The sequence below is a fragment of the Heptranchias perlo genome, chromosome X (assembly GCF_035084215.1).
Source record: "Heptranchias perlo isolate sHepPer1 chromosome X, sHepPer1.hap1, whole genome shotgun sequence".
NCBI lineage: Eukaryota > Metazoa > Chordata > Chondrichthyes > Hexanchiformes > Hexanchidae > Heptranchias > Heptranchias perlo.
The window spans coordinates 13940471-14012559 of record NC_090370.1 but is presented as its reverse complement, the minus strand read 5'-3'; the positions used below and the strand labels follow the sequence as shown (position 1 = coordinate 14012559).

General features: G+C 52.6%; 1 protein-coding gene across 1 annotated transcript; it reads left to right on the top strand.

The window, feature by feature from the left end:
* Positions 1-19733: 19733 nt before the first annotated feature.
* Positions 19734-55726, top strand: LOC137306897 (diacylglycerol kinase beta-like). The gene is made up of 5 exons (XM_067976284.1): positions 19734-19827; positions 22193-22308; positions 52071-52147; positions 54118-54235; positions 55692-55726. Exons 2-5 carry the CDS (start codon positions 22242-22244, stop codon positions 55724-55726), a joined length of 297 nt encoding a protein of 98 aa, XP_067832385.1. The 5' UTR covers positions 19734-19827; positions 22193-22241.
* Positions 55727-72089: the final 16363 nt, after the last annotated feature.

The following is a 72089-nucleotide window of genomic DNA, read 5'->3' as shown; positions in this document are numbered from 1 at the left end:
AGCGGGAATCAGCCGGGGAGAGAGGAGAGCGGGAATCAGCCGGAGAGAGAGGAGAGCAGGAATCAGCCGGGGAGAGAGGAGGGCAGGAATCAGCCGGGGAGAGAGGAGAGCAGGAATCAGCCGGGGAGAGAGGAGAGCGGGAATCAGCCGGAGAGAGAGGGGAGAGCAGGAATCAGCCGGGGAGAGAGGAGAGCGGGAATCAGCCGGGGAGAGAGAGGAGAGCAGGAATCAGCCGGGGAGAGAGGAGGGCAGGAATCAGCCGGGGAGAGAGGAGAGCAGGAATCAGCCGGGGAGAGAGAGGAGAGAGGGAATCAGCCGGGGAGAGAGAGGAGAGCGGGAATCAGCCGGGGAGAGAGAGGAGGGCAGGAATCAGCCGGGGAGAGAGGAGGGTGGGAATCAGCCGGGGAGAGAGAGGAGAGAGGGAATCAGCCGGGGAGAGAGAGGAGAGAGGGAATCAGCCGGAGAGAGAGGAGAGCAGGAATCAGCCGGGGAGAGAGGAGGGCAGGAATCAGCCGGGGAGAGAGGGGAACGGGAATCAGCCGGGGAGAGAGAGGAGAGCGGGAATCAGCCGGGGAGAGAGGGGAGAGCAGGAATCAGCCGGGGAGAGAGGAGAGAGAGCAGGAATCAGCCGGGGAGAGAGAGGAGAGCGGGAATCAGCCGGGGAGAGAGGGGAGAGAGGAATCAGCCGGGGAGAGAGGAGAGAGAGCAGGAATCAGCCGGGGAGAGAGAGGAGAGAGGGAATCAGCCGGGGAGAGAGGAGAGCGGGAATCAGCCGGAGAGAGAGGAGAGCAGGAATCAGCCGGGGAGAGAGGAGGGCAGGAATCAGCCGGGGAGAGAGGGGAACGGGAATCAGCCGGGGAGAGAGAGGAGAGCGGGAATCAGCCGGGGAGAGAGGGGAGAGCAGGAATCAGCCGGGGAGAGAGGAGAGAGAGCAGGAATCAGCCGGGGAGAGAGAGGAGAGCGGGAATCAGCCGGGGAGAGAGGGGAGAGAGGAATCAGCTGGGGAGAGAGCGGGAATCAGCCGGGGAGAGAGGGGAGAGTGGGAATCAGCCGGGGAGAGAGGGGAGAGCGGGAAGCAGCCGGGGACAGAGGGGAGAGCGGGAATCAGCCGGGGAGAGAGGGGAGAGCGGAACAGAATTGAAGGAGTCGAGAGAGACAAAAGTGGAAGTCGAGCAGGAATCACTGAATCAAATAGTTTTGTTCACATTTATTGTCAAGAATGATAATTGGCTTGAATGGGCCTTGAACAAAGGCATGTGTGAGGGGCAAGTGTGTGTCTGGGCTTTCTGCCTCCCTCGGGTCATGTTCTTGGCAGTTGTGCCCATGCGAAGCATTTATCCAGTTTGAAAGTGACTTTGAGCTCACAAATCTTCACATTGCTAGGGCAGAATGAAACGGGTTCCCCAAGATCATTCAGATAATGAATCGTCCCAAGATGTCCACTCCAAACATACCAGGACAACCCAAGCATGGAAATCCAATCTCTTCCCGTTGTTAGTTTCATGCCGTCATGGGATTGGAGGCACTCTTGTGTGAAGCAGATGCAGTTTAAAAGCTCGGCAGGCTCCCTCTCCCCACCTCCCCCTCTCCACCCACCCATCCAATGGCAGTGAGACCAGTGGCAATGTACTTAGGCAGACACCAGCTGTGCATGTGTTGAGAATTGCACTCCATTGTCATAAGTGAAGGCGACATCCCAATCATTACTGGACAGCATGCAACATTCATAGGAACCACAGTGAACAAGCTGTCAATGTGGTCCAGATACCACACAACTGAGGTCCTGTTACCCCCTCCGACAACCCCTGCTCGGAAGTACATGTGTGAGGACAGGATCAGCTGTGATGCCTTTTATGGTTAAATAGCTCGCTAGCATTCACCATCTCGGCTCCCAGGTGAAGAATGGCCTGTAGCGCACAGTAGAACGAAGCAGACTGTTCCCAGGCATTGAGGGTCTAGAATGAGGGGACATAGATATAAGACGAAATGGAAGAGATTTAGGACAGAGAACAGGAGAAACATTTTTTACACAGATGGTTGTGAGGATGTGGAATGTACTACCTGGGTTCGTGATTGTAGCAGAGACCAGGTCAACATTTAAGAGTAGGTTAGCGAGGTGGTTGAAGGAAAGGGGGGGATAAAGGGACATGGGATTAGGATACTGTGGAGGATAAAGACCAACACAGCTCGGTTTCTGTGTTGTGATTTCGATGTATTTCTATCTAATACTGAGGTGATACCAACACCGAGGGAACTGTATCCCAACAGGGGGGGGGGCGGAGGAGGGAGGAGGGTGAAAACTGGGAAAAGAAGTGCAGAAAAATAACCTGGAAACATCAAATTATCAAAAACATGGATCACTGAATCAACAATGAATATTCCGATGATTTAACGAGCTGGCTCTGATTTTTGACAGCATTCACAAAGCATGATGAATCATTTTTGCAGGAATAAAACAGTAACCAAGACAGACAGCCACTCGTCACAAATAGACAGCTTACGAATCCAAACGGGAACAGTCAAACCGTCAACAATTAGCAGGAAGGGTGCGATCATAGAATCACAGATAATTTACGGCACAGAAGGAGGCCATTCGGCCCATCGTGTCCGCGCCGGCCGAAAATGAGCCACCCTGCCTGATCCCACTTTCCAGCACTTGGTCCGTAGCCTTGTAGGTCACAGCTCTTCAGGTACAATGATCATTTAGGTGGCAATTATCAAGCCTTCCCAAGGATCGATGTGGAGCAGTCTGGGACTGTAATATTACAGAGCAGGGGGGTGGGGGTGTGGGGAGGGAAGTGAAAACAGAAGCTGTGGAATAAAATTTTGCCCCTTCAACATCAGGGGGGAGAGACAACCAGAAGCTGGAAAAAAAATGCTCCTCTTGGTAAGTGCTTCAGGCATAAAGCCTGTAAACAAACATAGCTTCAGTGAAAGGGCTAGATCCCCTCAAAATACACCTAAGTAGGTCAATGAAAGATATGTCACTTTAAAAACAAGGCCTTCCTGATAGCATCGATTTCTAACAAACCTCAAATTTTTCTATGGTAAGGAAACAATGATAATACCACAATGCTCTTGTTGTCAGGTGAGATTTTCTTGATACGAGTGATGTTTTCTTTCAAACTGAACCAGTGAATCTGCTTACACCTTTCCCACCCTGTTCATTCCTAGGCCAGTGTTACTGATGTTTTGTCAAGGGCCACAATCCCAAATCAGTGTCTCGCTCAAGGGCCACTCTTAGGATTGCTGCAATGCTGCACACTGCAATGATAGGAGGTGCGTCTCTGTTACAGGTACAACCATAGATCCATAGACCAGTAGACCCATAGATCCATAGACACATAGACCAGTAGACCCATAGATCCATAGACACATAGACCTGTAGACCCTTAGATCCATAGACACATAGACCAGTAGACCCATAGACCCATAGATCCATAGACACATAGACCAGTAGACCCATAGATCCATAGACACATAGACCAGTAGACCCATAGATCCATAGATCCATAGACACATAGACCAGTAGACCCATAGATCCATAGACACATAGACCAGTAGACCCATAGATCCATAGACACATAGACCAGTAGACCCATAGACCCTTAGATCCATAGACACATAGACCAGTAGACCCATAGATCCATAGACACATAGACCAGTAGACCCGTAGATCCATAGATCCATAGACACAAAGACCAGTAGACCCAAAGATCCATAGACACATAGACCAGTAGACCCATAGATCCATAGACACATAGACCAGTAGACCCATAGATCCATAGACACATAGACCAGTAGACCCGTAGATCCATAGATCCATAGACACATAGACCAGTAGACCCATAGATCCATAGACACATAGACCAGTAGACCCAAAGATCCATAGACACATAGACCAGTAGACCCATAGATCCATAGACACATAGACCAGTAGACCCATAGATCCATAGACACATAGACCAGTAGACCCAAAGATCCATAGACACATAGACCAGTAGACCCATAGATCCATAGACACATAGACCAGTAGACCCATAGATCCATAGACACATAGACCAGTAGACCCATAGATCCATAGACACATAGACCAGTAGACCCATAGATCCATAGGCCCATAGATCCATAGACCAGTAGACCCATAGATCCATAGACCAGTAGACCCATAGATCCATATACACATAGACCAGTAGACCCGTAGATCCATAGGCCCATAGATCCATAGACCAGTAGACCCATAGATCCATATACACATAGACCCATAGATCCATAGGCCCATAGATCCATAGACCAGTAGACCCATAGATCCATAGGCCCATAGATCCATAGACCATTAGTCCCATAGATCCATAGGCCCATAGATCCATAAACCAGTAGACCCATAGATCCATAGACACATAGACCAGTAGACCCATAGATCCATAGACACATAGACCGGTAGATCCATAGGCCCATAGATCCATAGGCCCATAGGCCCATAGATCCATAGACCAGTAGACCCATAGATCCATAGACACATAGACCAGTAGACCCGTAGATCCATAGGCCCATAGATCCATAGACCAGTAGACCCATAGATCCATATACACATAGACCCATAGAGCCATAGGCCCATAGATCCATAGGCCCATAGATCCATAGGGCCATAGATCCATAGACCAGTAGACCCATAGACCCGTAGACCCATAGACCCGTAGACCCATAGATCCATAGACCAGTAGACCCATAGATCCATAGTCCCATAGATCCATAGACCATTAGTCCCATAGATCCATAGACCAGTAGTCCCATAGATCCATAGGCCCATAGATCCATAGACCAGTAGACCCATAGATCCATAGACACATAGATCCATAGACCATTAGTCCCATAGATCCATAGACCAGTAGTCCCATAGATCCATAGGCCCATAGATCCATAGACCAGTAGTCCCATAGATCCATAGACCAGTAGTCCCATAGATCCATAGGCCCATAGATCCAGAGACCAGTAGACCCATAGATCCATAGACACATAGATCCATAGACCATTAGTCCCATAGATCCATAGACCAGTAGTCCCATAGATCCATAGGCCCATAGATCCATAGACCATTAGTCCCATAGATCCATAGACCAGTAGTCCCATAGATCCATAGTCCCATAGATCCATAGACCATTAGTCCCATAGATCCATAGACCAGTAGTCCCATAGATCCATAGGCCCATAGATCCATAGACCATTAGTCCCATAGATCCATAGACCAGTAGTCCCATAGATCCATAGGCCCATAGATCCATAGACCAGTAGTCCCATAGATCCATAGACCAGTAGACCCATAGATCCATAGACCAGTAGACCCATAGGCCCATAGATCCATAGGCCCATAGATCCATAGGCCCATAGATCCATAGGCCCATAGATCCATAGACCAGTAGACCCATAGATCCATAGACACATAGATCCATAGACCATTAGTCCCATAGATCCATAGACCAGTAGACCCATAGATCCATATACACATAGACCCATAGAGCCATAGGCCCATAGATCCATAGGCCCATAGATCCATAGACCCGTAGACCCATAGACCCGTAGACCCGTAGACCCATAGACCCATAGACCCGTAGACCCATAGATCCATAGACCAGTAGACCCATAGATCCATAGTCCCATAGATCCATAGACCATTAGTCCCATAGATCCATAGACCAGTAGTCCCATAGATCCATAGGCCCATAGATCCATAGACCAGTCGACCCATAGATCCATAGACACATAGATCCATAGACCATTAGTCCCATAGATCCATAGACAGTAGTCCCATAGATCCATAGGCCCATAGATCCATAGACCATTAGTCCCATAGATCCATAGACCAGTAGTCCCATAGATCCATAGGCCCATAGATCCATAGACCAGTAGACCCATAGATCCATAGACACATAGATCCATAGACCATTAGTCCCATAGATCCATAGACCAGTAGTCCCATAGATCCATAGGCCCATAGATCCATAGACCATTAGTCCCATAGATCCATAGACCAGTAGTCCCATAGATCCATAGTCCCATAGATCCATAGACCATTAGTCCCATAGATCCATAGACCAGTAGTCCCATAGATCCATAGGCCCATAGATCCATAGACCAGTAGTCCCATAGATCCATAGACCAGTAGACCCATAGATCCATAGACCAGTAGACCCATAGATCCATAGGCCCATAGATCCATAGACCCATAGACCCATAGATCCATAGACCAGTAGACCCATAGATCCATAGGCCCATAGATCCATATCATGCCCTGGATTTCTTAGTCATGGCGCATATGTATGCAGGGATAATTAGAAGGCAGGTAACATCGAATGTCCCTGTATACTTCACCATTGCCAATACGTTCAAATCAGTGGTGTAGGGAGAGATCTTGACAACAGCATGGCCCTATCATGGACTTGTCAGACACAAATGAGGGCTCAGAGAAAGGGTTGGACATCCCAGGTTTGGGGCCTGGTCTGCTGCTTGTGTAGCCCTGAAGCAAAGTCCGGTGACCCGGCTGGAAGTAGACGTTGAGTGAGAATGAGGGGTTGGGCCCAATCGCGATACCTCCCGTGGTTGAATAGAAAACATAGGAACATAGGAACAGGAGTAGGCCATTCAGCCCCTCGTGCCTGCTCCGCCATTTGATAAGATCATGGCTGATCTGTGATCTAGCTCCATATACCTGCCTTTGGCCCATATCCCTTAATACCTTTGGTTGCAAAAAAGCTATTTATCTCCCATTTAAATTTAGCAATTGAGCTAGTATCAATTGCCATTTGCAGAAGAGAGTTCCAAACTTCTACCACCCTTTGTGTGGAGAAATGTTTTCTAATCTCACTCCTGAAAGGTCTGGCTCTAATTTTTAGACTGTGCCCCCTACTCCTAGAATCCCCAACCAGCGGAAATAATTTCTCTCTATCCACCCTATCCGTTCCCCTAAATATCTTATAAACTTCGATCAGATCACCCCTTAACCTTCTAAACTCTGGAGAATACAAACCCAATTTGTGTAATCTCTCCTCGTAACTTAATCCTTGAAGTCCGGGTATCATTCTAGTAAACCTACGCTGCACTCCCTCCAAGGCCAATATGTCCTTCCGAAGGTGCGGTGCCCAGAACTGCTCACAGTACTCCAGGTGCGGTCTAACCAGGGTTTTGTATAGCTGCAGCATAACTTCTGCCCCCTTGTACTCCAGTCCTCGAGATATAAAGGCCAGCATTCCATTAGCCTTATTGATTATTTTCTGCACCTGTTCATGACACTTCAATGATCTATGTACCTGAACCCCTAAGTCCCTTTGGACATCCACTGTTTTTAACTTTTTACCATTTAGAAAGTACCCTGTTCTATCCTTTTTTGATCCAAAGTGGATGACCTCACATTTGTCGACATTGAATTCCATTTGCCACAGTTTTGCCCATTCACCTAATCTATCAATATCCCTTTGTAATTTTATGATTTCATCTACACTGCTTACAATGTCATCAATCTTTGTGTCATCGGCAAACTTAGATATGAGACTTTCTATGCCTTCATCTAAGTCGTTAATAAATATTGTGAATAATTGAGGCCCCAAGACAGATCCCTGCGGGACTCCACTAGTCACATCCTGCCAATGTGAGTACCTACCCATTATCCCTACTCTCTGTCGCCTTTCGCTCAGCCAACTTCCTAACCAAGTCCGTACTTTTCCCTCAATTCCATGGGCTTCTATCTTAGTTAACAGTCTCTTATGTGGGACCTTATCAAATGCCTTCTGGAAGTCCATATAAATAACATCCATTGACATTCCCCTGTCCACTACTTTAGTCACCTCTTCAAAAAATTCAATCAGGTTTGTCAGGCACGACCTACCTTTCACAAACCCATGCTGGCTCTCTGATTAACTGAAAATTCTCGAGGTGTTCAGTCACCCTATCCTTAATTATAGACTCCAGCAATTTCCCCACAACAGATGTTAGGCTAACTGGTCTATAATTCCCTGGTTTCCCTCTCTCTCCTTTCTTAAAAAGCGGAGTGACATGTGCAATTTTCCAATCTAGAGGGACAATTCCTGAATCTAGAGAACTTTGAAAGATTATAGTTAGGGCATCTGCAATCTGCTCACCTACTTCCTTTAAAACCCTGGGATGGAAACCATCTGGTCCTGGGGATTTGTCACTCTTTAGTGCTATTATTTTCTTCATTACTGTTGCTTTACTTATGTTAATTTTATCGAGTCCCTGTCCCCGATTCAATATTAGTTTTCTTGGGATTTCCGGCATGCTATCCTCTTTTTCTACTGTAAATATTGACGCAAAGCTCACTTGCCAGGCTCACATATGAAGAAATGGTTACTTGCCTCAAATGAAACCAGAAAGTGGCCAGAAATGGAGCAAAGCTCAGTCAGCTTCGTAACTCTTCTGGTTCTCCTTATCGCACCATCCACACTCGCAATCTAAACCCAACCAGTTTTTTAAAAAAAATAACAGAAGGACTAAAATAAACAACAGGGTGTTAAAGTGTGCGAGAAACCTCTGAACAGTTTGATTTCTATTAACCGGAGGCATTAATGATTACAGCAGCTCTTTGCAAACAGTTCTGAATTTATCTCATCCGTTGCTATGGGATCGAGATCCACTTCAGCTCGACTCCCTTGGGTGCACTCATGCCTATGAGTCAGATCTGTTTCTCCGTGCTGGATTGCCCCCTAGTGTGAATTGACCGTCCAGACTCTGCGGGCAAGTTTGGCTCAAGGAACCTCATGGAATCATACAGCACAGAAGGAGGCCATTCGGCCCATCGTGCCAATTAGTTGCACGCCCCTGCTCTTTCCCCCGTAGCCCTGCAAATGTTTCCCCTTCAAGTATTTATCCAATTCCCGTTTGAAAAGTTATTATTGAATCTGCTTGTCCAGATTTGAGGCCTATTTGAACAACTGTCAGGAAACAGTCTGCAGTATGTCTCCAGTTTCATTCAATATATCAGCTCCCTTTTCTGAGCACAGGGCACATCAATCCCCTCTCCGACCATGGCTCGATACAATTTTAACAGATCTCGACACCTCTCAGATTTTAATGGCTGACCTTTACAGCTAGTTTCTTCAGTCAATGAAAGTGCAGTTTGTTTAGAAACGTTCTCTTATCTCCAAAACAGATGGTTGGAGCAAGGAGGAAGAAATTATAAGATAAGAATTGAAACTTTAACAATTTAGGAGGAAAGGTTCGGAAATGTAGGTCAGGCAAGGTGGAAAAAATCAGTTACGGTTAAAAATTAAAAATAGACAAAGAATGAAGGAGAATGGGGGTGAGTAGAATTAGTGTCTAAAAGGTTTTATTTGAATTAAATATGTGTACTTTAGTTCTGTAAGATCAATGTTGCCATAATAAAGCTATTGCTGATCTTTGAGTGGCTTTATTATTGTAATATTTATAGGTTCAAGTCCCACTCCAGAGACTTGAGAACAAAATCTAGGCTGACACTCCAATGCAGTACTGAGGGAGTGCTGCACTGTCAGAGGCGCCGTCTTTCGGATGAGACGTTAAGCTAAGGCCTCACCTGCCTGTTCAGGTGGATATTAAAGATCCCATGACACTATTGGAGGAAGAGCAGAAAGTTCTGTCATTGCCTTGGCCAACATTCCTCCCTCAATCAACACCACTAACGACACATTGACTGCTCATTCATCTTATTGCTGTTTTCAGGACCTTGCTGTGTGCAAATCGGCTGTTGCATTTGCCTACATTACAAAGTGACTACACTTCAAAGAAAGCAATTCATTGGCAGTGAAATGCTCTGAGATGTTTCTGAGAGATGTGATAAGGCGCTAAATAAATACAAGTTCTTTATTTTATTAGTGTTCGTTCCAGTATCACAGCTCTTGAGCTGAATATTTGCAAAACTGTTCTGTTTGTGGGACCTTGCTGTGCGCAGATTGACGGCTGTGTTTCGTTACATTATAACAGTGACTGCACTAACAAAAAAAAGTAACTAATTGGCTGTGTTAGGGTTGGTGTGGGACTTCCTGAGGTTGTGAAAGGTTCTATATAAATGCAAGCTCTTTGTTTCTAACAGTGAGAGGGATGTACACTGTAACCATAATTCAAATCCACTGATTTACTCAACTATTGAACTCATCTTTCCACTTCAAACTAACAGGGTTAATACTGCATTCAGAGCCAACTTGAATGCAACAATTGTGGTCCTGTTGTTTGCCAAAAGGAAGGAACCACTTGTGTTTATAGAGTACCTTTCATATCGCATTTATAACCAATAGATCACTTTTGATGTGCTGTCACTCTTGTTTTGTAGGCGAACATGGCACCCAATTTGCACACAGCAAGATCCCACAGATAGTAATCATAGAATCTTGGATGATTACAGCACAGAAGGAGGTCATTCAGCCCATCAAGCCCATGCCAGCTCTCTGCAAGAACAATCCAGCTAGTCCCACTCCCCCGCCCTTTCCCCGTAGCCCTGCAAATTTTTTCCATTCAAGTACTTATCCAGTTCCCTTTTGAAGGCCATGATTGAATCTGCCTCCACCACCCCCTCGGGCAGTGCATTCCAGATCATAACCACTCACTGTGTAAACAAGTTTCCTCCTTTGGTTCTCTTGCCTTAAATCTATGTCCTCTGGGTTCTTGACTCTTCCACCAATAGGGAAGAGTTTCTCTCTATCTACTCTCTTCATGATTTTGAACACCTCTATCAAATCTCCTCGCAACCTTCTCTGCTCTAAGGAGAACAACCCCAGCTTCTCCAGTCTATCCACGTGACTGAAGTCCCTCATCCCTGGAATAATTCTAGTAAATCTCTTCTGCACCCTCTCTAAGGCCTTCACATCTTTCTTAAAGTGCGGTGCCGAGAACTGGACACAATACTCCAGTTGTGGCCAAACCAGTGTTTTATAAAGGTTCAACATAACTTCCTTCAGGTACATAATCAGATGATCTGTTTTAGTGGTGTTTGAGGGATAAATATTGGCCAGGAGAACTCCCCTGCTCTTCTTCCAATAGTGCTATGGGATCTTTTACATCCACCTGAGAGGGCAGATAGGGCCCCAGTTTAACATCTCATCTGAGAGACAGCACCTGCAACAATGCAGCACTCCCTCAGTACTGGTACTGGAGTGTCAGCATGGATTCCATACTCAAGTCTCATGGAGTGGGACTTGAACCCACAACTTTCTGACTCTTCAGTGAGTGTGCTACCAACTGAGCCACAGTTGACACCTTGTTATGTGTATTCACAGTGAAAATTCAACTGTCTCGGTGAGATCTTCTAGGTCTGGCGAATGCATAGCATCAGGCACCACATTGGGAGAAGATTTATTCTGTTGCTATGCGTAGCAAAATAGGAAAGCCAATCTTTATAAACGCATTTATGAATTCACTGCACATGAAGCAGAGAAGAAATCTCCCCTCCCTACAGCTGCTGGAAATTATGATTGACAGCAAAACTGGTCATTCACAGATTGTCCCAGGACTTGCTGTTTAAAAGTCCCACCCCCCCTCCCATGGAAAATGACTGAGAATGAAAAGCTGCAGGGAAGGTCATTTTTAGGAACAATAAAAGTGACCAGAATTTGCCTTTTGTAAAAATTGAAACAGGATAGAGCATGAACTTTTCATCTTCTGAGATAACTTTAATAGCAAAAACATGTAAACTGTATGCTGATCTCTTGCAACTACAGTAAAACAGCAGAACGCAGATACAGCTGAGAAATCCAATGAATGGAGAAAGATTCGTGCAGCAATGTCTCAGAGAGCATCCTTATATTTTGTAGTGTATTCTGAACGGCTACATCAGCTGCATTACTTTCACTTCTGTTAATATTCAGCACTCAAAAACAACCATTGTCCATATAAACAGTAGCAAGTTCTGGAAAGACTGTATCATGATTCACGTTTGGAGGGAGATTCTGAATAAAAGTCCTGAATTTAAATGTTTATTTAAGCACAAAATACTGTTGGAATCGTAGAATGATACAGCACAGGAGGCCATTTGGCCCATCGTGCCTGTGCCGACTCTTTGAAAGAGCTGTCCAATTAGTCCCACTCCCCTGCCCTTTCCCCTTTGCCCTGCAAATTTTTCCCCTTCAAGTATTTATCCAATTCCCTTTTGAAAATTACGATTGAATCTGCTTCCACCACCCTTTCAGACAGCGCATTCCAGATCGTAACAATCGCTGCGTAAAAAATGTTCTCCTCACCTTGCCTCTGGTTCTTTTGCCAATCACCTTAAATCTGTGTCCTCTGGTTACCGACCCTTCTGCCACTGGAAACAGTTCCTCCTTATTTACTCTATCAGAACCGTTCATGATTTTGAACACCTCTATCAAATCTCCTCTTAACCTTCTCTGCTCTCAGGAGAACAATCCCAGCTTCTCCAGTCTCTCCACATAACTGAAGTCCCTCATCCCTGGTACCATTCTAGTAAATCTCTTCTGCACCCTCTCTAAGGCCTTGACATCCTTCCTAAAGTGCGGTGCCCAGAATTGGACACAATACTCCAGCTGAGGCCTAACCAGTGTTTTATAAAGGTTTAGCATGACTTCCTTGCTTTTGTATTCAATGCCTCTATTAATAAACATGATGTGGAGATGCCGGTGATGGACTGGGGTGGACAAATGTAAGGAATCTTACAACACCAGGTTATAGTCCAACAGTTTTATTTGAAAATCAGAAGCTTTCAGAGCTTTACCTCCTTCGTCACTCATCTGACGAAGGAGGAAGCTTCCGAAAGCTTGTGATTTTCAAATAAAACTGTTGGACTATAACCTGGTGTTGTAAGATTCCTTACATCAATTAATAAAGCCCAGGATCCCATATGTGGAGATATTTGGTGAAGAATGAAATATGGAAATTGATTAAATTTTTTCTTAAGTCTTTTTTTTTTGCCTTTGCTATAAAAACTCGCACCTTAAACAGATGGACTGCAAAAGACCTGTTTCTGCGTATTACATGTGGACATTTACTTACTTATCGAACTGTGGTACTCGAGGGAACAAATGGATTAATTTATATCAATCGGCAGTGGGTAGGAAAAACACGATTTATTCATTTTGCAGGAACCAAACATAATAACAAATACTTGCATCACTGTCTCTGGGGAGATCTCTTAAAGACTTCTTTCCAAATCCTTTAATTGGAATTGTGCTCTGCCTTTACATTCCAGCAGCCTTCCCTTTTGCAACAGCATAACCACTGTGAGCAATGCCGCAGGAGATCTATCTTTATATAGAGATATATTTCGAGAACATCCCAAATTTACCTGAATAAAGCTTTTGAAATGTGTCCTCTATTGTTTGAGAATTATTTGAAGAAAAGCTAATCAAATCGCCGACTGGAAGCTGAAGAGAAGCATTTGAGCAGTTGGGCTGACTAAATGCTACTGATGTATTTTGAGGAAGTGTGCACACTGCACATGCTCAGACTACATGATCTGCCTTCAGCTAATTGGGTCACAGCTTTGGACAAATATATGAAGTTAAAACTCAGGCTTTTGGGAGAGGCTGAAGCCGTCAAGTAAAACCTCTAATGAATGAAACGATACAACAGACAATTAAATGGGCAAATTTAATTAAGTTGGTATGAAATGTGCAGTTTTTTAATGTTTTTATTTTGTTTAAAATCTTATTTTTGGTGAGACATCCTATTTTCTATTTCCTTTATTCACCATTTTGAACTTTAAAGGAGAAAGGAAGCTCTTTGTAAAAATATATTTCACATATCGTCTTATCTGTCTATCTACCTGTCCATCTGTCTATCTATCTGTCTGTCTGTCTATCTACCTGTCTGTCTGTCTGTCTATCTATCTGTCCGTCTGTCTATCTATCTGTCCGTCTGTCTATCTATCTGTCTGTCTGTCTATCTACCTGTCCGTCTGTCTATCTATCTGTCTGCCTGTCTATCTACCTGTCCGCCTGTCTATCTATCTGTCCGTCTGTCTATCTATCTGTCTGTCTGTCTATCTACCTGTCTGTCTGTCTATCTATCTGTCTGTCTGTTTATCTACCTGTCTGTCTGTCTATCTACCTGTCCATCTGTCTATCTAGCTGTCCACCTCTCCGTCTGTCTGTCTATCTACCTGTCCGTCCGCCTGTCTATCTGTCCACCTGTCTATCTGTCCGCCTGTCTATCTGTCCGCCTGTCTATCTGTCCGCCTGTCTATCTGTCCGCCTGTCTATCTGTCCGCCTGTCTATCTACCTGTCCGTCTGTCTATCTACCTGTCCGTCTGTCTATCTACCTGTCCGCCTGTCTATCTACCTGTCCGCCTGTCTATCTATCTGTCTGTCTGTCTATCTATCTGTCCGTCTGTCTATCTACCTGTCCACCTGTCTATCTACCTGTCTGTCTGTCTGTCTATCTATCTGTCCGTCTGTCTATCTACCTGTCCGCCTGTCTATCTACCTGTCCATCTGTCTATCTATCTGTCCGCCTGTCTATCTGTCCGCCTGTCTATCTGTCCGCCTGTCTATCTGTCCGCCTGTCTATCTGTCCGCCTGTCTATCTGTCCGCCTGTCTATCTATCCGCCTGTCTATCTGTCTGCCTGTCTATCTGTCTGTCTGTCTATCTACCTGTCCGTCTGTCTATCTATCTGTCCATCTGTCTATCTACCTGTCTGTCTGTCTATCTACCTGTCCGCCTGTCCGTCTGTCTGTCTATCTACCTGTCCGTCTGTCTATCTACCTGTCCATCTGTCTATCTATCCGTCTGTCTATCTGTCCGCCTGTCTATCTGTCCGCCTGTCTATCTGTCCGCCTGTCTATCTACCTGACTGTCTGTCTATCTACCTGTATGCCTGTCTATCTATCTGTCTGTCTGTCTATCTACCTGTATGCCTGTCTATCTACATGTCCGTCTGTCTGTCTACCTGTCCGCCTGTCTGTCTACCTGTCCGCCTGTCTGTCTACCTGTCCGCCTGTCTGTCTACCTGTCCGCCTGTCTGTCTACCTGTCCGCCTGTCTATCTACCTGTCCGTCTGTCTATCTATCTGTCCGCCTGTCTATCTACCTGTCCGTCTGTCTGTCTATCTATCTGTCCATCTTTCCATCTGTCTATCTACCTGTCCGCCTGTCTATCTACCTGTCCGTCTGTCTATCTACCTGTCCGTCTATCTATCTACCTGTCCGCCTGTCTATCTATCTGTCCGTCTGTCTACCTGTCCGCCTGTCTATCTACCTGTCCGCCTGTCTATCTACCTGTCCGCCTGTCTATCTACCTGTCCACCTGTCTGTCTATCTGTCCGCCTGTCTATCTACCTGTCCGCCTGTCTATCTACCTGTCCGCCTGTCTATCTATCTGTCCGTCTGTCTATCTACCTGTCCGCCTGTCTATCTACCTGTCTGTCTGTCTGTCCATCTATCTGTCCATCTGTCCGTCTGTCTATCTACCTGTCCGTCTGTCTATCTACCTGTCCGTCTGTCTGTCTACCTGTCCGTCTGTCTATCTATCTGTCTTCTAAAAATGATTGTGATTGTCTGTGTCTGTACATTCCCAAACATCCCATTGATCTGTTGTGACCCTGTGACTATTAATTATTATTGGTGGGACCAATCCCGTACTCCTGAACCAAGTTGGAAGCAGCTTTCCTGCTTTCGGCCTCTCCCTCTCCCAGCTGCCTGAATCGAGAGCCACCTGTACCACTTCTCCCCTTGTGGAGCCTGGCCTCTGGTCTCTCCTCTCCCGACTCCAGGCATCTATCTCCTCTCTTGGCCCCAGCCTCTTCCCATATAGTCCCAGCCTCTGGCTTTTCCCCACTCCACCAGCTGCCTCTGGAACCAATCTCCCTTCTCCTGGTCTTGTTTCAGGGTAGCTGGAGTGTGGAGGTGCCTGTACCATGGTGAGTATGAGGCAGTAGCTTCCCTCAACTCCTTTCCCCTCGGGCTTGGCTCCCCAGGCTCAGCCCTAGTTTATATTGGCTGATGACCTCTCCCTGCCAAGCCTCCTTGACGTTGCAGTGTGGGTCCTGCCTCTCCTTGCTTCATCCCAGCGCTGAGCCCTCTGCTCCCTCCCGACTTGAGCCCCTACTCCCTTCCAGATCCAGGCTCATGACTCTCAATTTCTCTCTTATCTGTGCAAATTGCAGCAGGTACCAGATGCCCCAGTTTCAGTTGGACAATGGCTCCAAATGCATTGCAACAACAACAACTACTTGCATTTATATAGCACCTTTAACATAGTAAAACGTCCCAAGGTGCTTCACAGGAGCGATTATCAAACAAAATTTGACACCGAGCCACATAGGGAGATATTAGGGCAGGTGACCAAAAGCTTTGTCAATGAGGTAGGTTTTAAGGAGCGTCTTAAAGGAGGAGAGAGAGGTAGAGAGGCAGAGAGGTTTAGGGAGGGAATTCCAGAGCTTAGGGCCTAGGCAGCTGAAGGCACGGCCGCCAATGGTGGAGCGAATAAAATCGGGAATGTGCAAGAGACCAGAATTGGAGGAGCGCAGAGATCTCGGAGGGTTGTAGGGCTGGAGGAGGTTACAGAGATAGGGAGGGGCGAGGCCATGGAGGGATTTGAAAACAAGGATGAGAAATTTTAAAATCGAGGCATTGCTGGACCAGGAGCCAATGTAGGTCAGTGAGCACAGGGGTGATGGGTGAACGGGACTTGGTGCGAGTTAGGATACGGGCAGCAGAGCTTTGGATGAGCTCAAGTTTACGGAGGGTGCAAGGTGGGAGGCCGGCCAGGAGAGCATTGGAATAGTCGAGTCTGGAGGTAATAAATGTAAGGAGTCGTGCAACACCAGGTTATAGTCCAACAGCTTTATTTGAAATCACAAGCTTTCGGAGCTTTGCTCCTTCATCAGGTGAGTGAAGGGTTCCATAAAGGCACAGCATATATAGTCAGAGAACAATGCCTGGTGATTACAGATAATCTTTCTAACTGCCCCCTATCACACCTCGGCAGAGAGATAATCACAGCAATCAAAGGAGTGAATGGTGTTCAGACAGGTTAGTCAGGGAAACATTACATCCAAGAATACTGAATACACAAGGGGTCAGATAACAAAGACAGAGAGAGAGAGAGATAGACCCGAAAGGCAGAGAGAGAGAGAGAGAATGACCAGTTGTATTAAAAACAGATAACTTTTTTTCGCTGGTGGGGTTACGTGTAGCGTGACATGAACCCAAGATCCCGGTTGAGGCCGTCCTCATGGGTGCGGAACTTGGCTATCAATTCCTGCTCGACGATTTTGCGTTGTCGTGTGTCTCGAAGGCCGCCTTGGAGAACGCTTACCCGAAGATCGGAGGCTGAATGTCCCTGACTGCTGAAGTGTTCCCCGACTGGGAGGGAACCCTCCTGTCTGGCGATTGTTGCGCGGTGTCCGTTCATCCGTTGTCGCAGCGTCTGCATGGTCTCGCCAATGTACCATGCTCCGGGGCATCCTTTCCTGCAACGTATGAGGTAGACAACGTTGGCCGAGTCGCAGGAGTATGAACCATGTACCTGGTGGGTGGTGTCCTCTCGTGTGATGGTGGTATCTGTGTCGATGATCTGGCATGTCTTGCAGAGGTTACCGTGGCAGGGTTGTGTGGTGTCGTGGACGCTGTTCTCCTGAAAGCTAGGTAATTTGCTGCGAACGATGGTCTGTTTGAGGTTGGGTGGCTGTTTAAAGGCGAGTAGTGGAGGTGTGGGGATGGCCATAGCGAGGTGTTTGTCCTCATTGATGACATGTTGAAGGCTGCGGAGAACATGGCGTAGTTTCTCCGCTCCGGGGAAGTACTGGACGACAAAGGGTACTCTGTTGGTTGCGTCCCGTGTTTGTCTTCTGAGGAGGTCTATGCGATTTTTCACTGTGGCCCGTCGGAACTGTCGATCGACGAGTCGAGCATCATATCCCGTTCTTACAAGGGCGTCTTTCAGCGTCTGTAGGTGTCCATCGCGTTCCTCCTCGTCTGAGCAAATCCTGTGTATTCGCAGGGCCTGTCCATAGGGGATGGCCTCTTTGACGTGGTTAGGGTGGAAGCTGGAAAAGTGGAGCATCATGAGGTTGTCCGTGGGCTTGCGGTAGAGTGAGGTGCTGAGGTGCCCGTCTTTGATGGAGATTCGTGTGTCCAAGAAAGAAACCGATTCTGAGGAGTAGTCCATGGTGAGTTTGATGGTGGGATGGAACTTGTTGTCGGAGGTAACAAAGGCATGGATGAGGGTTTCAGCAGCAGATGAGCTGAGGCAAGAACAGAGACAGACCTGTGACCTCTACAGGAAGTGGAGATGCATCCCTGGCCAGACTTTTTGCACCCTGTTCTCTCCCAGACCCCAGACCCCACTCCTTTCCAATTTGAGAACCCCTCCCCAACCCCACCCCCCACAAAGTCCGAGACCCTGTCCTCCTACTCCCCCCTGCTCCCTCCTTCATATTTAGGGACGGGTGAGATGGGTTCTTTGGCCATCAGAGGACTCTGGGAGAGGTGAGGGGAAAAGGAAAGAGTGAGAGATATACAGAAAGAGAGAGACATCCAACGAAACGTATGTGAGAGGCATGCAGAGAGAAAGGAGCCAGAGGGAAGGAGAGACTTACAGGAAGAGGGAGGGAGAATGACTTAGGAAACAATTGGAGATGAACAGAGACTGATGACAATGAGAGGCACAGAGAGAGAGAGAGAGAGACAGGAGAAAGAGGGAGACAGAAAATGACAAACAGAAGACAGAAGAGAAGGACAGAGAGATGGAGATAGAAAGAATTTTAAAGTGGGAGGCAGGTAGATAGACAGGTGCATGAAGGCAATGCCATGGCAGATCAACTTGTTATTGAAAAGAACACTAAGAGCATTCCTCAATATGATCTGAGCTACCTTCAGTTCAGTGATTAGTATTCACTCCCAGAGAACCCAGCAGTTTTGGATCTCCCTCCACACCCTGATAATGTGCTTTAAATGATTGGGCATTGTGGGTAGCTCCGAGCATGAAGCTGGAAGCCATTGCTTTAAGCTGCTTCTATTCAGAAATCAGGAGACCGATGTCCGTGAGCCGAGAAGGCCCAAAGACCCATTAAAAAACTGGTGGGAATAACTATCAGCGTCCGTGACGGGGCACACTTGGGGTGTGCTCTTAAAGGGGCAGCCACCACAGAAACAAATTCACCTCTCGAACTCTCAGACGGCGAGCGTCAAAGACTTGAAGTGACTTTCCTAAACAGGTTAGTGTCTCCAATCAAATCGCGGGCAGAGGAATGTCAACGCGATTTGACGTTGGAATGTTATTTATCACCAACGCTCGTTCCCGCCCTGAGCCCTTCACTGTGCAGAGTAGGCCAGCCAACGCATGTTGCCTGAACTAGTTGGAATTTCTGCTGCAGCGTCTGCGATGGTGCACACTGCAAGCCATTTCAATATCGCTAACAGGAAGTCTGTGGGACGAAGGTGTGATTCAGTGTCTCTCTTGTTTTCCCAGCGCCAGGTTATTACGCAGAGCAGCAAATAAAAAGAGCAACGCTTTGAATGTTATCTGAACCCATTTTTCTAATGGCAGTGCTGGTTATTTTTGCACGGAGCACTGCGAATGTATATGCCCTCCCCCCACCCCTCCCTGGGCTCTACTGACTCTTTAACCTGTCACCAGTCTTCTGTTTTGCGGTCTGCACTGAACGAATACAGTTGTTTTTTTTATCTGACCTGTTTCAAGCACTAAACTCTGTGCTTTCTGGTGCAAGAAAAAAAAAATCTTATCTATCTATATGCATAAGGTTGCTCTGCGCTGTCTGGATTTCTTTGAACTGTGCTATCTGCAGTTACTCCTCCTGCTCAGTCTGGATTATAGATACTGCACTGCAGTGACAGGCCAGACCCAAACCCAGACACCAAGCTTGCTAAAGGTAAGAGGATCTTTGTGGCTTTCTTTCGCATCTGCACTGCGATAGTTCGAGAGGGGGTTTTACCCGCGATGCAACCGAATGAATTATACATTCAGTCCCTGGATCCTGCACTTTTGAAAGAATGATCTTCAAACCAGCAAACTTTCATTTCATTTAATGGGCCCACGGAGAATTTTCTCCATCAAAGTAGAACTGCTGCAAGATCTCGTCCCCAAGATTGAATTGCAGTTAGTTTAATGATCGAGCCGGCTGGCTTATCATGTTTTAGTGGTTACAATTAACTGATCTGCCTGCGAGCTGCATTCGGTATTCCAGATGTTACTGGGTTGGTTCGTATTGTCACTTTGGAGGAGCTAGTGTTTATTGAGAGCTGCTTTTATTGTTGTTTTGTTCATTTTCTCCTCCTCCTCTCTTGACTGGGGTTAATTTTGGAGCTGGACAGTCAGAGTTGGGATTGCACGAATATTTAACATGTAAACCCCAACAGCCTAAAGCCTGGCTTTTAAAATAGAAATCCATTAGGTCGTTTTTGCGATGTGGAGGAATTAGTTCTAAAGAGAATTCCTGATAAAAGAGTTGTGTTGATATCTCACTTCTGGGAAATACCTCAAAGTGCTGCATATACAATAAATTACTTGAACGCAAATGTACGCAGAGGAGATTCATGTACAAATGTGCTAAACCATGATCCTAACCCCTCATTCTGCCCCCTTTTTTGTAGTTGGCTGATGGTGGCCACCCTACTCTTGAAGGCAGGGATTCACAGCAGTGGACTATTCCACCACGGGGGGAATCGCGGCTCACCCTTATCCTATTCCCATCCAATGTCTATACATGTGCATTTTCCAGCAGGGGGGTCGCTGGATAGTGACCAGGAGCATAAACGCACGCTAATTCGCAGCCCCCCCCCACCCCTCAATCCAGGCACGTTGAGGACCAATTTTGGTGACTGAGATCGGCCAACTCAGCACAGGCCGAGGATCAAACCTGGGACCGTCCTGTTTTTATGGCTCAGTGTCATGCCCCGAGCTATTGTGGGAGCTCAGGAGATTTAACTGGCTCCCCAGGATCAATTCGGAGCTCAGAATGAACCACAATCATTGGATGGCTTTGGGGCAGATCTCACCGGAGGAGTTGAAAGTGGTCTCAGGAGGGTCGTAGGGCTGGGTTCATACTTGCCATTCCCCACAGTGCTGAGTTACCAATCACCGTCCAGAAGATGCTACGCAGCGAGGGCGGAGGGAAGAGTCACCGCCAGCCCTCACTCAATGTAGAACTGAGAGGATATAACTATCAGGAAAGGCTGAACAGGCCGGGACTCTTTTCTCTAGAAAAGAGAAGGCTGAGGGGTGACCTGATAGAGGTCTTTAAGATAATGAAAGAGTTTGATAGGGTAAATGTAGAGAAAATGTTTCTACTTGTGGGGGAGACCAAAACTAGGGGCCATAAATATAAGATAGTCAGTAATAAATCCAATCGAGAATTCAGGAGAAACTTCTTTACCCAGAGAGTGGTTAGAATGTGGAACTTGCTACCACAAGGAGTAGTTGAGGCGAATAGTTTAGATGGATTTAAGGGGAATCTAGATAAACACATGAGGGAGAAAGGAACAGAAGGATATGCTGATAGGGTGAGATGAAGTAGGGAGGGAGGAGGCTCGTGTGGAGCATAAACACCAGCATGGACCAGTTGGGCCGAATGGCCTGTTTCTGTGCTGTGCAGTCTATGGAATGGAACACGGGAACGGTTGCCTTCTTGGTCGCAGTTGATGCATGACTCCCTGAAAAAACAGGGAGTGTCTTGAAATCAGGGTGTGGAATGAAGACTGTAAGCTATTTCACATTGTCCAGTGGAGGTTCGAGATGCTGGACATCGATTAGCGTCAGTTTGGAACAGCTGATTTTCATTCACCAATGCCCAGAGGCGTATCATCGCTGATGCAGTCGGTTGTCGGCTCTCGATGTTTCCGCTACTGAATCCAACGGCCTTACCACAGCGGCAGAATCAAAGAGGCAGATCTTTGCGGGTCAGTGATCAATGCCGTGGACCTGTCCCACAATCCGAACCGAAACCAAGTGCCAGGATAAAAGTGATGTCTGGTTTCTCGTGAATTAAAAGGGGGAGGGAGGAGGGATGGTGTGGATACAGGCGGGAGGGACGGAGGGAGGGAAGGGGAAAAGAGGGTGAAAGAGGGAGAAAAGAAAGCAGCGACTAACTGACAGGCCGGCCGAATCAGCACATACTTCAACCACAAATCAAAAAACCTTATGATCACTGGATAAAACCTGCAGCAGAGATTAGAGTTTGACTGCTGACTGTACACATTTTGCCTGAACTCTCTCTCTCTCTCTCTCTGCCTGTGTAGGAGCCCCGTACTGAAGAGGTGAAGCCCTGTGAGAAAGCGCCTGCCAGAAATGGATGGAAAGGTGTGGACGACACTCAGCCCCGACGAATTTGCTCAACTTCACAAGTACATCGAGTGTAAGTACGCTGGCCGGCCTGCGCCACCGTTTGGCGGGTACTGCTGTGCCATCTTTGCGCCTTGCCCAGCAGCCTGGCGTCTTCGCAGGGATTTTGCTGCTGTTTCCTCCTGACTGGGGCCTAAATCAAATCCGAAGCCTAAATTTTCGCAGTGCCCATTGGTTGGGGGAGGGAGAGGGACAGAAACCTTTCGCCCGCCCCTCACCGCCAGCACGTATCAGAAAAACGCAGGCAACGCGCCCACCATTCTGCGCTGCCCGCAGGTAAGGTTCCTCGTCACCAGCATGGAGCGGGAGGATTACTCCCTGAATGCCACCATTTCGTTACGTTGAAGGCGCAATTCCTCGACACTGCTCGGCTCAGTTGGTGAATGCACCACCCAGGTTATCCCCAGGCTGAATCGCCAGTCTGTGCTGGAGTAGCTGGTCTCAGCCGAGGTAGTGGCGATCGGGGTGATATGAGGAAATATTGTCCCAGGGCTTGAGAGGAGAAAGGAAGCCAGGGTTCACATTCCTGATCACTAGCCAGTGACCCCTGCTGGAATGTGTATGTGTGTGCGTGCCCATGAGTGTGTGTGCATGCCCCTGCCCGTGTGCATGTTTGTGTGCATTCCCGTGTGTGTGTGTTGTGTCTGTGTGCGCGCGTGCCCCGCCCGTGTGTGTGTGCGCTTGCACGTGTGCGTGTGTGTGTGTGCCCGTGAGTGTGTGTACCTGCCTGTGTGTGAGCGTGCCCCGCCCATGCGTGTGTGTGCCTGTCCGTGTGTGTGCCTGTCCGTGTGTGTGTGTGTGTGTGCCCCTGTGTGTGTGTGCGTGCCCATGCCCAAGTGTGTGTGTGCCCGTGTGTGCATGTGTGTGTGTGTGCCCGTGTGTGAGTGCATGCCCGTGTGTGCGTGTGTGTGTGTGTGCTTGTGTATGCCCACGTGTGTGTCCTGTGTGTGCGTGCCCCTGTGAATGTGCATGCCCGTGCCCAAGTGTGTGCACGTGTGTGCGTGCCCGTGTGTGTGTGTGCGTGCCCGTGTGTGTGTGTGCCCGTGTGTGTGTGCATGCCCGTGTGTGCGTGTGTGTGTGTGTGCTTGTGTATGCCCACGTGTGTGTCCTGTGTGTGCGTGCCCCTGTGTGTGTGCATGCCCGTGCCCAAGTGTGTGCACGTGTGTGCGTGCCCGTGTGTGTGTGTGCGTGCCCGTGTGTGCATGCCCGTGCATTTGTGTGTGCGTACCCCTACCCATCTGCATGTGTGTGCATGCCCATGTGTGTGTGTGCCTGCCTGTGTGTGTGCGTGTGTGTGTGTGTATGAACCCGTGTGTGTGTGTGTGTGTGGCGTTGAGTGAATACAGGATCAGTCTCTGCTGTGATGTCCTGTAAATTACTGCCTTCATCTGAAAAGGAACTGAGCTGAAACTCCAAGCCTTACAATCACTAAAGTATGTGTGGCTGTGTTCCATAGATGTTGTTGCCATGGTAGCAGCAGGAATAGAGCCATCATTGCCACAGAGTATTTAATTGCTCTGCGTCTATACATATCCCTTTAAACTCCAATCCCATTTAGATCCCAGCCATTCATTCAGCTCCTGATTAAAAGAATGAATCCAAGCAGCATTTTTGCTGGGAGCCTGTTTCACATCTCCACTAATCTGGATGGATAAAAGTTCCTTTTAATCTCCAGCTTTCCTTGAGGGATTTCAATTTTTCACTCACGGCCTTGTGGCAATCAGGATTTAAAGGTGCAGACACATACCCACTTCTGTGTTGCTTGGGAAACAGTTTCTGCTGTCCCTCATACCCGCCTGGGCCTGACACTGTTTCAAGTATCACTCCAAACCAGTATCGAGGCGGGTTTAAAAATTGCTCGGGAAGTCTTCTGGGTCTTCCAGAAACTGAAACCTTTCAGCCTCAAAATTCCGGGCCAAAGCCGCCAATATCTGGGATAGGCGGAGGGGGAATTTGGAGGCGGGGCTCAGTTACGCGGGTCTCCGCCCCTTTTTGCGCGCAGTCCCAAATTCGACTGGACGTCAGGGCTTCTCGTGTGTGTACGGACGTCACTGGAAGCGGTGGGACTTGCAGGTAGGCGTCCACAGTTTGGATAGGCCACTCGACAGTGAGTGCAGCTCCCTCCCGCACCAGTGAGCCTTTTTCTCCATTTTCCATCACACTGGTCACCGTGTGGCCTCTCTGAGTGAGAATACTGATCACAGACGGTTTCTCACAGCCTGCATTTTGCATTGGTCGTTTACGGCCAGGAGATGGAAACCTTTCCTCCCAGTCATCTGGATTGGATTTGAACCCAGTTCAAGATATAAAGCCAGTATTTAACTCAATGCAGCATCCAGTCCTCCTTAAAGCTGGTCAGGTACATGGGCCATGTCTCAAAGTCCATTTATATTGATGGTCGATGAGGCTGAAACAGCTCATGATCTGCAATGGCCTGGAACATCACATGCAATGTAATGTGGGTGGCTGCATCTCTTCCAAGTGATCCTGTGCAGGAAGTTTAAACTTTTAAGGCTAGAAATGACGGTTGGCAGATGAGCTTTCTGGGGTTTGACTGCCGTGACCTCGTCAGTCAGTTTAGAAGGAAACCTTGGACTATGTAAAATAGGTATCCATCTGCCAATTAGATCCCAGGAGGAACTAAAAGGATATAAGAGACTTAGGAGGCAACACTGTAATGTAATGAAGTGAGGGAAGGGGATCTACCGACTAGAACACAAGAAATAGGAGCAGGAGTAGGCCATATGGCTCCGCGAAACTGCTCTGCCATCCAATAGATCATGGCTGATCTTCAACCTCAACTCCACTGTCCCGCCCGATCCCCATATCCGCTGATTCCCCCAGAGTCCAAAAGTCTATCGATTTAAGCATCAAATATACGAAGAATATACTGAAGTGAGGCAAGGGGACGTACCTACTGAAGTGAGGGAAGGGGACCGACCTACTGAAGTAAGGGAAGGGGGACCGACCGACTGAAGTAAGGGAAGGGGACCGAGCGACTGAAGTGAGGGAAGGGGACCGAGCGACTGAAGTGAGGGAAGGGGACCGACCTACTGAAGTAAGGGAAGGGGACCGACCGACTGAAGTAAGGGAAGGGGACCGAGCGACTGAAGTGAGGGAAGGGGACCGACCGACTGAAGTAAGGGAAGGGGACCGAGCGACTGAAGTAAGGGAAGGGGACCGAGCGACTGAAGTGAGGCAAGGGGACCTACATACTGAGGTGAGGGAAGGGGACCGAGCGACTGAAGTGAGGGAAGGGGACCGACCGACTGAAGTAAGGGAAGGGGACCGAGCGACTGAAGTGAGGGAAGGGGACCGAGCGACTGAAGTGAGGGAAGGGGACCGAGCGACTGAAGTGAGGGAAGGGGACCGAGCGACTGAAGTAAGGGAAGGGGACCGAGCGACTGAAGTGAGGGAAGGGGACCGAGCGACTGAAGTAAGGGAAGGGGACCGAGCGACTGAAGTGAGGGAAGGGGACCTACATACTGAGGTGAGGGAAGGGGACCGACCGACTGAAGTAAGGGAAGGGGACCGAGCGACTGAAGTGAGGGAAGGGGACCGAGCGACTGAAGTAAGGGAAGGGGACCGAGCGACTGAAGTGAGGGAAGGGGACCTACATACTGAGGTGAGGGAAGGGGACCGAGCGACTGAAGTGAGGGAAGGGGACCGACCGACTGAAGTAAGGGAAGGGGACCGAGCGACTGAAGTGAGGGAAGGGGACCGACCGACTGAAGTAAGGGAAGGGGACCGACCGACTGAAGTAAGGGAAGGGGACCGAGCGACTGAAGTGAGGGAAGGGGACCGAGCGACTGAAGTGAGGGAAGGGGACCGACCGACTGAAGTGAGGCAAGGGGACGTACCTACTGAAGTGAGGGAAGGGGACCGACCGACTGAAGTGAGGGAAGGGGACCGACCGACTGAAGTAAGGGAAGGGGACCGAGCGACTGAAGTGAGGGAAGGGGACCGACCGACTGAAGTAAGGGAAGGGGACCGAGCTACTGAAGTGAGGGAAGGGGACCGACCGACTGAAGTGAGGGAAGGGGACCGAGCGACTGAAGTGAGGGAAGGGGACCGAGCGACTGAAGTGAGGGAAGGGGACCGAGCGACTGAAGTGAGGGAAGGGGACCGAGCGACTGAAGTGAGGGAAGGGGACCGAGCGACTGAAGTGAGGGAAGGGGACCGAGCGACTGAGGTGAGGGAAGGGGACCGACCGACTGAAGTAAGGGAAGGGGACCGAGCGACTGAAGTGAGGGAAGGGGACCGAGCGACTGAAGTGAGGGAAGGGGACCGAGCGACTGAGGTGAGGGAAGGGGACCGAGCGACTGAAGTGAGGGAAGGGGATCGACCTACTGAAGTGAGGGAAGGGGATCGACCGACTGAAGTGAGGGAAGGGGACCGAGCGACTGAGGTGAGGGAAGGGGACCCGACCGACTGAAGTAAGGGAAGGGGACCGAGCGACTGAAGTGAGGCAAGGGGACCGAGCGACTGAAGTGAGGGAAGGGGACCGACCGACTGAAGTAAGGGAAGGGGACCGAGCGACTGAAGTGAGGGAAGGGGACCGACCGACTGAAGTGAGGGAAGGGGACCGACCGACTGAAGTGAGGGAAGGGGACCGACCGACTGAAGTGAGGGAAGGAGACCGGGCTACTGAAGTGAGGGAAGGGGACCGACCGACTGAAGTAAGGGAAGGGGACCGAGCGACTGAAGTGAGGGAAGGGGACCGACCGACTGAAGTAAGGGAAGGGGACCGAGCGACTGAAGTGAGGGAAGGGGACCGACCGACTGAAGTGAGGGAAGGGGACCGAGCGACTGAAGTAAGGGAAGGGGACCGAGCGACTGAAGTAAGGGAAGGGGACCGAGCGACTGAAGTGAGGGAAGGGGACCGACCTACTGAAGTGAGGGAAGGGGACCGAGCGACTGAAGTGAGGGAAGGGGACCGACCGACTGAAGTGAGGGAAGGGGACCGAGCGACTGAAGTAAGGGAAGGGGACCGAGCGACTGAAGTAAGGGAAGGGGACCGAGCGACTGAAGTGAGGGAAGGGGACCGACCTACTGAAGTAAGGGAAGGGGACCGAGCGACTGAAGTGAGGGAAGGGGACCGAGCGACTGAAGTGAGGCAAGGGGACCGACCGACTGAAGTGAGGGAAGGGGACCTACATACTGAGGTGAGGGATGGGGACCGACCTACTGAGGTGAGGGAAGGGGACCGAGCGACTGAAGTAAGGGAAGGGGACCTACATACTGAGGTGAGGGAAGGGGACCGAGCGACTGAAGTGAGGGAAGGGGACCGAGCGACTGAAGTGAGGGAAGGGGACCGAGCGACTGAAGTGAGGGAAGGGGACCTACATACTGAGGTGAGGGAAGGGGACCGAGCGACTGAAGTAAGGGAAGGGGACCTACATACTGAGGTGAGGGAAGGGGACCGAGCGACTGAAGTGAGGGAAGGGGACCGAGCGACTGAAGTGAGGGAAGGGGACCGAGCGACTGAAGTGAGGGAAGGGGATCGACCGACTGAAGTAAGGGAAGGGGACCGAGCGACTGAAGTGAGGGAAGGGGATCGACCTACTGAAGTGAGGGAAGGGGACCGACCTACTGAAGTAAGGGAAGGGGACCGAGCGACTGAAGTGAGGGAAGGGGACCGACCGACTGAAGTGAGGGAAGGGGACCGACCTACTGAAGTGAGGGAAGGGGACCGAGCGACTGAAGTGAGGGAAGGGGACCGACCGACTGAAGTGAGGGAAGGGGACCGAGCGACTGAGGTGAGGGAAGGGGACCGACCTACTGAGGTGAGGGATGGGGACCGACCGACTGAAGTGAGGGAAGGGGACCGACCTACTGAAGTGAGGGAAGGGGACCGAGCGACTGAAGTGAGGGAAGGGGACCGACCGACTGAAGTGAGGGAAGGGGACCGAGCGACTGAAGTGAGGGAAGGGGACCGAGCGACTGAAGTGAGGGAAGGGGACCGAGCGACTGAAGTGAGGGAAGGGGACCGAGCGACTGAAGTGAGGGAAGGGGACCGACCGACTGAAGTGAGGGAAGGGGACCGACCTACTGAAGTGAGGGAAGGGGACCGAGCGACTGAAGTGAGGGAAGGGGACCGACCTACTGAAGTGAGGGAAGGGGACCGAGCGACTGAAGTGAGGGAAGGGGACCGACCGACTGAAGTGAGGGAAGGGGACCGAGCGACTGAAGTGAGGGAAGGGGACCGACCGACTGAAGTGAGGGAAGGGGACCGACCGACTGAAGTGAGGGAAGGGGACCGACCGACTGAAGTGAGGGAAGGGGACCGAGCGACTGAAGTGAGGGAAGGGGACCGACCGACTGAAGTGAGGGAAGGGGACCGAGCGACTGAAGTGAGGGAAGGGGACCGACCGACTGAAGTGAGGGAAGGGGACCGAGCGACTGAAGTAAGGGAAGGGGACCGACCGACTGAAGTGAGGGAAGGGGACCGAGCGACTGAAGTGAGGGAAGGGGACCGACCTACTGAAGTGAGGGAAGGGGACCGACCGACTGAAGTGAGGGATGGGGACCGAGCGACTGAAGTGAGGGAAGGGGACCGACCGACTGAAGTGAGGGAAGGGGACCGAGCGACTGAAGTAAGGGAAGGGGACCGAGCGACTGAAGTGAGGGAAGGGGACCGACCGACTGAAGTGAGGGAAGGGGACCGAGCGACTGAAGTAAGGGAAGGGGACCGAGCGACTGAAGTGAGGGAAGGGGACCGACCGACTGAAGTAAGGGAAGGGGACCGAGCGACTGAAGTGAGGGAAGGGGACCGAGCGACTGAAGTGAGGGAAGGGGACCGAGCGACTGAAGTGAGGGAAGGGGACCGACCGACTGAAGTGAGGGAAGGGGACCGACCGACTGAAGTAAGGGAAGGGGACCGAGCGACTGAAGTGAGGGAAGGGGACCGAGCGACTGAAGTGAGGGAAGGGGACCGAGCGACTGAGGTGAGGGAAGGGGACCGACCGACTGAAGTGAGGGAAGGGGACCGAGCGACTGAAGTAAGGGAAGGGGACCGAGCGACTGAAGTAAGGGAAGGGGATCGACCTACTGAAGTGAGGGAAGGGGACCGACCGACTGAAGTAAGGGAAGGGGACCGAGCGACTGAAGTAAGGGAAGGGGACCGAGCGACTGAAGTGAGGGAAGGGGACCGACCGACTGAAGTGAGGGAAGGGGACCGACCGACTGAAGTGAGGGAAGGGGACCGAGCGACTGAGGTGAGGGAAGGGGATCGACCTACTGAAGTGAGGGAAGGGGACCGACCGACTGAAGTAAGGGAAGGGGACCGAGCGACTGAAGTGAGGGAAGGGGACCGACCTACTGAAGTAAGGGAAGGGGACCGACCGACTGAAGTAAGGGAAGGGGACCGAGCGACTGAAGTGAGGGAAGGGGACCGACCTACTGAAGTAAGGGAAGGGGACCGACCGACTGAAGTAAGGGAAGGGGAACCGAGCGACTGAAGTGAGGGAAGGGGACCGACCTACTGAAGTAAGGGAAGGGGACCGACCGACTGAAGTGAGGGAAGGGGACCGAGCGACTGAAGTGAGGGAAGGGGACCGAGCGACTGAAGTGAGGGAAGGGGACCGAGCGACTGAAGTGAGGGAAGGGGACCGACCGACTGAAGTGAGGGAAGGGGACCGACCGACTGAAGTAAGGGAAGGGGACCGACCGACTGAAGTGAGGGAAGGGGACCGAGCGACTGAAGTGAGGGAAGGGGACCGAGCGACTGAAGTGAGGGAAGGGGACCGAGCGACTGAAGTGAGGGAAGGGGACCGAGCGACTGAAGTGAGGGAAGGGGACCGACCGACTGAAGTAAGGGAAGGGGACCGAGCGACTGAAGTAAGGGAAGGGGACCGACCGACTGAAGTAAGGGAAGGGGACCGAGCGACTGAAGTAAGGGAAGGGGACCGAGCGACTGAAGTAAGGGAAGGGGACCGAGCGACTGAAGTAAGGGAAGGGGACCGACCGACTGAAGTAAGGGAAGGGGACCGAGCGACTGAAGTAAGGGAAGGGGACCGAGCGACTGAAGTGAGGGAAGGGGACCGAGCGACTGAAGTAAGGGAAGGGGAACCGAGCGACTGAAGTGAGGGAAGGGGATCGACCGACTGAAGTGAGGGAAGGGGACCGAGCGACTGAAGTAAGGGAAGGGGACCGACCGACTGAAGTAAGGGAAGGAGACCGAGCGACTGAAGTGAGGGAAGGGGACCGAGCGACTGAAGTGAGGGAAGGGGACCGAGCGACTGAAGTGAGGGAAGGGGATCGAGCGACTGAAGTAAGGGAAGGGGACCGAGCGACTGAAGTAAGGGAAGGGGACCGACCGACTGAAGTGAGGGAAGGGGACCGAGCGACTGAAGTGAGGGAAGGGGACCGACCGACTGAAGTGAGGGAAGGGGACCGACCGACTGAAGTGAGGGAAGGGGACCGAGCGACTGAAGTGAGGGAAGGGGACCGAGCGACTGAAGTGAGGGAAGGGGACCGACCGACTGAAGTGAGGGAAGGGGACCGACCGACTGAAGTGAGGGAAGGGGACCGAGCGACTGAGGTGAGGGAAGGGGATCGACCTACTGAAGTGAGGGAAGGGGACCGAGCGACTGAAGTGAGGGAAGGGGACCGAGCGACTGAAGTAAGGGAAGGGGACCGAGCGACTGAAGTGAGGGAAGGGGACCGACCGACTGAAGTGAGGGAAGGGGACCGAGCGACTGAAGTAAGGGAAGGGGACCGAGCGACTGAAGTAAGGGAAGGGGACCGACCTACTGAAGTGAGGGAAGGGGACCTACATACTGAGGTGAGGGAAGGGGACCGAGCGACTGAAGTGAGGGAAGGGGACCGACCGACTGAAGTAAGGGAAGGGGACCGACCGACTGAAGTGAGGGAAGGGGATCGAGCTACTGAAGTGAGGGAAGGGGATCGACCGACTGAAGTGAGGGAAGGGGACCGAGCGACTGAGGTGAGGGAAGGGGACCGAGCGACTGAAGTGAGGGAAGGGGACCGAGCGACTGAGGTGAGGGAAGGGGACCGAGCGACTGAAGTGAGGGAAGGGGACCGAGCGACTGAAGTAAGGGAAGGGGACCGACCGACTGAAGTGAGGGAAGGGGATCGACCGACTGAAGTGAGGGAAGGGGACCGAGCGACTGAAGTAAGGGAAGGGGACCGAGCGACTGAAGTGAGGGAAGGGGACCGACCGACTGAAGTGAGGGAAGGGGACCGAGCGACTGAAGTAAGGGAAGGGGACCGAGCGACTGAAGTAAGGGAAGGGGACCGACCTACTGAAGTGAGGGAAGGGGACCTACATACTGAGGTGAGGGAAGGGGACCGAGCGACTGAAGTGAGGGAAGGGGACCGACCGACTGAAGTAAGGGAAGGGGACCGACCGACTGAAGTGAGGGAAGGGGATCGAGCTACTGAAGTGAGGGAAGGGGATCGACCGACTGAAGTGAGGGAAGGGGACCGAGCGACTGAGGTGAGGGAAGGGGACCGAGCGACTGAAGTGAGGGAAGGGGACCGAGCGACTGAGGTGAGGGAAGGGGACCGAGCGACTGAAGTGAGGGAAGGGGACCGAGCGACTGAAGTAAGGGAAGGGGACCGACCGACTGAAGTGAGGGAAGGGGACCGAGCGACTGAAGTAAGGGAAGGGGACCGACCGACTGAAGTGAGGGAAGGGGACCGAGCGACTGAAGTAAGGGAAGGGGACCGACCTACTGAAGTGAGGGAAGGGGACCGAGCGACTGAAGTGAGGGAAGGGGATCGACCGACTGAAGTAAGGGAAGGGGACCGACCGACTGAAGTAAGGGAAGGGGACCGAGCGACTGAAGTGAGGGAAGGAGACCGACCTACTGAAGTGAGGGAAGGGGACCGACCGACTGAAGTGAGGGAAGGGGACCGAGCGACTGAAGTGAGGGAAGGGGACCGAGCGACTGAAGTGAGGCAAGGGGACCGACCGACTGAAGTGAGGGAAGGGGACCGACCGACTGAAGTGAGGGAAGGAGACCGAACGACTGAAGTGAGGGAAGGGGACCGAGCGACTGAAGTGAGGGAAGGGGACCGACCGACTGAAGTGAGGGAAGGAGACCGAACGACTGAAGTGAGGGAAGGGGACCGAGCGACTGAAGTGAGGGAAGGGGACCGAGCGACTGAAGTGAGGGAAGGGGACCGACCGACTGAAGTGAGGGAAGGAGACCGAACGACTGAAGTGAGGGAAGGGGACCGAGCGACTGAAGTGAGGGAAGGGGACCGAGCGACTGAAGTGAGGGAAGGGGACCGAGCGACTGAAGTGAGGGAAGGGGACCGACCGACTGAAGTGAGGGAAGGGGACCGAGCGACTGAAGTGAGGGAAGGGGACCGAGCGACTGAAGTGAGGGAAGGGGACCGACCGACTGAAGTGAGGGAAGGGGGACCGACCGACTGAAGTGAGGGAAGGGGACCGACCGACTGAAGTGAGGGAAGGGGACCGAGCGACTGAAGTGAGGGAAGGGGACCGACCGACTGAAGTGAGGCAAGGGGACCGAGCGACTGAGGTGAGGGAAGGGGACCGACCTACTGAAGTAAGGGAAGGGGACCGACCGACTGAAGTGAGGGAAGGGGACCGACCGACTGAAGTGAGGCAAGGGGACCGACCTACTGAAGTAAGGGAAGGGGACCGAGCGACTGAAGTGAGGGAAGGGGACCGACCGACTGAAGTAAGGGAAGGGGACCGAGCGACTGAGGTGAGGGAAGGGGATCCGAGCGACTGAAGTGAGGCAAGGGGACCGACCTACTGAAGTAAGGGAAGGGGACCGACCGACTGAAGTGAGGGAAGGGGACCGACCGACTGAAGTGAGGGAAGGGGATCGACCGACTGAAGTGAGGGAAGGGGACCGAGCGACTGAAGTGAGGGAAGGGGAACCGACCGACTGAAGTGAGGGAAGGGGACCGACCGACTGAAGTGAGGGAAGGGGACCGACCGACTGAAGTGAGGGAAGGAGACCGACCGACTGAAGTGAGGGAAGGGGACCGACCGACTGAAGTGAGGGAAGGGGACCGAGCGACTGAAGTGAGGGAAGGGGACCGACCGACTGAAGTGAGGGAAGGGGACCGACCGACTGAAGTGAGGGAAGGGGACCGACCGACTGAAGTGAGGGAAGGGGACCGAGCGACTGAAGTGAGGGAAGGGGACCGAGCGACTGAAGTGAGGGAAGGAGACCGACCTACTGAGGTGAGGGAAGGGGACCGACCAACTGAGGTGAGGGAAGGGGACCGACCGACTGAAGTGAGGGAAGGGGAACCGAGCGACTGAAGTGAGGGAAGGGGACCGAGCGACTGAAGTGAGGGAAGGGGACCGACCGACTGAAGTAAGGGAAGGGGACCGACCGACTGAAGTAAGGGAAGGGGAACCGACCGACTGAAGTGAGGGAAGGGGACCGACCGACTGAGGTGAGGGAAGGGGGACCGACCGACTGAAGTGAGGGAAGGGGACCGACCGACTGAAGTGAGGGAAGGGGACTGACCTACTGAGGTGAGGGAAGGGGACCGACCGACTGAGGTGAGGCAAGGGGACCGACCGACTGAAGTGAGGGAAGGGGACCGATCTACTGAGGTGAGGCAAGGGGACCGACATACTGAGGTGAGGGAAGTGGACCGACCTACTGAGGTGAGGGAAGGGGACCGATCGACTGAGGTGAGGTAAGGGGACCGACCGACTGAAGTGAGGGAAGGGGACCTACAGACTGTAGTGAGGCAAGGGGACCGATCTACTGAGGTGAGGCAAGGGGACCGACATACTGAGGTGAGGGAAGTGGACCGACCTACTGAAGTGAGGGAAGGGGACCTACCTATTGAAGTGAGGGAAGGGGACCGACCGACTGAAGTGAGGCAAGGGGACCCGACCGACTGAAGTGAGGGAAGGGGACCGACCTATTGAAGTGAGGCAAGGGGACCGACCGACTGAAGTGAGGGAAGGGGACCGACCGACTGAAGTGAGGGAAGGGGACCGACCTATTGAAGTGAGGCAAGGGGACCGACCGACTGAAGTGAGGGAAGGGGACCGACCTACTGAAGTGAGGGAAGGGGACCGACCGACTGAAGTGAGGGAAGGGGACCGACCTACTGAAGTGAGGGAAGGGGACCGACCTACTGAGTTGAGGCAAGTGGCCTGCCTACTGAAGTGAGGCATGGGACCTACCGATTGAGGTGAGGTAAGGGACCTACCGACTGAAGTGAAGCAAGTGGACTTATCTACTGAAGTGAGGCAAGGGGACCGACCCATTGAAGTGAGGCAAGTGGACCTACCGACTGAGATGAGGGAAGGGGATCAAACCACTGAGGTGAGGCAAGTGGACCAACCTACTGAGGTGAGTCAAAGGGACCTACCTATTGAAGTGAGGTAAGGTGAGCTACCTATTGAAGTGGGGCAAATGGACCTACCTACTGAGGTGAGGCAAGGGGACCTACCTATTGAGGTGAGGCAAGGGGACCGACCCACTGAAGTGAGGGAAGGGGACCGACCTACTGAGGTGAGGCAAGGGGACCGAACTACTGAAGTGAGGGAAGGGGACCGACCGACTGAGGTGAGGGAAGGGGACCGAACAACTGAAGTGAGGGAAGGGGACCGAGCGACTGAAGTGAGGGAAGGGGACCGAGCGACTGAAGTAAGGGAAGGGGACCGACTGACTGAGGTGAGGGAAGGGGACCGACCTACTGAAGTGAGGCAAGGGGACCGACCTACTGAAGTGAGGCAAGGGGACAGACCGACTGAAGTGAGGGAAGGGGACCGACCTACTGAGGTGAGGCAAGGGGACAGACCGACTGAAGTGAGGGATGGGGACCGACCTACTGAAGTGAGGGAAGGGGACCGACCTATTGAAGTGAGGGATGGGGACCGACCTACTGAAGTGAGGGAAGGGGACCTACCTACTGAAGTGAGGGAAGGGGACCTACCTATTGAAGTGAGGGAAGGGGACCGACCTACTGAAGTGAGGGAAGGGGACCGACCGACTGAAGTGAGGGAAGGGGACCGACCAACTGAAGTGAGGGAAGGGGACCGAGCGACTGAAGTGAGGGAAGGGGACCGACCGACTGAAGTGAGGGAAGGGGAACCGAGCGACTGAAGTGAGGGAAGGGGACCGACCGACTGAAGTGAGGGATGGGGACCTACCTACTGAAGTGAGGGAAGGGGACCGACCGACTGAGGTGAGGGAAGGGGACCGACCGACTGAAGTGAGGGATGGGGACCTACCTACTAAAGTGAGGGAAGGGGACCTACCTACTGAAGTGAGGGAAGGGGACCGACCGACTGAAGTGAGGGAAGGGGACCGACCGACTGAAGTGAGGGAAGGGGACCGAGCGACTGAGGTGAGGGAAGGGGATCGACCTACTGAAGTGAGGGAAGGGGACCGACCGACTGAAGTAAGGGAAGGGGACCGAGCGACTGAAGTGAGGGAAGGGGACCGACCTACTGAAGTAAGGGAAGGGGACCGACCGACTGAAGTAAGGGAAGGGGACCGAGCGACTGAAGTGAGGGAAGGGGACCGAGCGACTGAAGTGAGGGAAGGGGACCGACCGACTGAAGTAAGGGAAGGGGACCGAGCGACTGAAGTAAGGGAAGGGGACCGAGCGACTGAAGTAAGGGAAGGGGACCGACCTACTGAAGTGAGGGAAGGGGACCTACATACTGAGGTGAGGGAAGGGGACCGAGCGACTGAAGTGAGGGAAGGGGACCGACCGACTGAAGTAAGGGAAGGGGACCGAGCGACTGAAGTAAGGGAAGGGGACCGACCGACTGAAGTAAGGGAAGGGGAGCCGAGCGACTGAAGTGAGGCAAGGGGACCGAGCGACTGAAGTGAGGCAAGGGGAACCGAGCGACTGAAGTGAGGGAAGGGGACCGAGCGACTGAAGTGAGGGAAGGGGACCGACCGACTGAAGTGAGGGAAGGGGATCGACCGACTGAAGTGAGGGAAGGGGAACCGACCGACTGAAGTAAGGGAAGGGGACCGAGCGACTGAAGTGAGGGAAGGGGACCGACCGACTGAAGTAAGGGAAGGGGACCGAGCGACTGAAGTGAGGGATGGGGACCGAGCGACTGAGGTGAGGGATGGGGACCGACCGACTGAAGTGAGGGAAGGGGACCGACCGACTGAAGTGAGGGAAGGGGACCGACCGACTGAAGTGAGGGAAGGGGACCGAGCGACTGAAGTGAGGGAAGGGGACCGAGCGACTGAAGTGAGGGAAGGGGACCGACCTACTGAAGTGAGGCAAGGGGACCGACCGACTGAAGTAAGGGAAGGGGACCGAGCGACTGAAGTAAGGGAAGGGGACCGACCTACTGAAGTGAGGGAAGGGGACCGACCTACTGAAGTGAGGCAAGGGGACCGACCTACTGAAGTGAGGCAAGGGGACCGACCGACTGAAGTGAGGGAAGGGGACCGACCGACTGAAGTGAGGCAAGGGGACCGACCTACTGAAGTGAGGCAAGGGGACCGACCGACTGAAGTGAGGGAAGGGGACCGACCGACTGAAGTGAGGGAAGGGGATCGACCTACTGAAGTGAGGCAAGGGGACCGACCGACTGAAGTGAGGGAAGGGGACCGACCGACTGAAGTAAGGGAAGGGGACCGACCTACTGAAGTGAGGGAAGGGGACCGACCGACTGAAGTGAGGGAAGGGGACCGACCTACTGAAGTGAGGCAAGGGGACCGACCGACTGAAGTGAGGGAAGGGGATCGACCTACTGAAGTGAGGCAAGGGGACCGACCTACTGAAGTGAGGGAAGGGGACCGACCGACTGAAGTGAGGGAAGGGGACCGACCGACTGAAGTGAGGGAAGGGGATCGACCGACTGAAGTGAGGGAAGGGGACCGACCGACTGAAGTGAGGGAAGGGGACCGACCGACTGAAGTGAGGGAAGGGGACCGACCGACTGAAGGAAGGGAAGGGGACCGACCGACTGAAGTAAGGGAAGGGGACCGACCGACTGAAGTAAGGGAAGGGGACCGACCGACTGAAGTAAGGGAAGGGGACCGACCGACTGTAGTAAGGGAAGGGGACCGAGCGACTGAAGTGAGGGAAGGGGACCGACCGACTGAAGTGAGGCAAGGGGACCGACCGACTGAAGTGAGGCAAGGGGACCGACCGACTGTAGTAAGGGAAGGGGACCTACATACTGAAGTAAGGGAAGGGGAACCGAGCGACTGAAGTGAGGCAAGGGGACCGACCTACTGAAGTAAGGGAAGGGGACCGAGCGACTGAAGTGAGGGAAGGGGACCGACCGACTGAAGTGAGGGAAGGGGACCGACCGACTGAAGTGAGGGAAGGGGACCGAGCGACTGAAGTGAGGGAAGGGGACCGAGCGACTGAAGTGAGGGAAGGGGATCGACCGACTGAAGTGAGGGAAGGGGACCGAGCGACTGAAGTGAGGGAAGGGGACCGAGCGACTGAAGTGAGGGAAGGGGACCGACCGACTGAAGTAAGGGAAGGGGATCGACCGACTGAAGTGAGGGAAGGGGACCGAGCGACTGAAGTGAGGGAAGGAGACCGACCTACTGAAGTGAGGGAAGGGGACCGACCGACTGAAGTGAGGGAAGGGGATCGACCGACTGAAGTGAGGGAAGGGGACCGAGCGACTGAAGTGAGGGAAGGGGACCGACCTACTGAAGTGAGGGAAGGGGACCGACCGACTGAAGTGAGGGAAGGGGATCGACCTACTGAAGTGAGGGAAGGAGACCGACCTACTGAAGTGAGGGAAGGGGACCGACCGACTGAAGTAAGGGAAGGGGACCGAGCTACTGAAGTGAGGGAAGGGGACCGACCTACTGAAGTGAGGGAAGGAGACCGACCTACTGAGGTGAGGGATGGGGACCGACCTACTGAGGTGAGGGAAGGGGACCGACCGACTGAAGTGAGGGAAGGGGACCGAGCGACTGAAGTGAGGGAAGGGGACCGAGCGACTGAAGTGAGGGAAGGGGACCGACCTACTGAGGTGAGGGAAGGGGACCGACCGACTGAAGTGAGGGAAGGGGACCGACCGACTGAAGTGAGGGAAGGGGACCGAGCGACTGAAGTGAGGGAAGGGGACCGACCGACTGAAGTGAGGGAAGGGGACCGACCTACTGAGGTGAGGGAAGGGGACCGACCGACTGAAGTGAGGGATGGGGACCGACCTACTGAGGTGAGGGAAGGGGACCGACCGACTGAAGTGAGGGATGGGGACCGACCTACTGAGGTGAGGGAAGGGGACCGACCGACTGAAGTGAGGGAAGGGGACCGAGCGACTGAAGTGAGGGAAGGGGACCGAGCGACTGAAGTGAGGGAAGGGGACCGACCGACTGAAGTGAGGGAAGGGGACCGAGCGACTGAAGTGAGGGAAGGGGACCGACCGACTGAAGTGAGGGAAGGGGACCGACCGACTGAAGTAAGGGAAGGGGACCGACCGACTGAAGTGAGGGAAGGGGACCGAGCGACTGAAGTGAGGGAAGGGGACCGACCGACTGAAGTGAGGGAAGGGGACCGACCGACTGAAGTGAGGCAAGGGGACCGACCTACTGAAGTGAGGGAAGGGGACCGACCGACTGAGGTGAGGGAAGGGGACCGACCGACTGAAGTGAGGGAAGGGGACCGACCGACTGAAGTGAGGGAAGGGGACTGACCTACTGAGGTGAGGGAAGGGGACCGACCGACTGAGGTGAGGCAAGGGGACCGACCGACTGAAGTGAGGGAAGGGGACCGATCTACTGAGGTGAGGCAAGGGGACCGACCTACTGAAGTGAGGCAAGGGGACCGACCTACTGAGGTGAGGCAAGGGGACCGACATACTGAGGTGAGGGAAGTGGACCGACCTACTGAGGTGAGGGAAGGGGACCGATCGACTGAGGTGAGGTAAGGGGACCGACCGACTGAAGTGAGGGAAGGGGACCTACAGACTGTAGTGAGGGAAGGGGACCGACCGACTGAAGTGAGGCAAGGGGACCGACCGACTGAAGTGAGGGAAGGGGACCGACCTATTGAAGTGAGGCAAGGGGACCGACCGACTGAAGTGAGGGAAGGGGACCGACCGACTGAAGTGAGGGAAGGGGACCGACCTATTGAAGTGAGGCAAGGGGACCGACCGACTGAAGTGAGGCAAGGGGACCGACCGACTGAAGTGAGGGAAGGGGACCGACCTACTGAAGTGAGGGAAGGGGACCGACCGACTGAAGTGAGGGAAGGGGACCGACCTACTGAAGTGAGGGAAGGGGACCGACCTACTGAAGTGAGGGAAGGGGACCGACCTACTGAGTTGAGGCAAGGGGCCTGCCTACTGAAGTGAGGCATGGGATCTACCGATTGAGGTGAGGTAAGGGACCTACCGACTGAAGTGAAGCAAGTGGACTTATCTACTGAAGTGAGGCAAGGGGACCGACCCATTGAAGTGAGGCAAGTGGACCTACCGACTGAGATGAGGGAAGGGGATCAAACCACTGAGGTGAGGCAAGTGGACCAACCTACTGAGGTGAGTCAAAGGGACCTACCTATTGAAGTGAGGTAAGGTGAGCTACCTATTGAAGTGGGGCAAATGGACCTACCTACTGAGGTGAGGCAAGGGGACCTACCTATTGAGGTGAGGCAAGGGGACCGACCCACTGAAGTGAGGGAAGGGGACCGACCTACTGAGGTGAGGCAAGGGGACCGAACTACTGAAGTGAGGGAAGGGGACCGACCGACTGAGGTGAGGGAAGGGGACCGACTGACTGAGGTGAGGGAAGGGGACCTACCTATTGAGGTGAGGCAAGGGGACCTACCTATTGAGGTGAGGCAAGGGGACCGACCCACTGAAGTGAGGGAAGGGGACCGACCTATTGAGGTGAGGCAAGGGGACCGACCCACTGAAGTGAGGGAAGGGGACCGACCTACTGAGGTGAGGCAAGGGGACCGAACTACTGAAGTGAGGGAAGGGGACCGACCGACTGAGGTGAGGGAAGGGGACCGAACAACTGAAGTGAGGGAAGGGGACCGAGCGACTGAAGTGAGGGAAGGGGACCGAGCGACTGAAGTGAGGGAAGGGGACCGACTGACTGAGGTGAGGGAAGGGGACCGACCTACTGAAGTGAGGCAAGGGGACCGACCTACTGAAGTGAGGCAAGGGGACAGACCGACTGAAGTGAGGGAAGGGGACCGACCTACTGAGGTGAGGCAAGGGGACAGACCGACTGAAGTGAGGGATGGGGACCGACCTACTGAAGTGAGGGAAGGGGACCGACCTATTGAAGTGAGGGATGGGGACCGACCTACTGAAGTGAGGGAAGGGGACCTACCTACTGAAGTGAGGGAAGGGGACCTACCTATTGAAGTGAGGGAAGGGGACCGACCTACTGAAGTGAGGGAAGGGGACCGACCGACTGAAGTGAGGGAAGGGGACCGACCAACTGAAGTGAGGGAAGGGGACCGAGCGACTGAAGTGAGGGAAGGGGACCGACCGACTGAAGTGAGGGAAGGGGACCGACCTACTGAAGTGAGGGAAGGGGACCGAGCGACTGAAGTGAGGGAAGGGGACCGACCTACTGAAGTGAGGGAAGGGGACCGAGCGACTGAAGTGAGGGAAGGGGACCGACCGACTGAAGTGAGGGATGGGGACCTACCTACTGAAGTGAGGGAAGGGGACCTACCTACTGAAGTGAGGGAAGGGGACCGACCTACTGAAGTGAGGGAAGGGGACCGACCTACTGAGGTGAGGGATGGGGACCTACCTACTGAAGTGAGGGAAGGGGACCGACCGACTGAAGTGAGGCAAGGGGACCGACCGACTGAAGTGAGGGAAGGGGACCGACCTACTGAAGTGAGGGAAGGGGATCGACCTACTGAAGTGAGGCAAGGGGACCGACCTACTGAGGTGAGGGAAGTGGACCGACCTACTGAAGTGAGGGATGGGGACCGACCTACTGAAGTGAGGGATGGGGACCTACCTACTGAGGTGAGGGAAGGGGACCGACCTACTGAAGTGAGGGAAGGGGACCGACTGAAGTGAGGGAAGGGGACCAACCTACTGAAATGAGGGAAGGGGATCGACCGACTGAAGTGAGGGAAGGGGACCGACCTACTGAAGTGAGGCAAGGGGACCGACCGACTGAAGTGAGGGAAGGGGACCGACCTACTGAAGTGAGGGAAGGGGACTGACCGACTGAAGTGAGGGAAGGGGATCGACCTACTGAAGTGAGGCAAGGGGACCGACCGACTGAAGTGAGGGAAGGGGATCGACCGACTGAAGTGAGGCAAGGGGACCGACATACTGAGGTGAGGGAAGGGGGCCGACCTACTGAAGTGAGGGAAGGGGACCGACCGACTGAAGTGAGGCAAGGGGACCGACCGACTGAGGTGAGGCAAGGGGACCGACCTACTGAAGTGAGGCAAGGGGACCGACATACTGAGGTGAGGCAAGGGGACCGACCTACTGAAGTGAGGCAAGGGGACCGACATACTGAGGTGAGGCAAGGGGACCGACCTACTGAAGTGAGGGAAGGGGACCGACCTACTGAAGTGAGGCAAGGGGACCGACCTACTGAAGTGAGGCAAGGGGACCGACATACTGAGGTGAGGCAAGGGGACCGACCGACTGAAATGAGGCAAGGGACCTACCTACTGAGGTGAGGCAATTGGATCTGCCTAATGAAGTGAGGGAAGGGGACCTACCTGCTGATGTGAGGCAAGGGGACTAATCCACTGAAGTGAGGCAATGGGACCGAGCTCCTGAAGTGAGGAAGGGGACGTACCTGGTGATGTGAGACAAAGGCACCGACCTACTGAAGTGAGGCAAGGGGACCGACCTATTGAGGTGAGGCAAGGGGACTCAGATATTGAGATGAGGCAAGGGGACCTACCTACTGAAGTGAGGCATGGGACCTACCGATTGAAGTGAGGCAAGGGGACCTACCGACTGAGATGAGGGAAGGGGATCAAACTACTGAGGTGAGGCAAGTGGACCAACCTACTGAGGTGAGTCAAAGGGACCTACCTATTGAAGTGGGGCAAGTGGACCTACCTACTGAGGTGAGGCAAGGGGACCTACCTATTGAGGTGAGGTAAGGTGAGCTACCTATTGAAGTGAGGGAAGGGGACCTACCTACTGAAGTGAGGCAAGGGACCTACCGACTGAAGTGAGGCAAGGGGACCGACCTACTGAGGTGAGGCAAGGGGACCGACCTACTGAGGTGAGGGAAGGGGACCGACCTACTGAGGTGAGGCAAGGGGACCTACCTACTGAGGTGAGGCAAGGGGACCGACCGACTGAAGTGAGGGAAGGGGACCGACCTACTGAAGTGAGGGAAGGGGACCGACCTCCTGAGGTGAGGGAAGGGGACCTACCGACTGAGGTGAGGGAAGGGGACCGACCTACTGAGGTGAGGGAAGGGGACCGACCTGCTGAGGTGAGGGAAGGGGACCGACCTACTGAGGTGAGGGAAGGGGACCGACCTACTGAGGTGAGGGAAGCGGACCGACCTACTGAGGTGAGGGAAGGGGACCTACCTACTGAGGTGAGGGAAGGGGACCGACCGACTGAGGTGAGGGAAGGGGACCGACCGACTGAGGTGAGGGAAGGGGACCTACCTACTGAGGTGAGGGAAGGGGACCGACCGACTGAAGTGAGGGAAGGGGACCGACCGACTGAAGTGAGGGAAGGGGACAGACCGACTGAAGTGAGGCAAGGGGACCGACCGACTGAAGTGAGGGAAGGAGACCGACCGACTGAAGTGAGGGAAGGAGACCGACCGACTGAGGTGAGGGAAGGAGACCGAGCTACTGAGGTGAGGGAAGGGGACCGAGCTACTGAGGTGAGGGAAGGGGACCGACCGACTGAAGTGAGGGAAGGGGACCTACAGACTGAAGTGAGGGAAGGGGACCGACCTACTGAAGTGAGGGAAGGAGACCGACCGACTGAGGTGAGGGAAGGAGACCGACCGACTGAGGTGAGGGAAGGAGACCGAGCTACTGAAGTGAGGCAAGGAGACCGAGCTACTGAGGTGAGGGAAGGGGACCGACCGACTGAAGTGAGGGAAGGGGACCGACCGACTGAAGTAAGGGAAGGGGACCGAGCTACTGAAGTGAGGGAAGGGGACCGACCTACTGAAGTGAGGGAAGGAGACCGACCGACTGAGGTGAGGGAAGGAGACCGAGCTACTGAAGTGAGGCAAGGAGACCGAGCTACTGAGGTGAGGGAAGGGGACCGACCGACTGAAGTGAGGGAAGGGGACCTACAGACTGAAGTGAGGGAAGGGGACCTACATACTGAAGTGAGGCAAGGGGACCGACCGACTGAGGTGAGGCAAGTGGACCGACCGACTGAAGTGAGGCAAGGGGACCGACCTACTGAAGTGAGGCAAGGGGACCTACATACTGAGGTGAGGCAAGGGGACCGACCGACTGAAGTGAGGCAAGGGGACCGACCTACTGAGGTGAGGGGAGGGGACCGACCTACTGAAGTGAGGCAAGGGGACCGACCGACTGAAGTGAGGCAAGGGGACCGACCTACTGAAGTGAGGGAAGGGGACCGACCTACTGAGGTGAGGGGAGGGGACCGACCTACTGAAGTGAGGCAAGGGGACCGACCGACTGAAGTGAGGCAAGGGGACCGACCTACTGAGGTGAGGGAAGGGGACCGACCGACTGAAGTGAGGCAAGGGGACCTACCTACTGAGGTGAGGCAAGGGGACCGACCGACTGAAGTGAGGGAAGGGGACCGACCTACTGAAGTGAGGCAAGGGGACCGACCTACTGAGGTGAGGCAAGGGGACCGACCTACTGAGGTGAGGCAAGGGGACCGACCTACTGAGGTGAGGCAAGGGGACCGACCTACTGAAGTGAGGGAAGGGGCCCGACCTACTGAGGTGAGGCAAGGGGACCGACCTACTGAAGTGAGGCAAGGGGACCGACCTGCTGAGGTGAGGCAAGGGGACCGACCGACTGAAGTGAGGGAAGGGGACCGACCGACTGAAGTGAGGGAAGGGGACCGAGCGACTGAAGTGAGGCAAGGGGACCGAGCGACTGAAGTGAGGGAAGGAGACCGACCGACTGAAGTGAGGGAAGGGGACCTACCTACTGAGGTGAGGGAAGGGGACCTACCTACTGAGGTGAGGGAAGGGGACCTACCTACTGAGGTGAGGGAAGGGGACCGACCGACTGAAGTGAGGCACGGGACTACCTCAGGAGCAAAGATTCATATCTGCAACCAGCAGTACTCAGGGGTGGTGTGCACCATGTTATGCTGCTCACCTTTTACATTGTCAGGTGTCCCAAATTGCTTTCCAGCCAATTAAGTACTTTTGGAGTGTTGCACTTTTGTAATGTCGGAAACACTGCAGCCAATTTGCTCACAGCAAGGTCCCACAAACAGCAAGGTGATAATGACCAGATCATCAGTTTTCGTGATGTTGGCCAGGACAAATATTGGGAGAGCTGCCCTGCTCTTCTTCGAAATAGTGTCATGGGATCTTTTACAACCACCTGAGAGGACAGACAGGTCCTCAATTTAATGTCATCTGATCGTGCAACACTCCCTCAGTCCTGCACCGGGAATGTCAGCCTGGATTCGGTGCTCCAGTCTGTGGAATGGGACTTGAACCAACGCCCTTCTGACTCCGAGTGATACCCACTGCTGGTCTGTGGGGCACTTCTCACAACATCGGTGATCGCCCACAAGCAGAATAAGAATGTTGTGAAAGTTACTTTGTGGTGCCCGTCTTCTAGTCTCACCACATTCACCCCACAGTATATACATGGCGGATTTGATCTGACGGAGACAGCTCATGTTCAGAAACCACTTCCTTTGGCAGCGGTTCCATCATATACATGAAGGAACAAAAGAACGTGCATTTATATAGCACCTTTCACGAACTCTTGACGTCCCAAAAAGCTTTACAGCCAATGAAGTACTTTTGAAGTGTAGTCACTGTTGTAATGTAGGAAACGTCTCAGTTTCATGTCTCATCCGAAAGACGGCACCTCCAATAGTGCAGCACTCCCTCAGTACTGTCCTGAAGTCTCAGCCTAGAAGCTCATGTCTCGGGTGGGACTTGAACCCTCAACCTTCTGACTCCAAGGTGAGGGTGTCGCCAATTGAGCCATGGCTGACGAAAGTACCTGTGTATCTCACACACTGTGTGGCCTTTTCTTTGCAGATGTTGTGCCAGATTTTGCAGTAGGAGGGCATCTAACGGTGTCTGCCGTTAGTTAAAATTGCCCCCTGCAACCTTCAGCTCAAAACAATTTTTCCCACTAAGTTGCTGAGAGTGCGAGCTGGTAACAGCACAGCGAGGGAAACAGGACACCTGGGACCTGAGTGGACAGGGCAAGCAACAAAGTATCTCCTTAATAAAAACAGAAAATGCTGGAAATACTCAGCGGGTCAGGCAGCATCTGTGGAGAGAGAGAGAGAGAGACAGAGTTAACGTTTCAGGTCGAAGAACTTTCATCAGAACTGGAAGAAGTCTGAGATTAAACAGTTTTTAAGCAAGTGCAGAGCCAGGGGAAGGGGGGGGGGAAGAACAAAAGGGAAAGTCTGTGTTCGGGTGGAGGGCAGGAGTGGTTAAATGACAAATGATGGTGCAAGGCAAAAGGGGGTGGTTATGGGGCAAGTAAAGAAACAACAGATGGGTCTCGAGGAGGTATAAATGGTTACAGCAGAACCATTACCAGCACTTGCTGTCCGAGAAAATGGGAGCAGTGGTTATGATCTGAAGTTATTGAAATCAATGAGTCTGGAAGGTTGTAAATTGCCTAAATGAAAGATGAGGTGCTATTCCTCAAGCTTACGTTGAGGTTCATTGGAACAGTGTAAGGCCGAGGACAGAGAGGTCAGAGTAGGAGTGGGAAAGGGAATTAAAATGGCAAGTGACCGGCAGGTCAGGGTCACGCTTGTGGACAGAGCGGAGGTGTTCAGCAAAGCGATTACCCAATCTGCATTTGGTCGCCCCAATGTAGAGGAGACCGCATTGTGTGCAGCGGATACAGTATACTAAATTGAAAGAAGGACAAGTAAACTGTTTGGTCTGGAAGGAGTGTTTGGGGTCCTGGATGGCAGGCAGGGAGGAGGTGAAAGGGCAGGTGTTGCATCTCCTGCGCTCGCATGGGAAGGTGCCATGAGGAGGAGAGTGGATGTTGGGGGTGATTGAAGAGTGGACTAGGCTATCGCAGAGGGAGCGGTCCCTTCGGAATGCTGGAAGGAGAGGGAAAGATGTGTTTGGTGGTGGGATCACGCTGGAGATGGTGGGGAATGATACGTTGAATGTGGAGGCTGGTGGGGTGGAAGGTGAGGACAAGGGGGACACTATCATAGTTCTGGGAGGGAAGGGAAGGGGTGAGGGCAGAAGTGCGGGAAATAGGACGGACACGGTCGAGGGCCCTGTCAACCACAGTGGAGGGGAATCCTCGGTTGAGGAAAAAGGAAGACATATCAGAAGAACTGGTGCGGGAGGTGGTATCGTCAGAACAGATGCGACGGAGAAACTGGCAGAAGGGAATAGAGTCCTTACAGGAAGCGGGGTGGGAGGAAGTGTAATCAGGGTCGCTGTGGGAGTCAGTGGGCTTATAGTAGATATTGGTTGACAGCCTATCCACAAAAATGGAGATGGAGAAGTCGAGGAAGGGAAGGGAAGAGTCGGAGATGGACCATGTGAAGGCGAGGGAAGGGTGGAAATTGGAAGCAAAGTTGATGACATTTCCCAGTTCGGGGCAAGAGCAGGAAACGGCACCAATACAGTCATCAATGTACCGGAAAAAGAGGTGAGGGAGGGGACCGGAGTAGGACTGGAACAAGGAATGTTCCACGTATTCGACAAAAAGGCAGGTATTACTGGGACCCATGCGGGTTCCCATAGCGACACCTTTTATTTGGAGGAAGTGAGTGGAGTCGAAGGAAAAGGAGAAGGTGTATCTCCTTAACCAATCAGATTGAAGGATTGTGAAATTAACAGCGCAAGGACTGAGAAGGAAGTGGATGAATTCAATGTCAAATCAGGTACAGAAAGAGAAATAGAGAGAGGGAAAGAAAGATTCAATTAAGAGAGAGAGAAAAAAGAGACAGAAAGAAAAAGTAAAAACTTTTTAATTCTCCAACAATTAAAACCTGAAGGAATGAGACTCCACACTTGTCGTTAATTTCCAGTGTCAGAGAGGTTGCTTGGCAGTAATTCACACTTATCACTTGAAATGACTTGACTGGAGTTGAGGTCGAAGATCAGCCATGATCTGATTGAATGGCGGAGCAGGCTCGAGGGGCCCTATGGCCTACTCCTGCTCCTATTTCTTATTTTCAATGCATTTCAATGGTGAGTCAGACAGCGAGATGCTGTTTTGGCGAAGCTAATGGCGGAGCAGTGTAACGCGGACAACAATTTTTGGATATTGAGTTTAACCGCGCATCTGCCCCTCGCCTGAAGTTGCTGTAACATTTGCGCATAAATAACGGAGAGCGCCGTTAGCATCACTGTTATTTTGACAGCAAATTCTGCCCGTTATTTACAGCTGTACACTGCCATTTAATGGTAAGAGAGGAAAAGGCCCCAGGTGCCTATGGACCATTAGAGAGAAGCAGCAGACGTCACCCTAACAGTGACAAAGGAAGCTGAACAACAGGCTTGTATACAGGGGATGGATGCCCTTGAACAGAAGAACATAAGAAATAGGAGCAGGAATAGGCCATAGGGCCCCTCGAGCCTGCTCCGCCATTCAATCAGATCATGGCTGATCTTCGACCTCAACTCCACTTTCCCCGCCCGATCCCCATATCCCTTGATTCCCTTAGAGTCCAAAAATCTATCGATCTCAGTCTTGAATATACTTAACGACTGAGCATCACAGCCCTCTGGGGTAGAGAATTCTGGGGTAGAAGATGCCTGAGCAACAAATACCAGCTCCACCATCACCAAACCCACTCGTTCCCCCCTCAGATATCCGCGTTAGTGAAGATACAGTGTACGCAAGGCCTAATTTGCTTGTATTAACAGAAGATTACAGAGATTATAGAGTTGGACAGTGTGAGGTACGTAGGCCCAGTGTGCATGTAAGGGAAGAGATACTGGGACATACACAATCTGGACAATGCAAAGGATGTTAATCGATAACAAACGAATAAATCTGCATTTATATAGAGACTTCCATGATCTCAGGACATTCCAAAGGTGCTTTACAGGCAATGAAGTACTTTTGTTATGTAGGGAAATGCAGCAGCCAATTTGTGCACCCAAGGTCCCACAAACAGCGATGAGCTAATGACCAGATAATCTCTGATGTTGGTTGAAGGATTGTTGACCGGAGGTCACCGGTTACGGTTATTGGCTTAGTACAAAGAGGAGAGTCAATTCTCTCTTAACTCTCAATTCGCTTTATTCACGTCATTAGATCATATACATATAGCTTATACGTCTGGTTAGATATAGACATGCAGTTTACACCAGGTTATACAGTTTTATACCCAAACTAGGATCTAAACGCACACCCACTAGGTTTCTCTGACACTCCCTGAGTGGTCACAAAATATAAAGGATAATACCCGAAAAGGAGATCTGACGCTGGCCGGGCGTTCCGTTCTCTCTCTCTTTCGATGTCGTCTCTACGTCCCTGACGTAGGTTCTTCCACTTCCGCGATGGTTGTTCTCCGGAGTCTTCACTCTGGCTCCACGCCAGAGATTCTTCATTCTTATTCCGAATCTTATCTCTAAGCTGTGCTGTCTCTCTCTCCCGTTGGTTTAGGCTTGCTCGCCTAGTCTGTGTCTTCTCCTCATTGGCTCGGTCCTAAGGACTTAGGTAGCATTACCTCATTACTCCTTTTCTAAATAAGGACTTGTCTTATCACATCTCCTTTGTCTTTCACAAAACTTGGTTAATTCAAACCGGTTCCAGCCAGCTCAGGCCAGTGACTGAACTCAGGTTACTTCAGTTCAAAAGTCGTTCCTGCCTGTGTGTATCAGCAGCTGACGTCTCATGTTACCTTCTGCAGCCCCTGGCCAACAGGATAAATATTGGCCAGGACACCAGGAGAACTCCCCTGCTCTTCTTTGAAATAGTGCCATGCGAATCTTTTACGTCCACCCAAGAGGGCAGAGTGGGCCTCGGTTTAACGTCTCATCTGAAAGACGGCACCTCTGTCAGTGCAGCACTCTCTCAGTACTGCACTGGGAGTGACAGCTGAGAACATCGCAGTGTTGGAGGCAGAAGCGCTCATGCCTTTTGACTGGGGAAGGTTCCACAACAATGGTCTCATGTCCACCCTGTGCAGACCATCCATGGCGAATTGGAGGGGGCAGAGGCCCCAAGTCCAAAAAGGATGTAAACAGCGATTTTAAAACAAGCGCACACAGCCTCCGGTGCTGGATTAAACGGCTGTCCACAGGCACCATAGAAACATTGAAAATAGGAGCAGTTGTAGGCCATTCGGCCCTTCGAGCCTGCTCCGCCATTCAATATGATCATGGCTGATCCTCTATCTCAATACCATATTCCCACTCTCTCCCCATACCCCTTGATGCCTTTTTTGTCCAGAAATCTATCTAGCTCCTTCTTAAATATATTCAGTGACTTGGCCTCCACAGCCTTCTGTGGTAGAGAATTCCACAGGTTCACCACCCTCTGAGTGAAGAAATTTCTCCTCATCTCAGTCCTAAATGTCCTACCCCGTATCCTGAGACTGTGACCCCTCGTTCTGGACCCCCCAGCCAGGGGGAACATCCTCCCTACATCCAGTCTGTCTAGCCCTGTCAGAATTTTATATGTTTCAATGAGATTCCCTCTCATTTTTCTAAACTCGAGTGAATACAGGCCGAGTCGGCCCAATCTCTCCTCATTCGACAGTCCTGCCATCCCAGGAATCAGTCTGGTGAACCTTCGTTGCACTCCCTCCATGGCAAGTATATCCTTTCCTAGGTAAGGAGACCAAAACTGCACACAATACTCCAGATGTGGTCTCACCAAGGCCCTGTATAACTGCAGTAAGACATCCTTGCTCCTGTACTCAAATCCTCTTGCAATGAAGGCCAACATACCATTTGCCTTCCTAACTGCTTGCTGCACCTGCATGTTTGCTTTCAGTGACTGGTGTACAAGGACACCCAGGTCCCTTTGTACATGGCAGAACAGTTTCATCCAGTCCTGCAATCCACCCTTGGACATGTCATTAATGGATCAGTCACTGAACCAGTTAGTGGGCACAGTCTCTGGCTCTATTTCCTCTCAAGTCAGACTGAGGAACAAGGCTGCTCAGCTGTTTCATTGTCACGGTGCCAATTCACTGGTTTCAGCCATGGACCTTCCCTGGTGGAGTGAAAGGCCCATACAGACCAAACTAGGCTTGTAGTCCCTTGAGTTTAGAAGGTTAAGGGGTGATCTAATTGAGGTGTTTAAAATGATTAAGGGATTCGATAGAGGAGAGAGAGAGAAATGATTTCCTCTGGTGGGGGAATCCAGGACAAAGGGGAATAATCTTAAAATTAGAGCTCGGCCATTCAGGAGTTAAATCAGGAAGCACTTTTCACACAAAGGGGAGTGGGAATCTGGAACTCTCTCCCCTAAAAGGCTGTGGATGCTGGGGGTCAATTGGAGCTTTCAAGACTGAGGTCAGTAGATTTTTGTTGGGTAAGGGGATCAAGGGATATGGAATTGAGGTACAGATCAGCCATGATCTAATTGAATGGCGGAACAGGCCCGAGGGGCTGAATGGCCTCCTCCTGTTCCTAATGTTTCTAAACAATGTAAACAAATTGTACTGCTCAACTGCTGCCATTACCAATCATCAGTGGCCATGTGGCCTCTGGAGCTGACTCATTAAAATCACTTCCTGAGGTGATTCTCCACCTGTCCAGCGGCAGTAGTGCAGATTCCCTGCTGTCATGCTCAGGCCTGTCATTGGTGTAAGGGTTGGTAAACTCTCAGGACACCGTCTGCAGCATGTCCCCAGCCCTCTTCGAAATGTTGGCTTCCAGACTGAGCACAGGGCGGTCCTGAAATCGCTTGGGACTCGCCCCCAGTAATTGCCGGGATCACACATTCCTCTGGTGCCCTCCTCCAGGGCACCACTACGGATGCATCTCCAGCGTCTGCCTGCCCCACGCGCCCGTAAAACATGGTATCTGCCCACCATGGGGGAGGGTGGTTGCCCAGGCTTATCCACCCCCCTCTCAGTGCCATCTCCAGCCACGTGCCTCTTGGACCCTTATGTAAGGGGAGCCAATTGACAAAGTTTATAAGAAGATCCTCCCTCTCTTCAGGGTTCCAGGCTGCACCCTGCCTTGGGCCCCATCTGCTCGGGCCCCACTATCGGCCATCTGGAAGCTGCTACGTCTCAAATCACTTGGCATGTGAGCCTCCAGAGATACTCGGGATCCTGACTGAGCCATGGGAGCGGGAACTCCCGAGGGAGCCCCCACCCCTGGCTCTGCCCCCCTCCCCCTCCTACTTCCCTTCAACATTTTCCCTGTAAAGGGGTAGTCGGAGATTTCTGGGATTGTTCTCTGCTACTCTAACAAATAAGAGCTGATTCCCCAATCAGTCGCTCCCAGCAAGGAGTGACGCTCACCGGGAGCGCTGGTTGGGAATTTGCCGGAGCCCCAGACTTTCTATCCATCAACATGATTTCCCAACTAACGCTCCCTGCGATGACCACTCCTCGCTGGGAGTGTCTGATCGGGGAATCAGTCCTTTAATTAACGTCAGTGGGTTCAGGTGTCATTGTTTGGAAACGATAGCATTTCTACTTTTGAAAGGTTCAATTTACTCCCCCCTCCTCCCCCTTGAAAACCTCTTTAAATGTCTTCGCTTCTCACTAGAAAAAATGATTTATTTTTACAGATTCCACAAAAAAGGTGAAAGATGTTCTGGGCGAGTTTGACGGGAATGGCCAACTATCCAAATACAGTACAGAACAGGTGAGGCCTACAAACACTCGCAGCCAGTCTGGGCTCAAATGGCAACTGCTCGCTACGATCATCACGGGTACTCATGCTGGCCGGCCGCATGGAGGCATGCCAGGCACTTTGGGCAAGTTGCAGGCCTCAGGCCTCAGCCCTCAGCCCTCAGGCCTCAGCCCTCAACCCTCAACCCTCAGGCCTCAGCCCTCAGCCCTCAGGCCTCCACACCCGATAAGAGAAGGAGCAGTGCACACCATTGAATTATGGGATGCTGTGAATGATGGTGATTGGTTCCAGCAGCGCTGCTGAGTTAGGTCACACGAGAATCAATACTCAGCTGGGATTGGTCAGTCATTAATAAAGAAGATAGAATTTAGAGGAAATACAGAATGGATCAAATTTCCCGAGTAGAGATTCTTCTTTTGATTTACTTTCTCTAGGAAATACTTCCATGGGTACTGGGGCCCTCTTGTAGCTCATCCAAGCAGCTACTATTGATGTATGAGCCTGAATAGTGAGTCTCAGTGGGCTATTCGACTGGGAATTACATCACAGTGAAGCCCAATCCTGTACTTACTCGACGCCCAACTCAGGTCACTGGATACAATCAAAAGCAGGAACCTTGGCTGATTCCTTCTCCCCTCCTCCAGAAGTCCAACTCCTGCCCCAAGTGAGACTCAGCACAGGGCAGAGATTGAATGCTGGAGCCTCCTGATCTGTATGGCTGAGCACCAAACTTGGCAGTGCATTTACCCACTGAGTCATTGGGGCGCTGTGCTATTAATGCGTGACCTCCATCACCCAACCTACAACAACTTCTATTGGCAAAAGAACCAAAGGCGATGTGAGGGAAAGCTTTTTTACTCAGCGAGTAGTTCTGATCTGGAATGCACTGCCTGAAAGGGCGGTGGAAGCAGATTCAATAGTAACCTTCAAAAAGGAATTGGATAAATACTTCAAGGGAAAAAATTTGCAGGGCTATAGAGAAAGAGCAGGGAACGGGACTAACTGGATTGCTCTTACAAAGAGCCAGCACAGGTACGATGGGCTGAACGGCCTCCTTCTGTGCTGTAACCATCTATGATTCTATGAACTTGTATTTAGATTTACCATTGAAAAAGTCCCAAGGCGCTTCACAATCAGGCAAAGAAGGAGATGTTTTAAAAAATTATTCCTTCTCAGGATGTAGGCGCCACTGGAAAGGCTGACATTTCTTGCCTATAACCTAGTTGCCCTGAGACGGTGGTGGTGGAACTGAATGGTTTGCTAGGCCACTTCAGAGGGCAGTTAAGAGTCAACCACATTGATGTGGGGACTGGAGCCATGTCTAGGCCCAGACCGGGTAAGGACGGCAGGTTTCCATTGGTGAACCAGTTGGGTTTTTACGACAATCCGACAGCTTCACTGTCACCGGCTTTTTAAAACATAACCACAAACGACTGTACGCCTCACTTAGGCCTGACCATAAGTTTGGTCAAAGAGGTGGGTTATACAGAAGGTCTTAAAGGAAGAGAGAGAGGTGGAGGAACTTATTGGGGCTGATTTTCCTCTCTCCCACACCTCTCCCCCACTCTTGCTTGGGTCCAAGTGCACTCTGCCTGACCTGAACCCACTTGTGTTTCTGTGTTCAAGTCATTTGAATCGGTCTGGCCTACCCAAGGTTTGTGCCTGGAGACGGAGATCTGAAATCTGACTGCTGCTGAGAGGCCTGAAATTCTAGGCCTGCTCTGTCGATGGGGTGGAACCCCCGCCCACCAATGTAGCCCCCGCCCCAAATCCTATGACGACGTCATTACCAAACTCGGGGGCAAGAGCAGTGCCCGTCCCGACATAGGCCCGGAAAGTCGGAGAGGTGCCATGCCACCTCTAGCCCAGGAAGGACCTCCCCCCAGAGCAGCCCGACTCTGCAGCTCCCAAAGGAGGTTTAGGACCGTTAAAGTAAGCAGGTTTTACCTATTTCCACTGATTTCTCTTTTTTCTGTTCGCAGCACATAGACTTTGAAGGATTCAGAACACTCATGAAGATCTACCTGGATGCAGAAGACATTCCCAATCAATTCTGTCAGCACCTCTTCAGGTCCTTTCAAACAAAGCCGAGTGAGAAAGGTGAGAGCTGGTCCAACATCTAGTAGGCCATCAAAATATTCATTGCCTGGAACAGGCTGTACTGAAAGCATGAATGTGTTAGGCCTCACAACACATCCCAGTAAAATGGCCATGTTTATATAGGGTTGGCACCAGCCCCATTTTGTTTTTAACTGTTCTACATTTATTCTTCCTTAACACCCCTGGCCCACTGCTGTCTCATTGTCTAGCCTTGTGGGTAATACCTGTGGATAATCCCATGGGATAACATGGAGTTTTTGTGAGTCACTGTAACCATATCCTGCAGCCCATTATTTGGAAAGCTGACTGGCAGTTTAGTTGAGTACACGCCTCAGTACAGGAGTTTTAGCAACAAAACAATGTACAAAAATCTCATTAGGGACATTGAACAGAAGAATATAGAAAATTTACAGACCAAGAAATAAGACTTTTGATCTCAACCCCACCTTCCAAACCTAACATGGTCATGTGACCCCATTTGCTGTACTTTTTGGATGAATGTGCCAGGATGTCCCTGTCCCTCTAACCCTGGGACGAATCATAGAAGCACACAGCAAAGAAAAAGGCCATTTGGCCCACCGTGTCCATGCCGGCTCTTTGAACGAGCTATCCAATTAGTCCCATTCCCCTGCTCTTTCCCCATAGCCCTGCAAATTTTTCCTTTTCAAGTATTTATCCAATTCCCTTTTGAAAGTTACTATTGAATCTGCTTCCACCGCCCTTTCAGGCAGCGCATTCCAGATTATTACAACTCGCTGCGTAAAAAATTTCTCCTCATCTCACCTCTGGCTCTTTTGCCAATTATCTTAAATCTGTGTCCTCTGGTTACCGACCCTTCTGCCAGTGGAAACAGTTTCTCCTTATTTACTCTATCAAAACCCTTCATGATTTTGAACACCTCTATCAGATCTCCTCTTAACCTTCTCTGCTCTAAGGAGAACAATCCCAGAATGTTAAACCAGCAACTTAAACTGCTCATTTTGTCATATTGTCCTTCCAAAAAGCCTGTGAGAAACGAAGGAAAAGCACCTCCAATACACCCCAATGTCCCCTTGTCTCAGGAACTTAAGTCCTTCCTTAAAGGACTGTAACGTACCCATGGATGTTCCAGATGGTGACAGCCCTCTGAGAAACGAAATACTTCCTGGTATCCAACCCGACTCTTTGTGAGTGCAATTTATAACCACCCCCCTTCCCAAGCCCCCGCAGTCCCGACCATCACAATCCATTTGAAATATCTTATCAAAGCTGCATAATCCAACCTTTTCAAAATATTAAAAACTCAATCATTCCTGGGCCTACATTTCTCTGCAATCAATACCCGTAACTTGTTAACTGAGATCTAAGTATCATCCTTGCTGTCTTCCTCTCTAGACTCATCAACAGACCAAAGCTAGACCCAAACCCTTATGTAACCGAAGTACGTTGCTCTTAGTTTTGTGCTTTATTGTCCTAGCACTACCTCCTGGAGCCCTACTGCTGTCCCTGTAGCTCCTGCACATTGCTTGTGGACCTTTAGTGACTGGTCACTGGTTACTCTCACTCCCCTTTCCTACTCTGGACAATGGAGACCATGCATGGAGTAGACAAGGCTTGAGCTACCGAGCCTCATGTTTATAACACAGAACCTCTCCACATCAAATGACATCTTCCATTTATGAGCCCCATCACTTAACTCACCAAAATTTACAATACTGTCCAATACTATCCATACACTTGAAGTTCAGCTCACCGGCTTATACCTCCCAGGGTCTGATTCTCCTTTTTTAAATAAACCACACAAACGAACCTCCAATATCTCAGGAACCATCCTGGTTGAGGTCAAAAATATCAACCAACCCATCAAGTGTGGCTTCCCCCATTTCCTTATAGACTCCAAGATAAAGTAGGCCCAGAACTGTAATTGATCTTAAGACCATTACCCTTGGCTACACCCATGTCGTACGTTACTTCTAATTTATGAATTTTACCTAAACACCTATCCTGTAGAACAACGATGACCCTCATTGCCCACAGAAGTAAGATGCAAAATATCGATTCAGCCACTTACTGATCATCATTTCTATTCAGTACCAACTTCTCTTTCAAATATTCAGCCCAATCCTTGGTATTTACTGCCTCCCAATATAACGATAAAACGCTCAGGATTATCGACCACAATTCTTCACCGTCACATCTTACATTCTTTGGACCACTTTTAGTTATTTTTATTACTTTTAATATTTGTCCCTTCTGACAAGTTGACCATTTCAAGAGAATTTTAAAAGTGGACATCAACAATTCACACACCAAAATCTCCCTCTCTTTTTCCACACTTTTAATTGATGCCATTTCCTGTAAAACAATGAAACAAAACATTACAAAATAACACGTTAGGAAGCTGAACAAAGAATTGACAAAGATCGTAAAAAGGGCAGAGCCAAGAGTGAGTCAGCGTCAACTCTCTCACACACTGTCCGAACTCTCTCACACTGCCCGAACTCTCTCTCACACTGCCCGAACTCTCACACACACTGTCCGAACTCTCTCTCACACTGCCCGAACTCTCTCTCACACTGCCCGAACTCTCACACACACTGCCCGAACTCTCTCACACACTGTCCGAACTCTCACACACACTGTCCGAACTCTCTCTCACACTGCCCGAACTCTCTCTCACACTGCCCGAACTCTCTCTCACACTGTCCGAACTCTCTCTCACACTGCCCGAACTCTCTCTCACACTGCCCGAACTCTCACACACACTGTCCGAACTCTCTCTCACACTGTCCGAACTCTCTCACACTGTCCGAACTCTCTCTCACACTGCCCGAACTCTCTCACACACTGCCCGAACTCTCTCTCACACTGCCCGAACTCTCTCACACTGTCCGAACTCTCTCACACAGCCTGAACTCTCTCACACACTGCCCGAACTCTCTCTCACACAGCCCGAACTCTCTCACACACTGCCCGAACTCTCTCACACACTGTCCGAACTCTCACACACACTGTCCGAACTCTCTCACACTGTCCGAACTCTCTCACACACTGTCTGAACTCTCTCACACTGCCCGAACTCTCTCTCACACTGTCCGAACTCTCTCACACACTGCTCGAACTCTCTCACACAGCCCGAACTCTCTCACACTGTCCGAACTCTCTCTCACACTGCCCGAACTCTCTCTCACACTGTCCGAACTCTCTCACACACTGCTCGAACTCTCTCACACAGCCCGAACTCTCTCACACTGTCCGAACTCTCTCTCACACTGTCCGAACTCTCTCTCACACTGCCCGAACTCTCTCTCACACTGTCCGAACTCTCTCACACTGTCCGAACTCTCTCTCACACTGCCCGAACTCTCTCTCACACTGCCCGAACTCTCTCTCACACTGCCCGAACTCTCACACACACTGTCCGAACTCTCTCTCACACTGCCCGAACTCTCTCTCACACTGTCCGAACTCTCTCACACAGCCCGAACTCTCTCACACACTGCCCGAACTCTCTCTCACACTGCCCGAACTCTCTCACACACTGCCCGAACTCTCTCACACACTGTCCGAACTCTCTCACACACTGCCCGAACTCTCTCACACACTGCCCGAACTCTCTCACACACTGCTCGAACTCTCTCACACAGCCCGAACTCTCTCACACTGTCCGAACTCTCTCTCACACTGTCCGAACTCTCTCTCACACTGCCCGAACTCTCTCTCACACTGTCCGAACTCTCTCACACTGTCCGAACTCTCTCTCACACTGCCCGAACTCTCTCTCACACTGCCCGAACTCTCTCTCACACTGCCCGAACTCTCACACACACTGTCCGAACTCTCTCTCACACTGCCCGAACTCTCTCTCACACTGTCCGAACTCTCTCACACAGCCCGAACTCTCTCACACACTGCCCGAACTCTCTCTCACACTGCCCGAACTCTCTCACACACTGCCCGAACTCTCTCACACACTGTCCGAACTCTCTCACACACTGCCCGAACTCTCTCACACACTGCCCGAACTCTCTCACACACTGCCCGAACTCTCTCTCACACTGCCCGAACTCTCTCTCACACTGCCCGAACTCTCTCTCACACTGCCCGAACTCTCTCTCACACTGCCCGAACTCTCTCACACACTGCCCGAACTCTCTCACACACTGCCCGAACTCTCTCACACACTGCCCGAACTCTCTCTCACACTGCCCGAACTCTCTCTCACACTGTCCGAACTCTCTCACACACTGTCCGAACTCTCTCTCACACTGTCCGAACTCTCTCACACTGTCCGAACTCTCTCACACACTGCCCGAACTCTCTCACACACTGCCCGAACTCTCTCACACTGCCCGAACTCTCTCTCACACTGCCCGAACTCTCTCTCACACTGCCCGAACTCTCTCTCACACTGCCCGAACTCTCTCTCACACTGCCCGAACTCTCTCTCACACTGCCCGAACTCTCTCTCACACTGCCCGAACTCTCTCTCACACTGCCCGAACTCTCTCTCACACTGCCCGAACTCTCTCTCACACTGCCCGAACTCTCTCTCACACTGTCCGAACTCTCTCTCACACTGCCCGAACTCTCTCACACTGTCCGAACTCTCTCTCACACTGCCCGAACTCTCTCTCACACTGCCCGAACTCTCTCTCACACTGCCCGAACTCTCTCTCACACTGTCCGAACTCTCTCACACTGTCCGAACTCTCTCTCACACTGTCCGAACTCTCTCTCACACTGCCCGAATTCTCTCTCACACTGCCCGAACTCTCTCACACTGCCCGAACTCTCTCACACTGCCCGAACTCTCTCACACTGCCCGAACTCTCTCACACACTGCCCGAACTCTCTCACACTGCCCGAACTCTCTCTCACACTGCCCGAACTCTCTCTCACACTGCCCGAACTCTCTCACACTGCCCGAACTCTCTCTCACACTGCCCGAACTCTCTCACACTGCCCGAACTCTCTCTCACACTGCCCGAACTCTCTCACACTGCCCGAACTCTCTCTCACACTGCCCGAACTCTCTCTCACACTGCCCGAACTCTCTCACACTGCCCGAACTCTCTCACACTGCCCGAACTCTCTCACACTGCCCGAACTCTCTCTCACACTGTCCGAACTCTCTCACACACTGTCCGAACTCTCTCTCACACTGTCCGAACTCTCTCTCACACTGCCCGAACTCTCTCTCACACTGCCCGAACTCTCTCACACTGCCCGAACTCTCTCACACTGCCCGAACTCTCTCTCACACTGCCCGAACTCTCTCTCACACTGTCCGAACTCTCTCACACACTGTCCGAACTCTCTCTCACACTGCCCGAACTCTCTCTCACACTGCCCGAACTCTCTCTCACACTGCCCGAACTCTCTCTCTCACTGCCCGAACTCTCTCACACACTGCCCGAACTCTCTCACACTGCCCGAACTCTCTCACACTGCCCGAACTCTATCTCACACTGCCCGAACTCTCTCACACACTGCCCGAACTCTCTCACACTGCCCGAACTCTCTCTCACACTGCCCGAACTCTATCTCACACTGCCCGAAATCTCTCACACTGCCCGAACTCTCTCTCACACTGCCCGAACTCTCTCTCACACTGTCCGAACTCTCTCTCACACTGCCCGAACTCTCTCACACTGCCCGAACTCTATCTCACACTGCCCGAACTCTCTCACACTGCCCGAACTCTCTCACACTGCCCGAACTCTCTCACACTGCCCGAACTCTCTCACACTGCCCGAACTCTCTCTCACACTGTCCGAACTCTCTCACACACTGCCCGAACTCTCTCTCACACTGCCCGAACTCTCTCACACTGCCCGAACTCTCTCACACTGCCCGAACTCTCTCACACTGCCCGAACTCTCTCTCACACTGCCCGAACTCTCTCACACACTGCCCGAACTCTCTCACACTGCCCGAACTCTCTCTCACACTGCCCGAACTCTCTCTCACACTGCCCGAACTCTCTCTCACACTGCCCGAACTCTCACACACACTGTCCGAACTCTCTCTCACACTGCCCGAACTCTCTCACACTGCCCGAACTCTCTCTCACACTGCCCGAACTCTCTCTCACACTGCCCGAACTCTCTCTCACACTGCCCGAACTCTCTCTCACACTGCCCGAACTCTCTCTCACACTGCCCGAACTCTCTCACACTGCCCGAACTCTCTCTCACACTGCCCGAACTCTCTCTCACACTGTCCGAACTCTCTCTCACACTGCCCGAACTCTCTCTCACACTGCCCGAACTCTCTCTCACACTGCCCGAACTCTCTCACACTGTCCGAACTCTCTCTCACACTGCCCGAACTCTCTCTCACACTGCCCGAACTCTCTCTCACACTGTCCGAACTCTCTCACACACTGTCCGAACTCTCTCTCACACTGTCCGAACTCTCTCTCACACTGCCCGAACTCTCTCACACTGCCCGAACTCTCTCACACTGCCCGAACTCTCTCTCACACTGCCCGAACTCTCTCTCACACTGCCCGAACTCTCTCACACTGTCCGAACTCTCTCTCACACTGCCCGAACTCTCTCTCACACTGCCCGAACTCTCTCACACTGCCCGAACTCTCTCACACTGCCCGAACTCTCTCACACTGCCCGAACTCTCTCTCACACTGCCCGAACTCTCTCTCTCACTGCCCGAACTCTCTCACACTGCCCGAACTCTATCTCACACTGCCCGAACTCTCTCACACTGCCCGAACTCTCTCTCACACTGCCCGAACTCTCTCTCACACTGTCCGAACTCTCTCTCACACTGTCCGAACTCTCTCACACTGTCCTTACTCTCTCTCACACTGCCCGAACTCTCTCACACTGCCCGAACTCTATCTCACACTGCCCGAACTCTCTCACACTGCCCGAACTCTCTCACACTGCCCGAACTCTCTCTCACACTGTCCGAACTCTCTCACACACTGCCCGAACTCTCTCACACTGCTCGAACTCTCTCTCACACTGTCCGAACTCTCTCTCACACTGTCCGAACTCTCTCTCACACTGCCCGAACTCTCTCTCACACTGCCCGAACTCTCTCTCACACTGTCCGAACTCTCTCACACTGCCCGAACTCTATCTCACACTGCCCGAACTCTCTCACACACTGCCCGAACTCTCTCACACACTGCCCGAACTCTCTCTCACACTGCCCGAACTCTCTCTCACACTGCCCGAACTCTCTCACACTGCCCGAACTCTCTCTCACACTGCCCGAACTCTCTCTCACACTGCCCGAACTCTCTCACACTGCCCGAACTCTCTCACACTGCCCGAACTCTCTCACACTGTCCGAACTCTCTCACACACTGTCCGAACTCTCTCACACACTGCCCGAACTCTCTCTCACACTGCCCGAACTCTCTCTCACACTGTCCGAACTCTCTCTCACACTGTCCGAACTCTCTCACACTGCCCGAACTCTCTCACACACTGCCCGAACTCTCTCTCACACTGCCCGAACTCTCTCTCACACTGCCCGAACTCTCTCTCACACTGTCCGAACTCTCTCTCACACTGTCCGAACTCTCTCACACTGCCCGAACTCTCTCACACACTGCCCGAACTCTCTCTCACACTGCCCGAACTCTCTCTCACACTGCCCGAACTCTCTCTCACACTGTCCGAACTCTCTCACACACTGTCCGAACTCTCTCTCACACTGTCCGAACTCTCTCTCACACTGCCCGAACTCTCTCACACTGCCCGAACTCTCTCACACTGCCCGAACTCTCTCTCACACTGCCCGAACTCTCTCTCACACTGCCCGAACTCTCTCACACTGTCCGAACTCTCTCTCACACTGCCCGAACTCTCTCTCACACTGCCCGAACTCTCTCACACTGCCCGAACTCTCTCACACTGCCCGAACTCTCTCTCTCACTGCCCGAACTCTCTCACACTGCCCGAACTCTATCTCACACTGCCCGAACTCTCTCACACTGCCCGAACTCTCTCTCACACTGCCCGAACTCTCTCTCACACTGTCCGAACTCTCTCTCACACTGCCCGAACTCTCTCACACTGCCCGAACTCTCTCTCACACTGCCCGAACTCTCTCTCACACTGCCCGAACTCTATCTCACACTGCCCGAACTCTCTCACACTGCTCGAACTCTCTCACACTGCCCGAACTCTCTCACACTGCCCGAACTCTATCTCACACTGCCCGAACTCTCTCACACTGCCCGAACTCTCTCACACTGCCCGAACTCTCTCTCACACTGTCCGAACTCTCTCACACACTGCCCGAACTCTCTCTCACACTGCCCGAACTCTCTCACACTGCCCGAACTCTCTCACACTGTCCGAACTCTCTCACACACTGTCCGAACTCTCTCACACACTGCCCGAACTCTCTCTCACACTGCCCGAACTCTCTCTCACACTGTCCGAACTCTCTCTCACACTGTCCGAACTCTCTCACACTGCCCGAACTCTCTCACACACTGCCCGAACTCTCTCTCACACTGCCCGAACTCTCTCTCACACTGTCCGAACTCTCTCTCACACTGCCCGAACTCTCTCTCACACTGTCCGAACTCTCTCTCACACTGTCCGAACTCTCTCTCACACTGCCCGAACTCTCTCTCACACACTGTCCGAACTCTCTCTCACACTGCCCGAACTCTCTCTCACACTGTCCGAACTCTCTCACACTGTCCGAACTCTCTCTCACACTGCCCGAACTCTCTCTCACACTGTCCGAACTCTCTCACACTGTCCGAACTCTCTCTCACACTGCCCGAACTCTCTCTCACACTGTCCGAACTCTCTCACACTGTCCGAACTCTCTCTCACACTGCCCGAACTCTCTCTCACACTGCCCGAACTCTCTCTCACACACTGTCCGAACTCTCTCTCACACTGCCCGAACTCTCTCTCACACTGTCCGAACTCTCTCTCACACTGTCCGAACTCTCTCACACTGCCCGAACTCTCTCTCACACTGCCCGAACTCTCTCACACACTGTCCGAACTCTCTCTCACACTGTCCGAACTCTCTCACACTGTCCGAACTCTCTCTCACACTGTCCGAACTCTCTCTCACACTGTCCGAACTCTCTCACACTGCCCGAACTCTCTCTCACACTGCCCGAACTCTCTCTCACACTGCCCGAACTCTCTCACACTGCTCGAACTCTCTCTCACACTGCCCGAACTCTCTCACACACTGCCCGAACTCTCTCACACTGCCCGAACTCTCACACACTGCCCGAACTCTCTCTCACACTGTCCGAACTCTCTCTCACACTGTCCGAACTCTCTCACACTGCCCGAACTCTCTCACACACTGCCCGAACTCTCTCTCACACTGCCCGAACTCTCTCTCTCACTGCCCGAACTCTCTCACACACTGCCCGAACTCTCTCACACACTGTCCGAACTCTCTCTCACACTGCCCGAACTCTCTCACACTGCCCGAACTCTCTCACACTGCCCGAACTCTCTCTCTCACTGCCCGAACTCTCTCACACACTGTCCGAACTCTCTCTCACACTGTCCGAACTCTCTCACACACTGCCCGAACTCTCTCTCACACTGCTCGAACTCTCTCACACACTGCCCGAACTCTCTCTCACACTGTCCGAACTCTCTCACACTGCCCGAACTCTCTCTCACACTGTCCGAACTCTCTCTCACACTGCCCGAACTCTCTCTCACACTGTCCGAACTCTCTCTCACACTGTCCGAACTCTCTCACACACTGCCCGAACTCTCTCACACACTGCCCGAACTCTCTCTCACACTGCCCGAACTCTCTCACACTGCCCGAACTCTCTCACACACTGCCCGAACTCTCTCACACACTGTCCGAACTCTCTCTCACACTGCCCGAACTCTCTCTCACACTGTCCGAACTCTCTCACACTGTCCGAACTCTCTCTCACACTGCCCGAACTCTCTCACACTGCCCGAACTCTCTCACACTGCCCGAACTCTCTCACACTGCCCGAACTCTCTCACACACTGCCCGAACTCTCTCACACACTGCCCGAACTCTCTCTCACACTGCCCGAACTCTCTCTCACACTGTCCGAACTCTCTCACACACTGCCCGAACTCTCTCACACTGTCCGAACTCTCTCTCACACTGTCCGAACTCTCTCTCACACTGCCCGAACTCTCTCTCACACTGTCCGAACTCTCTCACACACTGCCCGAACTCTCTCACACTGTCCGAACTCTCTCTCACACTGTCCGAACTCTCTCACACACTGCCCGAACTCTCTCACACTGTCCGAACTCTCTCTCACACTGCCCGAACTCTCTCACACTGCCCGAACTCTCTCTCACACTGTCCGAACTCTCTCACACACTGCCCGAACTCTCTCACACTGTCCGAACTCTCTCTCACACTGTCCGAACTCTCTCTCACACTGCCCGAACTCTCTCTCACACTGCCCGAACTCTCTCTCACACTGCCCGAACTCTCTCTCACACTGCCCGAACTCTCTCACACTGCCCGAACTCTCTCACACTGCCCGAACTCTCTCTCACACTGTCCGAACTCTCTCTCACACTGCCCGAACTCTCTCACACTGCCCGAACTCTCTCACACTGCCCGAACTCTCTCACACTGCCCGAACTCTCTCTCACACTGTCCGAACTCTCTCTCACACTGCCCGAACTCTCTCACACTGCCCGAACTCTCTCACACTGCCCGAACTCTCTCACACACTGCCCGAACTCTCTCTCACACTGTCCGAACTCTCTCACACTGCCCGAACTCTCTCTCACACTGTCCGAACTCTCTCTCACACTGCCCGAACTCTCTCTCACACTGTCCGAACTCTCTCTCACACTGTCCGAACTCTCTCACACTGCCCGAACTCTCTCACACACTGCCCGAACTCTCTCTCACACTGCCCGAACTCTCTCACACTGCCCGAACTCTCTCACACACTGCCCGAACTCTCTCACACACTGTCCGAACTCTCTCTCACACTGCCCGAACTCTCTCTCACACTGTCCGAACTCTCTCACACTGTCCGAACTCTCTCTCACACTGCCCGAACTCTCTCACACTGCCCGAACTCTCTCACACTGCCCGAACTCTCTCACACACTGCCCGAACTCTCTCACACACTGCCCGAACTCTCTCTCACACTGCCCGAACTCACTCTCACACTGCCCGAACTCTCTCTCACACTGTCCGAACTCTCTCACACACTGCCCGAACTCTCTCACACTGTCCGAACTCTCTCTCACACTGTCCGAACTCTCTCTCACACTGCCCGAACTCTCTCTCACACTGTCCGAACTCTCTCACACACTGCCCGAACTCTCTCACACTGTCCGAACTCTCTCTCACACTGTCCGAACTCTCTCACACACTGCCCGAACTCTCTCACACTGTCCGAACTCTCTCTCACACTGCCCGAACTCTCTCACACTGCCCGAACTCTCTCTCACACTGTCCGAACTCTCTCACACACTGCCCGAACTCTCTCACACTGTCCGAACTCTCTCTCACACTGTCCGAACTCTCTCTCACACTGCCCGAACTCTCTCTCACACTGCCCGAACTCTCTCTCACACTGCCCGAACTCTCTCTCACACTGCCCGAACTCTCTCACACTGCCCGAACTCTCTCACACTGCCCGAACTCTCTCTCACACTGTCCGAACTCTCTCTCACACTGCCCGAACTCTCTCACACTGTCCGAACTCTCTCTCACACTGTCCGAACTCTCTCTCACACTGCCCGAACTCTCTCACACTGCCCGAACTCTCTCACACTGCCCGAACTCTCTCTCACACTGTCCGAACTCTCTCTCACACTGCCCGAACTCTCTCACACTGCCCGAACTCTCTCACACTGCCCGAACTCTCTCTCACACTGCCCGAACTCTCTCACACTGCCCGAACTCTCTCACACTGCCCGAACTCTCTCTCACACTGTCCGAACTCTCTCTCACACTGCCCGAACTCTCTCACACTGCCCGAACTCTCTCACACTGCCCGAACTCTCACTCACACTGTCCGAACTCTCTCTCACACTGCCCGAACTCTCTCACACTGCCCGAACTCTCTCACACTGCCCGAACTCTCTCTCACACTGTCCGAACTCTCTCACACACTGCCCGAACTCTCTCACACTGCCCGAACTCTCTCTCACACTGTCCGAACTCTCTCTCACACTGCCCGAAATCTCTCTCACACTGTCCGAACTCTCTCACACACTGTCCGAACTCTCTCTCACACTGTCCGAACTCTCTCACACACTGTCCGAACTCTCTCTCACACTGTCCGAACTCTCTCTCACACTGCCCGAACTCTCTCTCACACTGTCCGAACTCTCTCACACACTGTCCGAACTCTCTCTCACACTGCCCGAACTCTCTCACACTGTCCGAACTCTCTCTCACACTGCCCGAACTCTCTCTCACACTGTCCGAACTCTCTCTCACACTGTCCGAACTCTCTCTCACACTGCCCGAACTCTCTCTCACACTGCCCGAACTCTCTCACGCTGTCCGAACTCTCTCTCACACTGTCCGAACTCTCTCTCACACTGCCCGAACTCTCTCACACACTGTCCGAACTCTCTCTCACACTGTCCGAACTCTCTCTCACACTGCCCGAACTCTCTCACACACTGTCCGAACTCTCTCACACACTGCCCGAACTCTCTCTCACACTGTCCGAACTCTCTCACACACTGTCCGAACTCTCTCTCACACTGTCCGAACTCTCTCTCACACTGCCCGAACTCTCTCTCACACTGCCCGAACTCTCTCACACTGTCCGAACTCTCTCTCACACTGCCCGAACTCTCTCTCACACTGTCCGAACTCTCTCTCACACTGCCCGAACTCTCTCTCACACTGTCCGAACTCTCTCTCACACTGTCCGAACTCTCTCTCACACTGTCCGAACTCTCTCTCACACTGTCCGAACTCTCTCACACACTGCCCGAACTCTCTCTCACACTGCCCGAACTCTCTCTCACACTGCCCGAACTCTCTCTCACACTGCCCGAACTCTCTCTCACACTGCCCGAACTCTCTCACACACTGTCCGAACTCTCTCTCACACTGCCCGAACTCTCTCTCACACTGTCCGAACTCTCTCTCACACTGCCCGAACTCTCTCACACACTGCCCGAACTCTCTCACACACTGTCCGAACTCTCTCTCACACTGCCCGAACTCTCTCTCACACTGCCCGAACTCTCTCACACACTGTCCGAACTCTCTCTCACACTGTCCGAACTCTCTCACACACTGTCCGAACTCTCTCTCACACTGTCCGAACTCTCTCACACACTGTCCGAACTCTCTCTCACACTGCCCGAACTCTCTCACACACTGTCCGAACTCTCTCTCACACTGCCCGAACTCTCTCACACTGCCCGAACTCTCTCACACACTGTCCGAACTCTCTCTCACACTGTCCGAACTCTCTCACACTGCCCGAACTCTCTCACACACTGTCCGAACTCTCTCTCACACTGTCCGAACTCTCTCACACTGCCCGAACTCTCTCACACACTGTCCGAACTCTCTCTCACACTGCCCGAACTCTCTCTCACACTGCCCGAACTCTCTCTCACACTGCCCGAACTCTCTCTCACACTGCCCGAACTCTCTCACACACTGTCCGAACTCTCTCTCACACTGTCCGAACTCTCTCACACACTGTCCGAACTCTCTCTCACACTGTCCGAACTCTCTCTCACACTGCCCGAACTCTCTCTCACACTGTCCGAACTCTCTCTCACACTGCCCGAACTCTCTCTCACACTGCCCAAACTCTCACACACTGCCCGAACTCTCTCTCACACTGTCCGAACTCTCTCACACACTGTCCGAACTCTCTCTCACACTGTCCGAACTCTCTCTCACACTGTCCGAACTCTCTCTCACACTGCCCGAACTCTCTCTCACACTGTCCGAACTCTCTCTCACACTGCCCGAACTCTCTCACACACTGTCCGAACTCTCTCACACTGCCCGAACTCTCTCTCACACTGTCCGAACTCTCTCTCACACTGCCCGAACTCTCACACACTGCCCGAACTCTCTCACACTGCCCGAACTCTCTCTCACACTGTCCGAACTCTCTCACACTGCCCGAACTCTCTCACACACTGCCCGAACTCTCTCTCACACTGTCCGAACTCTCTCACACTGCCCGAACTCTCTCACACACTGTCCCGAACTCTCTCACACACTGCCCGAACTCTCTCACACACTGCCCGAACTCTCTCTCACACTGCCCGAACTCTCTCACACTGCCCGAACTCTCTCACACTGCCCGAACTCTCTCTCACACTGCCCGAACTCTCTCACACTGCCCGAACTCTCTCTCACACTGCCCGAACTCTCTCTCACACTGCCCGAACTCTCTCTCACACTGTCCGAACTCTCTCACACTGCCCGAACTCTCTCACACTGCCCGAACTCTCTCTCACACTGCCCGAACTCTCTCTCACACTGCCCGAACTCTCTCACACTGCCCGAACTCTCTCTCACACTGTCCGAACTCTCTCACACTGCCCGAACTCTCTCACACACTGCCCGAACTCTCTCTCACACTGCCCGAACTCTCTCACACTGCCCGAACTCTCTCTCACACTGCCCGAACTCTCTCACACACTGTCCGAACTCTCTCACACTGCCCGAACTCTCTCTCACACTGCCGAACTCTCTCACACTGCCCGAACTCTCTCACACTGTCCGAACTCTCTCTCACACTGCCGAACTCTCTCTCACACTGTCCGAACTCTCTCTCACACTGCCCGAACTCTCTCACACTGTCCCGAACTCTCTCTCACACTGTCCGAACTCTCTCTCACACTGTCCGAACTCTCTCTCACACTGTCCGAACTCTCTCACACTGTCCGAACTCTCTCACACTGCCTGAACTCTCTCTCACACTGTCCGAACTCTCCTCACACTGCCTGAACTCTCTCTCACACTGCCCGAACTCTCTCTCACACTGCCCGAACTCTCTCACACACTGCCCGAACTCTCTCACACTGTCCGAACTCTCTCACACTGCCTGAACTCTCTCTCACACTGCCCGAACTCTCTCTCACACTGTCCGAACTCTCTCACACTGCCTGAACTCTCTCTCACACTGCCCGAACTCTCTCTCACACTGCCCGAACTCTCTCACACACTGCCCAAACTCTCTCACACACTGCCCGAACTCTCTCACACACTGCCCGAACTCTCTCACACACTGTCCGAACTCTCTCACACTGCCCGAACTCTCTCACACTGTCCGAACTCTCTCACACTGCCTGAACTCTCTCTCACACTGCCCGAACTCTCTCTCACACTGTCCGAACTCTCTCACACTGCCCTGAACTCTCTCTCACACTGCCCGAACTCTCTCTCACACTGCCCGAACTCTCTCTCACACTGCCCGAACTCTCTCTCACACTGCCCGAACTCTCTCACACTGTCCGAACTCTCTCTCACACTGCCCGAACTCTCTCACACACTGCCCGAACTCTCTCTCACACTGTCCGAACTCTCTCACACACTGCCCGAACTCTCTCTCACACTGTCCGAACTCTCTCACACTGCCCGAACTCTCTCTCACACTGCCCGACTCTCTCTCACACTGTCCGAACTCTCTCACACACTGCCCGAACTCTCTCTCACACTGCCCGAACTCTCTCACACACTGTCCGAACTCTCTCACACTGCCCGAACTCTCTCTCACACTGCCCGAACTCTCTCACACTGCCCGAACTCTCTCACACTGCCCGAACTCTCTCTCACACTGTCCGAACTCTCTCACACACTGCCCGAACTCTCTCACACTGCCCGAACTCTCTCTCACACTGCCCGAACTCTCTCACACACTGTCCGAACTCTCTCACACACTGCCCGAACTCTCTCTCACACTGTCCGAACTCTCTCTCACACTGCCCGAACTCTCTCTCACACTGCCCGAACTCTCTCACACACTGCCGAACTCTCTCACACTGCCCGAACTCTCTCTCACACTGTCCGAACTCTCTCTCACACTGCCGAACTCTCTCTCACACTGCCCGAACTCTCTCTCACACTGTCCGAACTCTCTCTCACACTGTCCGAACTCTCTCTCACACTGTCCGAACTCTCTCACACTGCCGAACTCTCTCCACACTGCCCGAACTCTCTCACCACTGTCCGAACTCTCTCTCACACTGTCCGAACTCTCTCACACACTGTCCGAACTCTCTCTCACACTGCTCCGAACTCTCTCTCACACTGTCCGAACTCTCTCTCACACTGTCCGAACTCTCTCTCACACTGTCCGAACTCTCTCTCACACTGTCCGAACTCTCTCACACTGCCCGAACTCTCTCACACACTGCCCGAACTCTCTCACACACTGTCCGAACTCTCTCTCACACTGTCCGAACTCTCTCACACTGCCGAACTCTCTCTCACACTGTCCGAACTCTCTCATACACTGCCCGAACTCTCTCACACTGCCCGAACTCTCTCACACTGCCGAACTCTCTCTCACACTGCCCGAACTCTCTCTCACACTGCCCGAACTCTCTCACACACTGTCCGAACTCTCTCACACACTGCCCGAACTCTCTCTCACACTGTCCGAACTCTCTCACACTGCCGAACTCTCTCTCACACTGTCCGAACTCTCTCTCACACTGTCCGAACTCTCTCACACTGCCCGAACTCTCTCACACTGCCCGAACTCTCTCTCACACTGCCCGAACTCTCTCACACTGCCCGAACTCTCTCTCACACTGTCCGAACTCTCTCACACACTGCCCGAACTCTCTCACACTGCCCGAACTCTCTCTCACACTGCCGAACTCTCTCACACTGTCCGAACTCTCTCTCACACTGCCCGAACTCTCTCTCACACTGTCCGAACTCTCTCACACTGCCCGAACTCTCCTCTCACACTGCCGAACTCTCTCACACACTGCCCGAACTCTCTCACACTGCCCGAACTCTCTCCACACTGCCCGAACTCTCTCTCACACTGTCCGAACTCTCTCACACACTGCCCGAACTCTCTCTCACACTGCCCGAACTCTCTCACACACTGCCCGAACTCTCTCTCACACTGTCCGAACTCTCTCTCACACTGCCCGAACTCTCTCTCACACTGTCCGAACTCTCTCTCACACTGCCCGAACTCTCTCACACTGCCCGAACTCTCTCACACACTGCCCGAACTCTCTCTCACACTGCCGAACTCTCTCACACTGCCCGAACTCTCTCACACTGCCCGAACTCTCTCACACTGCCCGAACTCTCTCACACACTGCCCGAACTCTCTCTCACACTGTCCCGAACTCTCTCTCACACTGCCCGAACTCTCTCTCACACTGCTCCGAACTCTCTCACACACTGCCCGAACTCTCTCTCACACTGCCCGAACTCTCTCACACTGCCCGAACTCTCTCACACTGCCCGAACTCTCTCACACACTGCCCGAACTCTCTCACACACTGTCCGAACTCTCTCTCACACTGTCCGAACTCTCTCACACTGCCCGAACTCTCTCACACTGCCCGAACTCTCTCTCACACTGCCCGAACTCTCTCACACTGCCCGAACTCTCTCTCACACTGCCGAACTCTCTCACACACTGCCCGAACTCTCTCTCACACTGCCCGAACTCTCTCACACACTGCCGAACTCTCTCACACTGTCCGAACTCTCTCTCACACTGCCCGAACTCTCTCACACTGCCCGAACTCTCTCACACTGCCGAACTCTCTCACACTGCCCGAACTCTCTCACACACTGCCCGAACTCTCTCTCACACTGCCCGAACTCTCTCTCACACTGCCCGAACTCTCTCTCACACTGCCGAACTCTCTCACACTGCCCGAACTCTCTCCACACTGCCCGAACT

What these genes read in the sequence shown, in the direction of transcription:
- LOC137306897 (XM_067976284.1), top strand. Translation starts at nt 22,242, where the DNA reads ATGGATGGAAAGGTGTGGACGACACTCAGCCCCGACGAATTTGCTCAA. An exon ending in ACTTCACAAGTACATCGAGT is followed by an intron (nt 22,309 to 52,070) that starts GTAAGTACGCTG and finishes TTATTTTTACAG; the next exon opens with ATTCCACAAAAAAGGTGAAA. An exon ending in CCAAATACAGTACAGAACAG is followed by an intron (nt 52,148 to 54,117) that starts GTGAGGCCTACA and finishes TTCTGTTCGCAG; the next exon opens with CACATAGACTTTGAAGGATT.